Source organism: Thalassophryne amazonica, chromosome 14 (genome assembly GCF_902500255.1).
Source record: "Thalassophryne amazonica chromosome 14, fThaAma1.1, whole genome shotgun sequence".
Taxonomy (NCBI): Eukaryota; Metazoa; Chordata; class Actinopteri; order Batrachoidiformes; family Batrachoididae; genus Thalassophryne; species Thalassophryne amazonica.
Genome location: NC_047116.1, coordinates 96,725,637 through 96,797,725, shown reverse-complemented (window position 1 = coordinate 96,797,725; position 72,089 = coordinate 96,725,637). Strand labels below are relative to the sequence as shown.

General features: G+C 44.4%; 1 protein-coding gene across 1 annotated transcript; it reads right to left on the bottom strand.

Moving 5' to 3' along the window:
* Positions 1 to 30,904: 30,904 nt before the first annotated feature.
* Positions 30,905 to 55,089, bottom strand: tnfsf11 (TNF superfamily member 11). Its single transcript, XM_034186814.1, has 4 exons — positions 54,742 to 55,089; positions 38,498 to 38,533; positions 34,876 to 35,002; positions 30,905 to 31,918 (listed from the first exon to the last, which is right to left on the bottom strand). Exons 1-4 carry the CDS (start codon positions 54,940 to 54,942, stop codon positions 31,479 to 31,481), a joined length of 804 nt encoding a protein of 267 aa, XP_034042705.1. The 5' UTR covers positions 54,943 to 55,089; the 3' UTR covers positions 30,905 to 31,478.
* Between the last annotated feature and the right edge of the window lie 17,000 nt (positions 55,090 to 72,089).

Below are 72,089 nucleotides of genomic sequence, written 5' to 3'. Positions count from 1 at the left end.
GAGGCAGACGAGGATAAAGAGAGAGACCTGAAGGCTCCGCCTGCACATCGAGGTCCACTGAAAACCGTCCCCTCCCACCATAAGTCAGCCGACTGGACCTTCACAGGCTATAGAGGCTCCGAAGAGTGGCACAAGAGCTTCTGTGATACATTGGATCTGGCCAGAAGAGATAATGAAGAACTAGCTGAGCAGCTTCGGCTAGCGAAGGAAAGAATACAAAGACATAGGGACGCCGAGGAAAGAAGAATATTACAACAATCGACGCCCAATCAAGGGAATCACATTATACAGCCACCCACCCGAAAAATTTCTGGTGAGATCATCATTGAGAGTGCAAAAGAGGCCCGACTCAGGCAAAGACAACAATGTGTAGCCAAAGACATAGCGGCTTTAGAACAGAATATAACGGACTGGATGGACTGCCTGGAACCAGTCAGTCGCACTCGATCTGGAAGACAGTATGGAGCCCCCACAGAAGAAGAGGAGGACGAAGACCTCATATGCCCATTGGTGGTTAGAAATGGTCATCATGTGTATACCCCATGGAGCTGGACAGACATGGTGGGGCTGGCCAACAGGCTGCCAGACATCACCCAAGGAGCTGGGAGATGGATAACTGCCTTAGAAGAAGGCACTGCAGGGGTAACCTTGTCTTTAGGTGACATAAAAGCCTTGCTAATGCATGTAATGGGAAAACATGACACTGAAGAATTAGCAGGAAAGGTTGGACTAACACAAATGATGGGCACAAATCAACATGATGAAGTCCCCTTTAATCGCTATAGAAACTCCATGTGGGAAGGACTGAGAAGAAAGTACCCTGAGGTCTTGGATCCCTCTAAATTGGATGATGAGGAGTGGACACCTGAAGAGTGCCCGAAGAAGTTCCTGCACCGATTCCAGAAGAGATGGGCAGAGGAAACAGGAAATGCATGGAACCATTCTCCAGCAACAGAAATCCTGTTTAAAATAACTGTAAAAAAGGCTCTACCAGATGAGGTTCAGAAAGCCCTAGGTGGAGTCGTGGGACTATCAAAAATGAATTGGGCTTTATACTCTGAGCATATTTGTCACCATCTTGAAATCTACAAGAAAGAAAAACAAAAAGAAGAAGATGCAGCAAAATCCCTGATGAAAAAATTGGTGCAGATGCAGTTGGGAGAGCTAACCAAAGTCAAGAAAGAAAAAACAAAGACCCAGGCACCAATGATGACCCCTGTTCCTTCTGAGCCGGCAAGCACAGGCCCTACGGCAAACACTGCTGCCACCATACAGGCACCTGTGGTAACAGCCACACAGAGCCCCCAGGGAGCAGCAGGGAGCACTGCTGCAGAAGAAGTCTCAGCACCAGTGGAGCATCACTATCACGACCATAGCACTGGCACACCCGGAAATGGACCCACCTACAGTCATGGGTGGAGAGGAGAGTCACGGAACTTTCAAGGTCAAAGAGGAGGGTGGCGAAGAGGATCTCGCCAACCTTCATTTGGAAGCAGATTCCAAAACTCAGCTCCCAGGAACAGTCAAGCGGGACCGCCTATGGGATCAACACCCCCAATAGGGGATCAACCCTCTAATGAGTGTTGGAGCTGTGGACAACCTGGACATCGAATGAGAAATTGTCCGGCCCGACCTTGGGTTGGACCCTCTGCCTATTGGCAATAGGGAGGCCTAGAGAAGACAGAGGGGGAAACGGTGGCATTGGCTATTTCGATGATACCTAAGGAAGAGCCAACCGTCACCGTTAATATACAAAACAGAGATTTCCCTTTCATGGTGGATACAGGGGCAACATACTCTTGCATAGGGAAAATGGGCGCACATCTCCCCCTCTCTGGGTCTGTAATTAAGACCATCGGCTTCTCTGGGAAAACTCAAATAATACCTTTTACACGCCCACTTCCTGTAACGATTGCAGGAAAAACAATTGAAGCACCCCTGTTATACTCACAAAATACACCTGTGAATTTGCTGGGAAGAGACATTTTATGTAAGCTACAAACCCAGATAGTGTGTACCCATCAAGGACTGCAAATACACTTTCCTGACGAAGCACTCGGCAACATTATGGTGCTTATGGACATGGAAAACAAGGTCCGACCTGTGCAACCCATGGTATACTGGCTGAAGTTACAACCAGAAAATTCAAATCTTCAACTGGAATGGGAAAAATGGAAGCCCTGGGCAGAACAACACTATGAAGCAGTATATACACCTAGTTTACCTTTACATGTCACCCTGATGTTCAATGCCAAACAAGAACAAACTGACTATGCATGCTGCTGGGATGTATTGATGAATCAACGGCTGTTTCACATAACCACCACAGAAATTTATTTAGGCCCCCAAGGGGCCGCAGCTTCTGTCAAGCTAACTTGAGCTGAACAACAATGGTATCAAGTGCCGAATGCCACGCCTCATGTGACCCTTTTAGTCTCAGAAAAGTACAAATCCCATGACCTAGGTCCAATGGTAAAGACAGCCTCAGAAGTTGAAGAATGGCAAAACATGGAAAGTCCACAAGTACATCTGTCAAAAGACCAGCAGTTTATACGAATTAATTTAAAAGTAAATGATGAGGCTATAGCTCAAAAAGTGGAGCTCAATCCTAGACCAGAGGGACAGATGGTGTTATCGGCCCAACAAGAGAAATTGTTAGAGCAAATACCACCAGTGGTGTGGTCCAAAAACAAAACAGATGTAGGACTAGTAAAAACAGCCTTACCAGTAAAAATAAAAGTAAAACCGGGAGCAAAACTGCCTCACCAAAGGCAGTATCCATTAAAACCTCAGGCTATTGAAGGCATAAAACCAGTAATTAAGGGACTAATGGCAGCTGGAGTTTTAATAAAAACTGCAAGCCCATGCAATACTCCTATCTATCCTATCCCTAAAAACAATACCAAAGAGTATCGGCTGGTACATGATCTGCGTCCTATCAATGCAATAATAGAAATGGATGCACCTATAGTACCTGATCCGCATACTATACTATCAAGCATCCCTGCTGGAGCAAAATGGTACACAGTAATAGATCTGTGTTCAGCCTATTTCAGTGTGCCTGTGCACCCAGACTCACAACATTTGTTTGCATTCACATTTCTGGGACAACAGCTAACGTATACACGGCTACCTCAGGGACTGAACCTGTCCCCAGCCATCTTTAACAAAGTCCTGGCTGAAGATTTACAACACCTTGACATACCCAGTACATTGGTGCAATATATGGATGATCTCCTTATTGCATCAGAGACTCAAGAACAGTGTGAAAAAGATTCATTAATTGTATTGCATGCATTGGCAGATGGAGGTCATAAAGTAAGTAAGGACAAATTGCAGTTCTGCAAACAACAAGTAGAATACTTGGGAAGACAGTTGTGTGGGACCACGCGATGTATAGCCCCAAGCCAAGTGGAGGCTATAATCAAGGCTCCCAAACCCCAAACAGTGGGACAGATGCTTTCATTCCTTGGGATGGCAGGGTACAGTCGGCCGTGGATTTGTGATTATGCTATAAAAACTGCACCTTTGCGTGCCATGATTAGAGCAGTGGGGCAAACAAGCAATGCAGCTCTCCTCGTCTGGACAGATGAGGCAACGGGAGCTTTTGAGGCCCTAAAAACAGACATGCAATCTGCTCCCGCGTTAGGTAACCCAGATTATGGGAAACCTTTCCATTTGTATGTTACTGAAAAAGCTGGTTATGCTTGTGCTGTACTAATGCAGGAAACAAATGAAGGAAAACAACCATTGGCCTATTATAGTACAAAGCTTGACAACATTGAAACAGGATTGCCACCATGCTATCAGGGTCTAGCAGCAGCTGCCTTTGCATTTCAAAAAGCATCATCCATAATCATGGGACATGCAGTAACGTTGTACACGTCGCATCAGTTACATGCCCTGCTAACCAGTCAACGTTTTGTCTTAACACAAGCTAGACGCACTGGATATGAAGTTGTGTTGTCCGCCCCAGAAATAACAATACAACGTTGTCACACGGTGAATCCTGCCACCAAATTGACCACACCGTTAGATGGTACTCCACATAACTGTGTGGCAGAGACAGAGAAATTTTTGAGAGCCAGAGAACATTTGTATAATCACGCCATAGATGCAGATCTAACCCTGTTCGTGGATGGCTCATGCTTTCGGGATGCCGCGGGATTGCATGCGGGTATGGGGATAGTTAAACTAAACACGGATGGCGAGACCTTTGAATTACTGGAGTCCCAAGGAATTGATCAGCCTTGTTCAGCCCAACTGGCAGAAATCAAAGCCTTAACTATGGCTTGCCAGATAGCTAAAGATCAACGTGTTAATATCTACACAGACTCAGCCTACGCTTATGGCATATGTCATGTACATGCAAACATTTGGAAACAAAGGGGATTCCTGAGAGCAGATGGCACCCCTGTCACTCATGGAGAAGCGATTTCCCAACTGTTACAAGCTCTCCAATTACCGTCTGAGGTAGCCATCATTAAATGTGCAGGTCATCAAAAGAATAATAACATCATAGCTCAAGGTAACAACCTAGCAGATGACGCAGCTCGCAAAGGAGCACAAGGAGAAAATATGTTTCCCCTGCTAACCATCCAAGATTGTGCCCCACTGGTTTCACTTGACGCACTGATAGTGGCTCAAAGTAGGGCCAGTGGAGAAGAAAAACGAATGTGGGTTAAACGAGGCGCTATTGAGACATGCAGTCAGGGGCCAGCAGACAAGCTGTGGCGCAGTAGTCATGGACATTTTGTGTTACCCACCAATTTATTACGACATGCAATCATTTGGGCCCACGGACCCGATCATTGTTCGCGAGTCCAAATTATGAACAAACTAAAAGCTGTCTGGTGGTCACCATATATGGCAGCTACAGTGGACCGTTTGTTGAATGAGTGTGAGGTATGTGCACAGTACAATGTCCGGAAATCATTCACAGCCCCTTTAGCCCACATTCCGGTCCCTGATGGGCCATTCAGACATCTTATGATGGATTTCATAGACATGGGAGCTGAAAACCGAGTTAAACGAATGAGATATGTTTTGGTAGTGATATGCAGATTCAGCCGATGGATTGAGGCAGTAGCCTCTGCAAATCAAGACCATAAAACGGTAGCCAAATTCTTGTGCCGAGATGTCTTTCCAAGATTTGGCATTCCAGATACTATCTCATCTGACAACGGTAGGGCTTTTGTAGCCAAGGTTACACAAGAAACATTCAAACAATTGGGTATCAAACAGAAATTTGGGTGTGTTTATCACCCCCAATCAAATAGGGCGGTGGAACGGGCTAATGGCATTTTAAAGAACAAACTAGCAAAAATCATAGCAGACAGCAATGGCAAACTAACCTGGCTGGATGCGTTGCCGCTTGCTTTATTGTCAATGCGCTCACAAACTAACCGACTAACCCATTTGACACCATTTGAAGCTCTTACAGGTCGGCCGATGCCTATTCCATACCTGAGAGGACCCTACGAAGGACCATCGCTGGAGCAGCTACAAGACGAATGGCATAATTATCTGAGACAGTTAACCCAAATACACAAAACTATCTTTTTGCAGGTCAAAGGTGCTACAGAAGACAGAGAAGCAGAGATTCCACTCGAAAATCAGAGCATCCAGCCTGGTGATCTGGTTTACGTCAAGGTGTTCAAAAAGAAGTGGGACAGGCCCCGCCGAGAAGGTCCTTTTAAAGTTATTCTTGCCTCACGTACAGCAGTCAAAGTAGACGGTAAGGACACTTGGTTTCATTTAAACCACTGCTGTAGGGTTGGTGGCCCAGCGCCCCTGCGGCCTCGGCAAGCTCGTCTTGGCAGAGCCGCCGGGCCAAGGGGGGAAGCAAGAGAAGCCAGAGACCCTACAGCAGCACCGAGGGATGGCCACGCCTCCCTGCAGCCAGAAGAAGCACCAAGGGAAGGCCACGCCTCCCTGCAGCCAGGCGAACACCGGCCAAGGCGCTCACAGAGACTGATTGAACAAAGACGACGCACAGCTTCAGAGAGTAGTGGATCCCTGCCAGATAGAGCAGCGACAGACTCAGATGCAGACTCAGAAACAACTGGAGACGCAGGCCAACGGACAGACAGAAATACAGGCCGACAGATAGACAGGCCACAGGAGACATCAGACTCGGACAGCAACTTAGTAGATTTACCGACAGAAGAACCACAGGAAGTACAACCCAGACAAAGCACAGATACACCACACATCCCTAGTGACAGCTCATCTAGTGACGGCTCACTCAGTAGCACATCTAGTAGCACATCTCAACAGTCACCAGAACAATGATTAAGGAATTATTCAAGGGATTGACAATACTACTGGTGGTCAGTATGGGAGAAAATAGACATCCAAAACATACAACGGACTGTGCCGTGGCCATGGCCGCAATAGCAGCTAAACAAGGCATTCTAAACACAGGAAAAACATATAATTTGGTATACATTAAATCAAAAGCCTACAAGAACATAGGAATACAGGGAAAGCTGGGGGATTACATATTAGGCAAAGCCATTAGCATCAAATGTGAAGAGGAGGGAACACTCAACATAGAGGTAATTTGTGATAAAAGAGGATGCAGGGAAACCAAGCAAGACGTAACTGTTACAGTACATGAAGCCACAAAATGGGTAAAAATCAAACCAAGGAAAAAGAGGACAATTAGAAGCCTAGAAACAAGCAGTCACTTAGGGAGATGGGATCCCAGTACAGACCTAGCCCGTACACAAGGGTTGAAGACAAATCTATTTTACCAATGGTTGAAATTTTCGGCTAGGCAGATCAGTGAAAAGCCTTGCATAGCCTGTCACCGGAAAGGTGTGATACCTCAGGCTAAACCCCTACCTGATATCAACAATATAGTTATAGGAGCCCCCAACATAACTCAGACCAAGCAGAATGCTATACACAATGTGTTATGAAAATGGCAGTAGGTGATGAAAAATATGCTGCCGACAGTAAACTTTGTCCAGTGCCTCTAAGTACAGAAGGAACCGTTCCACCTATGATTAAAATAGAGAAAGGGATGATACACCCATTCTGTATAGATAAAGGAGTAGTAGCACAATACATAAGCGATTGGCAGGTAGGGACGACCCAGCCAAAACACCACATACAGTGTATGCAAAAGCAGCAAGAATACAAACCGGCCAAAACAGCATGGAACATTACCGTCTGTCACACCCTGCCAGTAGCAGGCATACAGTGTGAACAAATAGTACCGGCCACAGGGGGGTCTGTAATTGGACTGAATCTCACCCATGCTTCATGGGTATCTACTCCAAATTTAGCTAAGGGAACGGTACCCTTAGCTGACATCTTTTGGATATGCGGACAAAGAAGGAAACTCCTGTCATCGCTGTCCCCTAATTGGAAAGGCCTTTGTGCTCCTGTGATGCTCACAGGAGCTATAACAGTAATTGAAATGCCAAATTCAATACAACCCATGCCACAGAAACTTCGTAAGAAAAGAGGAATAATGACACTTAAAACAGACTACAACGTCACAGTAAGAAACGGGATACCAGAAGGGATACCCCGACAGTTAGAAGCCATAGACAGTAGCAGAGTTAAAGCAGATGAAGACGCGGATAAATGGGGATGGGCATTGGCTCTGTTCGGGGTTACTCCAAAAATCCGTTCTAGGTTCCAGGAGGTGCAGTGGATTAATTACTTGTGGTATAATCAACAAAGATATTTGAATTGGACATTGGCAGCTGTAGGAGCCTTAACCGAACAACTGCCCGCCACCTCGCTAATGACAATGCAAAATAGATTAGCTATCGAGATGATGATGGCTGATGAACAAGGAGTTTGTATTATGATCAAAGCCACCGAATGTTGCACAGCTATTCCCATGCGTACAGGGGAAGACGGAAATTTGACAGAGCTCTTAATCACACTTGAAGAGATGCAACAGGAACTGTTAAGTAACTCCATAGGAGGGAGAAATGAAACTGACGATTCTGGATACATTGTAGGGAATGGAATGAATATTGGCCCACTGTTTTCACTGTTTGGGGCTCTAAGGAGAGGGTGGATATCATGGAAAGACTGGTTATATCAGATAGGTGTAATCTTGGCACTAACAGGGGTGGCGGTCTTGCTGGTAATATGTTGTGGTATTCCCTTGATAAAATTTCTGGTCAATAAATTGATTTCATCCACAGTAGGACAGCTCCCACTGTTAGCCATCCGAGCCCTAGAAGAAAGCAGAAACGAAACAGACAGAGAACCAGAATATATGGAAATGGATGAAATACCAATTATCCTCCCCGACAGGCCCCAGCTCCCTAATATTGTGGCGTACACCCCAGATAGGGAGGACTGGGACGGACCATGCTTGGTGATATTGTAGACGAGGAAGAAGACATGCACGCACATTTACATTCACACACATGCACCCACAAAAATGAGGGATAGGATAGACAATATCTGAAAGAATGACATGGAGCTGTAATAATGAACGTACTTGTATATTACTAGGACACAGGAGTATGGCTGAGAGAACAGACTCCCCTGATCAGGGACCTATGCCTGATCTGCCTCTATCAAGTCTGATTGGACTCTCAGAACTGTTTGGAGAAGAGGATATACAGGAGGGATGGTCGAGACATGATTGGTCGCCACAGCCGCCTTCCATCCAGCAGCTAAACCAGTTGGCAACAGAAGGATCTTCATCGTTCCAGCACCTGGCGATGACGGCTTCACAGAATCTGCCTACAGCAAGAGTCGGCCCGAGGACTCCACCATCACCTGAAGGACCCTTTGGACTCAGGAACACACCCCTTCCGCAGATGCCATGGAGACAGTCACATGTGCCAGTGGCAACGATACCCTCCAGGGGAGGCAGCCAAGGTCGGCCATATGCAGCAACTGCCCGAGTGCATCCTAGACCCAATTCACTGCTAGGACCTGTCCCTAGCTTTCCACCCCCAAGGCAGAAGAGATATTCCGATCAGCCCAGTACCTCTGGAGGAGGATCAGCAGGGGTGGACCTTAGTCGAACTCACCCACCAGGACAGAGGGGAGCTTTGTACAGGCTGCTAAATGCCCAGAGTGTCCCAACCACTTGCCTGTGCAACATCAACAATACTCCCCCCACACACGAAATGCCTTCCCCCTTGTACTTCCTGTCCCCTGGACTGCACAACCTTAATCTGGTCATGGTCACCCCACTGGACATGGCAATCTTGGTTCGAGAGCTTCGTCTTCCACAAGAGTCTGTTCCAAAAACCTTGGAGCAGCTCCTGCCCCTCACAAATCACATTCCCCATGGGCTATTTGAGGAAATCATGCCACAACTGAGTCAGACAGCTGCATACCTGTTAAGGATACACCGCGACAATGCCAACATCTCTTGTGCTCAGGAGGGCCTCCATACTCAACTGTGTGGTCTTCAGTCTAGTATGGACATGCTAGCCAGCATGATGGAGCATATGGAAAGGGAACAGCTAGGGCTGGCCACCATTACCCTGAATGTGGGCAAGAATTCTCTGGGGGCCCTGTACAACCTGGCCAAGCAGCACAAGGAGCTGGAAAGATCCATCAGAGAACTGCACGACTGTCTGAAAGCCAGAATTCCTGATCCTTCCCCCACTACCCCTGAAAGGCCAACCTCCCCATATTCCCCAACTTCTCCCAAAACTTCAGACGCTGAGTAAATGCTGAGGAGCGCGGACTGACGTAATGGCACTGAACACGGACTATGATCTTGGTTCTTGAGTTTGAATTGCGGACTGGTTTCAGAAATCTGAGTGTAAATAAAAACAAAGAAAGATATATGTTAGTAACGAAGGTTGGGTAAATGTCTGTCCTTACCATCATCTGCGTAACACAGATAAAGCTAAATGCATACACATAGATATCACATTGCAAAGGTATAAAAAGGGGACCCTTACACGGCGTGTTTGTAGATTTAGTAGTAAAGATGCACCATAGGGACCCCTTTTTCTTAAATTATAGCATGCCTCAAGAGACATGCATCGCCTAAATTTGGCGTCTGGCCAAAAAGGGCATTAGAAAACAAGCTGAAAAAGAAGAAAAACAAAGTGGAGAATGTTGAGAAATGGCCTATAATGAAAACCATTATATGATTGACTAAGGCAAATGACTTAAGGACGAACATGAAGGGAAACCATTTATGGTGTTTATCATTTAACTAGACATAGCTGCGCTAACCTTAGAATAGTTTCTTGATTGGTTGACTAAATAGTGGTAACGTAGGGGTTATTTGATGCATTTAAGTAATAAATGTGTGACTCTTTAACAAAATAATATGTAGAACCAAGTATAATGGGTTGGAGCCTCTGGTTGAGTGAGACAATAGATGCCAGAAGATGATTGGTTGCACTGATGTCAATGTAAAGCCTTTACTTTGCCATGATTAAGAGGTTGCTGTAACTTGTTTTATGTGGCCATTTTAAGTGCCTTGAATTACACCAAAACTCAATGTTTGAATGTCACCTTGCGTTGATATAATCCAGCTAATTGATCACCTTGTGCCTTAGTAGGTAGGTTCACCTGCACTTCAATATATTTACCGTGTGAAGTATCACTGATATTCATATCCGCACCAGAGTTATCAGTAATTCGAATGATGTGTTTTTCTTTTTTATTGCAATGCACAAATGAAGATGTCTTGTCAGTAAACAACCCAAGAGTATAGTTGATGTAATGGGACTCTTTCGAGTCCCAGAGGAGGGACTGTAGAAGAATTTTTAGGTCCATATTTGAACTGTGATGAACTATCAAGTGTCCTGATCCGAACTGTATGTCCTCTGGTTGAACTAGCAGGTGTTCAACCCAAAAAAAGGGCTCTATTAGTCATTCAGTCTGTCAGGGGCTTTCCAAGGCCTTTTAGGTGCTTTCCCGCAGGCCACGTGCAGGGGCCTCAGGCCAGCTGCACCTGTGGCTGAGGCCACGTGCGGGGGGGGGGGGCCTCAGGCCAGCTGCACCTGTGGCTGAAGGTCTTTTAAAAAAATCAGTTGTAAATCCTTCACGTTTTAATGGGAGCGTTTGTCACATTGAAATAATGGCCTAACACCTGCTTAGGGTTCACTAGAGGACGCTTCCAATAGAAAACCATGTCTTGGGAATGAAATAAATAAAAAAGTCGAAGGAGGAGCGATGCCCGTGGGTCTCCAATAAATAGATGAGCGTGGTTGTCACTTATTCAGTCTCTCTAGAAGACTCAGTTTGTCTAAGCTCTGTGTCGAAGGCTTAAATAAACTTAAAAACTCTGTGCATTTTATCTTGCTTAAGGCTGAATTATTCTAAAGTGTTGTGTCCTTTTCTAGCATATCACTTGCAATTAGTTTGTGTTATCTAAAAGACGACATCCCGAGAAGACTAAAGACGAGCCACGACACAATGAAGCAGTACTTCGATTTGCTGCTTCGTTGGTTAATTGTTTCGCTCCTCTTCAGAAGCGGCAACTCTGCTTCTTAACTCCTCTCAAAGCCATTAAAATACACTCAACAAAAATATAAACGCAACACTTTTGGTTTTGCTCCCATTTTGTATGAGATGAACTCAAAGATCTAAAACGTTTTCCACATACACAATATCACCATTTCCCTCAAATATTGTTCACAAACCAGTCTAAATCTGTGATAGTGAGCACTTCTCCTTTGCTGAGATAATCCATCCCACCTCACAGGTGTGCCATATCAAGATGCTGATTAGACACCATGATTAGTGCACAGGTGTGCCTTAGACTGGCCACAATAAAAGGCCACTCTGAAAGGTGCAGTTTTATCACACAGCACAATGCCACAGATGTCGCAAGATTTGAGGGAGCGTGCAATTGGCATGCTGACAGCAGGAATGTCAACCAGAGCTGTTGCTCGTGTATTGAATGTTCATTTCTCTACCATAAGCCGTCTCCAAAGGCGTTTCAGAGAAGTTGGCAGTACATCCAACCAGCCTCACAACCCCAGACCACGTGTAACCACACCAGCCCCGGACCTCCACATCCAGCATGTTCACCTCCAAGATCGTCTGAGACCAGCCACTCGGACAGTTGCTGAAACAATCGGTTTGCATAACCAAAGAATTTCTGCACAAACTGTCAGAAACCGTCTCAGGGAAGCTCATCTGCATGCTCGTCGTCCTCATTGGGGTCTCGACCTGACTCCAGTTCGTCGTCGTAACCGACTTGAGTGGACAAATGCTCAAATTCACTGGCGTTTGGCACGTTGGAGAGGTGTTCTCTTCACGGATGAATCCCGGTTCACACTGTTCAGGGCAGATGGCAGACAGCGTGTGTGGCGTCGTGTGGGTGAGCGATTTTCTGATGTCAATGTTGTGGATCGAGTGGCCCATGGTGGCGGTGGGGTTATGGTATGGGCAGGCGTCTGTTATGGACGAAGAACACAGGTGCATTTTATTGATGGCATTTTGAATGCACAGAGATACCGTGACGAGATCCTGAGGCCCATTGTTGTGCCATACATCCAAGAACATCACCTCATGTTGCAGCAGGATAATGCACGGCCCCATGTTGCAAGGATCTGTACACAATTCTTGGAAGCTGAAAATGTCCCAGTTCTTGCATGGCCGGCATACTCACCGGACATGTCACCCATTGAGCATGTTTGGGAGGCTCTGGACCGGCGTATACGACAGCATGTACCAGTTCCTGCCCATATCCAGCAACTTCGCACAGCCATTGAAGAGGAGTGGACCAACATTCCACAGGCCACAATTGACAACCTGATCAACTCTATGCGAAGGAGATGTGTTGCACTGCATGAGGCAAATGGTGGTCCCACCAGATACTGACTGGTATCCCCCCCAATAAAACGAAACTGCACCTTTCAGAGTGGCCTTTTATTGTGGGCAGTCTAAGGCACACCTGTGCACTAATCATGGTGTCTAATCAGCATCTTGATATGGCACACCTGTGAGGTGGGATGGATTATCTCAGCAAAGGAGAAGTGCTCACTATCACAGATTTAGACTGGTTTGTGAACAATATTTGAGGGAAATGGTGATATTGTGTATGTGGAAAAAGTTTTAGATCTTTGAGTTCATCTCATACAAAATGGGAGCAAAACCAAAAGTGTTGCGTTTATATTTTTGTTGAGTGTATGTCAATCGTGAGTCACTTTTGTGCAGTTAAAGTGACTAACTGGGACTCCTGTCTTGTTGCAAGAAAGAAAAAAGAATCATCCTCCATTCTGTTGCTCCAAACACTCGAGTCCACTCGGAATTAATAACTTCAAAGCGAATCGCTGTTTAAATCAATTGACACCTCTTTCCAAACGGTGTAATACAAACAATAAACTGCAACTGATCAAAATGTGTTTTTTTCCTCCCAAAATGAGACATGCAGTGGCCCAAGACTGTATGACTGCAGACCTGCAGACTCCAGCAGCCAGCTGAGCTCAGCTCAGACGTACAGAGACATTCATGCCATTAATGTCTGAAATGCTTTTGACAAAAACTGCAGATTTTGTTTATTTCTATTTATGTCCAGAGATCAAAGATCCAGTGACCAATTTCATATTTATTTACTTCAAGACTCAGTAAAATGTTGTTGACATATAAAAGTGTAAAGCCGTCTTTGTAGTACACAGAAAATTCATAGGCGGTACTGATAAGGGAATCGATAAGGAATCAGATCAATAAGCAGAATTGATAATGGTATTGATAGACAAAATCTTATCAATACCCATCCCCACTCGAGAAGCGCAGCAAGGAGGAGGCAGCAGAGGAAATGAAAGACGAGAGAGCAGCGTGAGAAGACTGACACGGGAGCTCAATGTTCTGGCACAGCAGTGAGGAGCTGTAAAGGGCTAAATAATGTGTGACTCAGTGAACGTGCACGTGAGCCAGAGGTCTGAGTGCTGTGAACAGGAAATAAAGCCACATAAAAGCACAAGGAACAGACGTGTCAAAATAAAAGCACCAGAGGAAGCGATCAAAGCTGAACTTTAACAAACATGACATCGCCCAACTTTAAGAGCGCGCTTGATCACCATGACTGTCCATCAAGGAGGAAGCCATCCAAAATTAACAGTAAATCTGCTCCACCCAGACCCTGCTGATCAATTGTGAACATTTTTTATGTTGATAAGCCCAAACTTTATTAGTCTCTCAGCAGCATCCTTGATCTTCTGACTGACAAGTTTGAAGAGTTGCAAATGACATCATGAGGATTAAGGTGTTTGTTTCTTGTGACTCCACCAAGTGCCACCAGATGTGATGGACCCAACCTGATCCAACCTGACCCAAGCAGAGCATACCTGACCTGACCCAACCTTACCCAACCTGACCTGACCTGACCCAATGTGACCCTGACCTTGACTTGACCCTACTTGACACCAACCTGATCCTACCTGACCTGACCCCGACCTGACCCAACCTGACCCAATCTGACCCTACCTGACCCTGACCTGACCCAACCTTACCCGACCCGACCCAACCTGACCTGACCTCAATCTAACCCTACCTGATCCAAAGTGGCCCCAACCTGACCTGACTCTGACCTGACCCAACCTCACCCGACCTGACCCTGACTGATCCAACCTGACCTCAAACTGACCCCAACCTGGCCCTAACTGACCCCAACCTGACCTGACCTCACTCTACCTAGCCTGACCCTATCTGACCCGACCTGACTGTATTTAACCTGACCTGACCCTACCTGACCTGTCTGCAGTGAGAATCCCTGCAGCACGTTTTTGTGCATCTTTGTTGATGTGTGTCTTTTGTGTGGTGAGTGAGTGTGTTTATTTGTGCATCTGCATCTCCATGTCTGTTGGTGTTTTGTGTAATAATGATCTTGCGTAAAATCAGAAGTCCCATAATTAAATCAGTCAATGTTACACTCAAGAGACAGAGAACATCAGTAAAAACATTTACTTTGCTTTTATAAATCATTGTGACACTTTGAGTTGGACAAACTGGGCGACTGTCAGATGTAGAAGAGTTCAGGAGTGATGAGGATCATCACCTCTTAGGTGGAGCCAGAATTATTTCCACGCTCTTTAAACCAGGTCAATTCCGCGCTGGGAGCATTCACTGCACGACAGAATCGTCTTATGTCCTGGGTGACAACCATCCAGGCAAATATCATGTTTATTCTAGCATCCCAAAACTAGACATCTACTACATGTCTCTGTGTTTGAGGCCCAGCTCAAAACACAGTTCACCTTATGGTTGGCATCCAAGCCCCACAACCACAGAAACTAGACATTGCTGCATTCTGGAATAGGTGCAGATTCTTTTTAGGTTTTTATTTTTCAGCACATGAACATAGAATGGTGTGCGCACACACACACACACCATTGCTAACAGCAGGAGGTGGCTGCAGTAAAAACCATCGTGGTTCAATCTCACACTCGAGCGTCTGCAGCAGCCGAGTCTGTAAATCTGACTCTGTTATTGTTTTAATATCAGACACATTAATTTTAGCCATGTGCTAAAAATGTCAGACATCAAAAGTCTGAAACATTTCAATGATTGAAGACAAAAGACAACAGCCCGGCCCGGCCTATGAAAACAGCTCACGTCGCTGACGCGCCTATGTCTGTGTGTGTGTGTGTGTGTGTGCGTGTGCACATGGCTCCACATTTGTACACTGATAGTGTGAGTGTGCACAGAAATGTGTGTAAGCTGTGAGTTGCTGCTAAATGAGACTTCTCAGTGCCCCATTTCCTCCAAACCACAAAGACCTATAAAGTTCAGCAGCCGTCCTCCTCTAATGGCATCAGGTTCTATACTGATGCCTCTGGTGCTGCTTATTGGGGAAAACACCCTGCTATAGTTTCCAACATATGACTTTGTTTTTCAGAGTCAGCAGCTCCACCTTTTCTCTGAAGCAGAGCACAGACTCTGAAATCATGTCAGATTGAGATGCAGCATCACAAAACCATGCTGGAATCACAAAGACATGAGTCATGGTCAGCCGGAGCTCGTCTGCAACATATGATCACGGAATCTGTGAATAAGTGAAATTACAAGGCAGCAACATACACACAGGTGATGACCAATAGTGAACACCAGCAGAAAGGCTCAGATGAAGGTGCTAGGCCACCCTGTGCTCTCACAAGAGCTTCATGTGCCTTGACATTGATTCTGCACATCTCTGAAAGTCCGCTGCAGTGAGGACTGCTGCACCGTGGAAAAGACAGAAAAACACTGTTCAACATGTCATCAGGTTGTCAGTGATCTATGGTGGAATCACTGTCTGCTGCCCCGTGACAGTAACGCAACTGCACGGTGCCCAACATCATCTTATTTCCAGAACAACCATCTAGTGGGTTAAACAGGTTACCCTGTGCTGGTTTACACCAGGTGGTATCCCTTGTCCTTGGAGAATGCTGTCTGACACATCAGTCCAATATTTCCAGGAGGTGGTCAACAGGCCTGAGACTTTTTGAATGTTGACTGCTGTGATCTGTCACAGGTCACAGGAACCACCACACCATGGGTCACCCCAGGTCCTGGATAACAAACACATACAGTAGTGTTCAGAATAAGAGTAGTGCTATGTGACTAAAAAGATTAATCCAGGTTTTGAGTATATTTCTTATTGTTACATGGGAAACAAGGTACCAGTAGATTCAGTAGATTCTCACAAATCCAACAAGACCAAGCATTCATGATATGCACACTCTTAAGGCTATGAAATTGGGCTATTAGTAAAAAAAAGCAGAAAAGGGGGTGTTCACAATAATAGTAGCATCTAATATTGACGCTACAAACCCAAAACTATTATGTTCAAACTGCTTTTTTTATCAATCCTGTGAATCACTAAACTAGTATTTAGTTATATAACCACAGTTTTTCATGATTTCTTCACATCTGTGAGGCGTTAATTTTGTTGGTTTGAAACCAAGAATTTGCTGGTTTACTAGTGTGTTTGGGCTCATTGTCTTGTTGAAACGCCCATTTCAAGGGCATGACCTCTTCAGCATAAGGCAACATGACCTCTTCAAGTATTTTGACATATCCAAACTGATCCATGATACCTGGTATGTGATATATAGGCCCAACACCATAGTAGGAGAAACATGCCCATATCATGATGCTTGCACCACCATGCTTCACCGTCTTCACTGTGAACTGTGGCTTGAATTCAGAGTTTGGGGTCGTCTCACAAACTGTCTGCTGTCTGTGGCCCTTGGACCCAAAAACAACAATTTTACTCTCATCAGTCCACAAAATATTCCTCCATTTCTCTTTAGAGCAGTTGATGTGTTCTTTGGCAAATTGTAACCTCTTCTGCACATGTCTTTTATTTAACAGAGGGACTTTGTGGGGGATTCTTGCAAATAAATTAGCTTCACACAGGCATCTTCTAACTGTCACAGCACTTACAGGTAACTCCAGACTGTCTTTGATCATCCTGGAGCTGATCAATGGGTGAACCTTTGCCATTCTGGTTATTCTTCTATCCATTTTGATGGTTGTTTTCCGTTTTCTTCCACGCGTCTGTTTTTTTTTTTTTTTGTCCATTTTAAAGCATTGGAGATCATTGTAGATGAACAGCCTATAATTTTTTGCACCTGCGTATAGGTTTTCCCCTTTCCAATCAACTTTTTAATCAAACTACGCTGTTCTTCTGAATAATGTCTTAAACGTCCCATTTTCCTCAGACTTTTAAAGAGAAAAACATGTTCAACAGGTGCTGGCTTCATCCTTAAATAGGGGACACCTGATTCACACGTTTGTTCCACAAAATTGACGAACTCACTGACTGAATGCCACACTACTATTATTGTGAACACCCCCTTTTCTACTTTTTTTTACTAATAGCCCAATTTCATAGCCTTAAGAGTGTGCATATCATGAATGCTTGGGTTTGTTGGATTTGTGAGAATCTACTGAATCTACTGGTACCTTGTTTCCCATGTAACAATAAGAAATATACTCAAAACCTGGATTAATCTTTTTAGTCACATAGCACTACTATTATTCTGAACACTACTGTAGGTAGACAGCCGGTCCATCCCCACCTCTCGAATGTCACCATCTGCAGTATCTGCTGCAGCCAGGCAAAATGTGGGCATATCATTGGTCTTTCCCAGCTGCTGGGATCCTTAGCACTGAAGTACCTTCATGCTGGCTCAAGCCCAGAGAAGAGCACCACATGGTCAGAATGTTGGCACTGATGTTCCCTCATGATGCAAGTGATCCTCCTCATCAAAATTTCTCTCAGTAGCCATTTGACACAAAGTTATACCATACATACCCAAGGATCCTCCGGAGGGTGACTCTGAAGGAGACACCAACACCAGGAACAGAGGAGACAAGCAACCACACAACTGACTACTAACAACAGGAGTAGAACAAACCAGAATAACCCAGCAACTGAAGACAAACCAGTGATGAATTTAAATAGTGACATGCAATGAGAAGATGAGAGACAGGTGTGATGATTGTGACTGTGTGTGTTTGTAGGGCCACACCTACAAACAAACACAGGGACGGATAGAGACAGACTGAAACACCAAACCACAAAGAGCTCTGGGGTGAGTAGAACCTAAAACAGACCATAAAGGATGACCAAAGTAAAGGGGAACTCAAGAATGCCTGAAGTGCGACATGCAGAAAAACACAACTAACAGACAGGACATAAGACCAGGGCAGGGGACACACCACAACAGTGTGTGTGTGTGTGTGTGTGTGTGTGTGTGTGTGTGTGTGTGTGTGTGTGTGTGTGTGTGTGTGTGTGTGTGTGTGTGTGTGTGTGTGTGTGTGTGTTAGAGATGTTGTCCCCCCACCCCGTCTGGTTTTCATGCCCCTGATTTATTATGAAGTACCTCCTGAGTCCTGATCCAGACCCCATTAACGTAAATCCAGTATATGTGCTTGACAAGTTCACAGCTCTGTCACACCTTGGGGGGAAAAAACATCTTTAGTCCAAGCTGCTCTTTAATGGTTAAATTCTATATTCATATATTTAAAATTTAAATAAATATATATATTTTATATGGTTCACCAATTCCACTCGCACACGAAACAAAAATGGTGTTAAAGAGCTCTTAAACTGAAAACAAATCACTTTGGCGCAAATTTCATGCACAAATTAATTGGAATAAATCAGAGAGACTTTTCAAAAGGCCGCTCAGCCGTCTGTGCACAGCGGCCAATCTGAATAAACAGCAGTGTTTGGCCGAGTATAAACCAAAGCTTCCCAAGTGGGAAGCTTCAGCGGTGTCAGATGAAGCCCACCCGGAAGAATAAAGGTTAGAGTTCCCTAACATTGAAGTCCATATTAAAATGTCCAACGTCAGAGCAGAAACAAACATGTTTACAGCCTGGAACAAAAACAGTTTTGGTCTCTATAGTTTCCTCTACAGGGGAGTCATTTTTTTTCTTGTTAGTTTAAGATGCTCCAAGCCATAAAGATATGTTGCTGAGTTGTGCACCTTCGCATTTCATAGCATTGTTAGCTCAGTGTCCACTCGCGGCTGCTAGCTGTTGTGTCTGTTTTGAGCATTTTAGTACAAACCCGTGGAATAATCTGTCTTCTTGTAGTGATTATGACAGTGTTGTAGCCGCTGCTGCCAACAATGCGATGCCCAGATACAGGCTTCATAACAGTTCATCAGGATCTCGATAGAGAACCTCAGGGTGATGTCATGCAGGGTTTGTTCAGGATATGTACAGTCTATGTGGAGAATGTGAAGAACCGACTGCTGCCACAGGATGTCTGTGAGGACTGAAACAGTCGTCGTCACCATCAGTTGGTCCTTTAGTCCTTCCTCTTCAGTGTCACACAGTTCTTTCCTTGTCCTTTGTCACATGTCCTTGTACACTTTTGTCATCTGTCCGACTTCTTTACCCAACCGTTAATGAACTTCTTCCTTCACGAGTGTCTTTGTGTTGTGTTCTACCCTCTGCCCCGATGGCACACCCAGTGCCCACACCTGACTTCATGCGGGTACAGGTGCCCTGACACTTACACGACTTTGATCTGCGCATTTGCACGCACTCTGCCGTGCACGAGAGCAAACTTGTTGTAAACTGTGCGCGGCTTTGTGCACGTATGCAAAGAAAATTCACGCATTAATGACGTGAACTTCAAGTGAACATTGTGCAAACAATTAAAAACACTGTGTGTGAGTGAGCATGATTGTGTCAGCGCACCGCATCACAGCGCAGCTTGTCTGAACAATTATAACGAGATGTTAAATAGATCATAAACATACTTTTACAGCCACTCATAAAAGAAAAGAACATGCAACTGTTTTACCAAGCCATTACAATATAAACATGACAAATAATTACCTTTTTAGACAGTTCAAATGCTTTCTCCACCTCATTAAGCGCACTAGAGAGACAGAGAGAGAGAGAGAGAGAGAGAGAGAGAGAGAGAGAGAGAGAGAGATGGAGGGAGGGAGGGAAAAAAGCAGCAGCTGGAACAGTCCTCTGTGATTCCGGGAGTGGTTAGAGGTGTTTTCAACAGCCAACTCAGAGAAAATGATTGATCTGCTATGAAATAATTATTTTATGTGCGCAGCGTCCAGCAACACAATGTGGTGCATCCAGTGGAACAAAGCACAGAGTCCTTCTGGGAACACAGCGGGTGGGATTGTCACAATGATGTGCGTGCAAGTGTGCGTATCAAAGTCGTGCAAGTGTCAGAGCACCTTACCCACATTGTTCATAGCTGTACCCACATTCAACGCCAGTGACATCAAACTGAATGTAACATGATCTAAATCAATGTCCTCTTCTACCGGCGACATCACCTTCACATATAAAATGTGTTTGTAAATATTATTATGACAGTGGCTATTCGTACGTAGCCGTATTCGTATAGTGAACCTCTATTGGTACGAAGCGTCTGTGTCATTGCTCCATATAGGTCACATGATCACGAGGCTACATACGTTTACATGCATTTGCTATTGATACATAGATTCCTAAAGTACATTAACCACAATCACTAATCCTAACCCTAACCATAACACGGTTATTAATACAGCTACCTGTGAATAACCACTTCCTATTATTATTTATTGAAAGAAACTAATTTTAGAAAAATAAGGTTTTTGTGGTGACTTTCAGGTGAATAGTTTTGATTTTTAAAAAAGCTTATTTAATATTCCAATGTAACAGCCTGTTTTCACACCCTAACACTTTAAACATTGAATTAATTAAGTACGAGACAACAGGTGACCTGTGTCACTTTACACTGAGTTTCTTTACGTGGTTCAGTAAACAGTGGGATTCAAACCCTGCTGGGTCGGTCTGTTCACTGAAGCTATGAAGACGTTACAGTGCAGTTTGTGTTTTAGTGGTAACTGCTCAATTAATACAATTTTTGTTGTGTGTTGGGGGGTGTGGCTGGACATTTTGGTGTTCTTTTCTTTTCTTTGCTCTCTAGGTGACATGAAAACTGATTTGTCTGTGGAGAAGGTGCTGGCTGAAGAGTCCTTCACCCTCATCAACATCATGTGAAGCACCTGTGACTGGTGCTCACATGCAGCCTTAAAGACTTTCAGCTGAAGCAGATAATTGGATGGCGTTCTGCATTTAAGTCATGTGTGATTCAAGCAGAACTGCCGGGAACTCGACCTTGTGATGTTCGTTTGTGAGACGCTGAGGACCGCGCCTGGGTTTGACACATCGAGCCCGTGAAGGAGGAAGGGTGAGGGACACATGCTGTCAGCACACATCAGAGGTGATTAAGTATTTGACTAACTGTTGATGGTAACTTGGTATTTTGTTACGCAGTATATTTGAATTGTGATGAGAATGGTGCAGCTTGCTTCTCCCTGCTGTGGCGTGCGGACAAGTGATCCTCCACCTGTTGTGAGAAGCTGCTCATTTGCATAAAGCTTAAAATACAGACCTGAATGTGTTGCTGATAGTGTGTGTCTTTTGAAGGATATTAGTTGTAACTGCTGACTTACCTCACCCCTTCTATCCTTCGCAGAGAGTCGGTTTGTCGCGTCCACCTGGGGGGTGTTTGGCAGTAGTGGTGAGTCCAGGAGCGCCGGGCTTCGATCCTTTTGGGCGCTGGAGAGTGTTCCAGCCTTCACTCCACCAGAAGGACGCTATTTTCGTTTTTACACTTTATTATGCACCAGCGGGTGAAATAAAGAAATTGTTTTTGTTATTGGAACCGCTTTCTGGTTATTTTTAGCGCTGGGTTCCGTCTGACGCAGGTCCGCTCCTCAACCCGCGTCGACACATAACAGTTTTATTGGTATTAAAACATCTTGTTTCACAAGAATGTCTACACTCCTTTGTTATCTTTTGTTCATAATTCATTTCTTTTCTCTGAGTTTCATAAATATAATTTCTCATATGACACAAATATAAACAATGAGCCATTTAAATGGAAACATGCATATTTTTATAGGCAAAGGCTATACGCCCAACCGTTGGGCAGATAAATATAATGTCTTATCTTATTCGCCCAACCATGATCGTGTATTTGACATGTTTTGTGCATCTAAACTACGTATTTTACACCACTTTTTAAGACTCTATTGCAGTGTGTGTTTGACACATTTAACGGCGTCGTCTTTAATTACTGCGAAAACACCGCAGTGGATGAAAACAGACAAACTTCATAAGCATTTTGAATAGAAGCCTGTTAACGACGAAACCGTTTTTGAACAAACAAAACAAACAAAATGCTGCTTGTTGTCTGTAAGATGGTGTTAGTTTGACGTTGTTCCCTGGGTGTGATGAGCCAAACAGAACCGCTTTAGATCACAGCTCCTCTGTGGGCTGCGAACCCTCCTGCAGCTGGTGAGAAAATATCCGCCTTTTTTCCCTCCCGTGTTGAAACCGGAAGTGAGCTTACAAGCTCGATCATTGGTTGGTTGTGGTTGGGCGTATATGCTCTCGTATTTACTTTATTGACCCAATGGTTGGGCTTATAGCCGCTCTCATTTTTATAACTACCATTATTGTTCTATGTGAGGTAAAAGAACATTCAATTAGTAATACTTAGTGCTGAAATTCAGCAAACTATATTTACAGTTCATCCAGAAAGTATTCACAGCGCTTCACTTTTTCCTCATTTTGTTATGTTACAGCCTTAAGGCACATGGCAGCCCACCTGGAGTTTGACAAAAGGCCCCTGAAGGACTCTCAGACCAGGAGAAACAAAATTCTCTGGTCTGATGAGACAAAGACTGAACTCTTTGGTGTTATGTTTGGAGGAAACCAGGCACCATCCCTACAGTGAAGCATGGTGGTGGCAGCATCATGCTGTGGGGATGATTTTCAGCAGCAGGAACTGGGAGACTAGTCAGGATTGAGGGAAAGATGAATGCAGCAATGTACAGAGACATCCTGGATGAAAACCTGCTCCAGAGCGCTCTGGACCTCAGACTGGGGCGACGGTTCATCTTTCAGCAGGACAATGACCCTAAACACACAGCCAAGATATCAAAGGAGTGTCTTCAGGACAACTCTGTGAATGTCCTTGAGTGGTCCAGCCAGAGCCCAGACCTGAATCTGATTGAACATCTCTGGAGAGACCTGAAAATGTCTGTGCACCGACGCTCCCCATCCAACCTGATGGAGCTTGAGAGGTGCTGCAAAGAGGAATGGGCCAAACTGTCCAAAGATAGGTGCACCAAGCTTATGGCATCATGTTCAAGAAGCCTTGAAGCTGGAATTGCTGCCAAAGGTGCATCAACAAAGTACTGAGCAAAGACTGTGAATACTTATGGACATGGGATTTCTTGTTTATTATTTTTAATCAATTTGCAAAAATAAAAAAAACTTTTTTCATGCTGTCATTATGGGGTGTTGTGAGTAGAATATTGAGGGGAAAAAATGAATTTCATCCATTTTGGAATAAGGCTGTAACAGAGCAAAGTGTGGGAAAAAAAAGTGAAGTGCTGTGAATACTTTTCTGGATGAACTGTATGTGGATGACACTGAGACTACTTAACCACATTTTTGGACCTGCAGAGGGTTCACAGCAGGTATCCCCAGTGATTAGACAGACAGACAGACAGACATAGAGTTGAGATGAACGCATCAACATGGTTTTGACAGTTTCTTTTGTTGCTGCAGTCTGTGTTTTTACACGTGTGACTAATAAAATGAAGTGGTAAATTCTCTCGTTCAGCCAAACAGTTGTATTTTATGTTCCGCTGAGTGCAGCTGTCAGACGTCTATGCGTTGGTAAAAACGGACAGTACGTGTGAGTGCGAGGAAGGCTTTTGCAATGGACACAATGTTTACTGATAAAACATGATGGTTTCTTTTCAACGCCAGCAGTTGAGAAATGGTTTCGTCCGGCAGTGGGACACACACACACTGTGGACGTCCATTGTTTACTCTCGCGGCTTCAGCTGTTTCAATGTGAAGCAGAAGACAGCTGGAGTGTTTCACAGATGTAGAACATGAAATCATACTTTTTTTTATTTTGGGATGAAATGTTTGTCTTACAAAACAATTTGGTTTAGGTTTCAGTGTCTGTAAACTCCCTTTGCACATTACACCGTCAATTTGCCCCCAATGTTGAGGATTGCATGCTAGGTGGGGCGGGGGCTCACTTTTAAAAGTTGCTCTAGCAGTTATTCTCAAACCTGTAGTAGTATTGCAGCAGATAAATAATCGTGCAATTGGTGATCAGTAAATATGTGCAGTATTTCCTGTGAAAAGAAGGAAAATTCAATCAGACCTCATTCATTTTTCCTGCTTCAGACATCAAAGGTCAGCCAAATGTCATCATCTCCATGCAGTCATTAGGGGGCAGTATTCTCCCCATCAGAATTTACAGTATGAAGTCGTTTTATGAACATAAGTCGGCGTTGTGTCCATTCTTAGAATGGTTATGTTGTGATGACCACACAGCCGAGACGGATGCTACCACGGAAACTATTATGAAGAAAACCACCAGGTTTGAAACATTTGTCAAAGAGCTGAAAAATTCAGTTTTGTGATGATGAAACAGAGAGTGCCGTGTGTGCACATCCTCATGTGACAGAGATCAGGTCGAGGTCCAGTGCCAATGTCCAACCATTGCCTAATGAAGCTCTGGCCAGAAGACACGGTGTCCATGTTATGTCCCATACAGACCCCTCTCACAGTCAGAAACAATCACAACACCTGATCCTGGTCCTAAAGTTGATTTCCAAGCTTGATGATGTTTGCTGACACTCAGATACATGAGGTGTACAGCCAGTGCAGTCTGAGTGCTGTTCTCAAGCCCGAGTAAATGAGGAAGGGCATGCACTGTAAATCAAATCTCAGTCAAAATTGGGCACACAAGCCAGTACATTCAGTCCCACACCCGGATAAATGAGTTTGGTTGACTCTGGAAGGGCATCATGGACAAAGTTGGCCAACCCAAGCACCACACACTCATCTTCAACCGCTCACTACAATTAGGGGTCGCAGGGGTGCTGGAGCCTACCCCAACAGTTATACAGTGTGACGCGGCTTCACCCTGGACAGGATGCCAGCCTGTCGCAGGGTCACATACATACAAGCAAATACATTCACGGACAATTAAGTTTCATCGAACCTGCATGTCTTTGGATGTGGGAGGAAGCCGGAGCACCCAGAGGGAACCCACACAAACACGGGAAGAACATGCAAACTCCACATCGAAAGGCCAGAGATGGGAATCGATCCCATGACCTTCTTGCTGTAAAGCAACAGTGCTAACCACTAAGCCACCATGCTGCCCCTCAAACTAAACATGCAGATCACAAATGTCCATGCCACATTGGTAAAGGCCTGAGTTATGAAGAATTGTGATAGTCTGAGAGATGATGAAAGTACACAGCAGTACAAGAAGATGCAGCATAAGGTGAAGGTGTGGTAAAGGCAAAGGAAAGAGCAGCTAGCTGTGCATGAAGTTAAACACTAAGGAAGGAGAAAAGGACTTGTACCAACTGGCCAAACAAATCGACCGAGCATGAAAAGATGTGCAGCAGGGTACGGTGATAAAGAATGCAAAAGGTCATGTGCTAAAAGGTGAGGAGAGTGTGTTTGAAAGGTGGAGGTAGTATTTTGAGGAGCTGATGAATAAAGAAAAGGAGAGAAAGGATGGATGATGTGGAGAGAGTAAAGAAGGAAGTGCAAGAGGTTAGTAAGGATGAAGTGAGGGCTGCTGTGAAGAGGCTGAAGAGTGGAAATGCAGTTGGTCCAGATGACATTGCAGTGGAAGCATGGAAATGTCTAGGAGAGATGTCATTGGAATTTCTAAACAGATTGTTTAATAAAATGTTGGAAAGTGAGAGGATGCCTGAGGACTGGAGATGAACTGTACTGGTTCCTATTTTTAAGAACAAGGGTGATGTGCAGAGCTGCAGTAACCACAGAGGCATAAAGTTGATCAGCCACAGCATGAAGTCATGGGAAAGAGTAGCAGAAGCTAGGCTTAGAAAACAGGTGAAGAGAATGCTCTCAGAATACTGTTGGAGAAGTACGGAGAAGGCCAGAAGGAGTTACTTTGTGTGTTTGTGGATTTAGAGAAAGCTTATGATAGGGTGCCAAAAGAAGAGTTGTGGTATTGTATGAGCAAGTCTGGAGTGGCAGAGAAGTATGTGAGGGTAGTGCAGGACATATACAAGAATAGTGTGACAGCAGTGAGTAATGATGTTCATTCAAGGTGAAGGAGGGATTACATTAAGGATGAGCTCTGAGTCCTTTCTTGCTCACAATAGTGATGGACAAGATGACATATGAAATCAGACAGGAGTCTCCATGGACTATGATGTTTGCAGATGACATTGTGATCTGTAGTGAGAGTAGAGAGCAAGTTGAATCTAGTCTGGAGAAGTGGAGATATGCTTTGGAGAGAAGGGGAATGAAAGTCAGTCGGCTCAAGACTGAGTCCATGTGTGTGAACGGGAGGGAGCCCAGTGGAATAGTGCAGTTACAAGGAGTAGAACTGATGAAAGTAGATGATTTTAAATACTTGAGGTCAACTGTCCAAAGTAATGGAGAGTGTGATAGAGAGGTGAAGAAGAGAGTGCAGGCAGGGTGGAGTGGGTGGAGAAAGGTGGCAGAAGTGATTTGCAACCGAAGAATATCAGCAAGAGTGAAGGGGAAAGTTTACAAAACAGTAGAGAGACCAGCTATGTTGGACGGCTTAGAGACAGTGACACTAACAAAAAGACAGGAGGCAGAGCTGAAAATGTTGAGATTCTCTTTGGGAGTGACGATGGACAAGATTAGAAATTAACATATCAGAGGGACAGCTCAGGTGGGACAGTTTGGAGACAAAGTCAGAGAGGAGAGACAGATGATTTGGGCATGTGCAGAGGAGGGACCCAGGGAATATAGGGAGAAGGATGCTGAGGATAGAGACACCAGGCAGGAGGAGAAGAGGGAGGACAAAGAGGAAGTTTACGGATGTGTTGAGGGAGGACATGCAGGTGGTTGGCAAAAAGAATCAGATGTCTTAGCTTATCTGTCCTCACTGCGATGTTCTAAAATGCCGTTTAACAAATTGGTAACCATAAAGAGTTCAGTGTTAATTCCAGAGGCCGCATCTGAGCTTGAAGCCGTGTGAGGTCCTGGTGAAGCGCAGCCGTGTGAACTTCAGCCGTCTTTTGCCGTATGCCAGTGAACGCCCGGCAACGGACAACACAGAAACAGTTTGGCTTCGGCTTCAACAATAAAAGTTTCTCACAGACGCTGTGCCAGCTTCAGGGGGGCTGTCGGCCTGATCCAAACGGCCTGCACACTTTATGGAGAGTTTGTGGTCATTATCCTCGTCCTGTGAAGTCTGGTTCTCGTTTATTCTGCAGGTTTATTCTGTGTTTTGGTCCAAACATCTGATGCGAGTTAGCGGCGCTGCAGCAGTGGGCGGCTTCTCTCCACAAACCATCCGTAATGATCCGGTGGGCCGCTCTGACCGGGTTACAGAACCGCTCCACTTCTCTGCTGTCATAACACAAGACTGAAGACAATCACGATAATAAGACACGCGCGAGCCAGTCCACTGACAACACGTCACTACACGGGAAACACTGTTAGAAAAGTAATATTTTTATTAAACATACGTACACAGGCATAAATTAAAACAAAGAACACTGAATGAAAAAAAAATAAAAAAATCAAATGATACCAAAGATTTTACAAGTCTGCTACAATCTGGAGACAAAATGTTGATTTTGGTTTTGGGGAGTCCACACCAAAGTGTCAGGAAGAAGGTCCATAAATACAATTTAAAGAGAAAATTCCTCTGTTGAAATAAGTGTGTCTACGGCGCCCCCTAAGTGCTGCTTAATAAACGTCACAGAGACATAAAACAGAAATGACGTCACGGCCGACGCGTCACCTGAGCAGCGACTCGCCGCTGAACTTCTACAACTCATAAATAAATATTTAGTGCATATTCCCATTGACCTCACCGAGGAGCCAAACGGAAAACAAACGTTAAGTTAAACCAAACTCAGTCTGGTCCCCCTCGTTACGGGGACGAGGGTCTGCTTGTGTCACTTAGGGTCAGACAGTCCAGCTATCTGCAGTTTGCTCACTTGCTCCGCCCATAATCGCCGTGAAAAAAACCAACACATGGTTTCCTGTGCAGAGCTGTTTACTCGTGAACCCGTTTACTACGGCTGAACTGGACTGGGACAGAAAAGACTAGACGATTCATCCAGAAACTGTTCGCGGAGGTCTACGTCTAAGGTCTTTTCACGTTGCCATGGAGATTTTGAGGGCAACAGGAATCAGACTTAAGGACTTTTCGTCATTGCGAGTGAAAATTAAAGAACAGATGAAATGGTTTTTGACAAACAATTTGACAAATCTGTTCAAACGTGTCTGAACGTGCACATTTGCAGATGTTGACGCAGCACCTCCGCTGGATAGTGGGACAGATGGTAACACGTCCATTTACGTGGACAACAGTCATAAGTGTAAAATAAAAAGTACACTGTTGCATTTCTGGGTTTGGCCTTTATGACATCACATTTCTTTGTTTCTCCTTTGAAACTAGTTGGGTGTAAGGACACACTCACACAACCACATGACAGCGCCACTGTTCCCGTTACTTTCTACAAAGTCATCTGTGACGGATGATTAACTTTAAACAAACAGATTACATGTTCTGTTTCCTGTTTGCATATTTTATAAATCATTTGTGAGTCTTCTGAAAGTTCATTCATTCATTTTATGCCACTTATCCAGCAGACCAAGCAGCTCATCCCACATTTCCCTATCCTCATCCAAATCCTCATCCCCTTCCCAAGCCAGCTGGGAAATATAATACCTCCAGCATGTCCTGGGTCTTCCCCAGGGGTCTCCTCCCAGTTGGATGTACCTGGGGGCATCCTCACCAGTTGCCCAAACCACCTCAACTGGCTCCTTTCAATGTGAAAAAGCAGCGGCTCTACTCAGAGTCCCTCCTGTGTATTCAAGCTTCTCACTCTGTCCAGGAGTGCAAGTCCAGATACCCAGCAGAAGAACCTCATTTCCATTGCTTGTATCTTGATCTTATTCTTTCAGTCATTACCCAAAGTTCATGACCCTAGGTGAGGACGGGAGCAAAACTTGACAGGTAAATTGAGAGCTCTACTTTCCGGTTCAGGTCCTTCTTCATCACGATGGCGCAGTACAGCGTTCGTAAAACATCAGACGGCAAATCGGTCCATCAATCTCAAGCTCCAACTTAAGCCCCGGTCACACGACACTAACGAAGGACAACAAAGTCCAAACGAAACAAGAAAATCCAGACTTTCATTGACTTTTGGACACATTGTTTAACCTTCATTCAGCTTCATTCTTGCAGCTGGCGCCTTGTCAGAATTTTTAAACTGTTGAAAAATTTAAACAAATACCGACAACCTCAATTTGTCCAAATTTCGTTTTTCATTTGTTCTTGACAGTTTATCATTTGCTTAGTATTTGTAACATTAGTGTTTCATTTAACTTTTGTCCAACGCATCGAACGAAGGTTGATGATATCTGAACAAGTCAATAACTAAGGCTTTGATAAGCTGAACGAAACATCCTTATATTGCTGATTAAGCGTTCATTTTTGGAATGAAAAAGCAACATTGTCATACATAAACAACAGTGTTAAGAAGGTTTTATCAACTACTTTAACTATTTACACACATTTCATCCATTTGTGGCTGACCCGCATGTGCGTGCCTTTGGGAGTAGCCTTCGTCTGACACAGACAGCTCCCCATGGCTGATACCATGGACTCGTCAGGACAAGTATTATCACAGATAAAGTGTACAACAAGATATACACACGCCGGGAGAACTCGGAATGTGAAGAGAAACATAACTTGTTAAGACCAACAAAAACTCGTACCTGTAAGTACTGCGGCCATGAGGACGAGGCTGGCTGCGCTTGGTCTTATACCCGCTTTCAGTCACATCATCGTGAATGTTTCATGTTGATTCCATATCGATGCTCATTTTTCTTCGGTTAGTTTCAGTTTTGTTTTGTTGACATTTTCACAGACACTGTCAACAAATTTCATTTTAAGTTCTGTTCGACTTCGCTTGATTCGCAAGATTTTCGGTGATGGGAAAAATGTAGACTCTTCTGTCCACCTTTTCGCTACGGTTTTGACTTTCAGCCTTCGTCCGGCTATCACCGTTGCTGTGTGACCGGGGCATAACCCCCACTCATGAACAAGACCCCGAGATACTTACGAGATATTAACTTACGAGATACTAACCATCACACTACTTTTTAAAACAAACATGAGTCCATACAGGTTTCACGATACAATTATCATCAATACACCCCTAGAAATACGCATCATTAAAAAAAATAATAAAAATAAAAAAAAGAGTCTCACTGACGAACCACTGAACCAACAGACGGGGGCGCACTGATGCAAAACACACAGGACGGACAGGAGCTATGCATCCTGCCGTTACCCAAAAGGCCACTCTCTGCCCAGCTCAGACAGTACAGTGTGCAGCATGTGTCCTGTAGATGCATGAACCAGTTTTCCCTCAGCTGATTCTCCTCTTGTGGCTTTTTTTTTTTTTTTTTTTTTTTTTTTTTTTTTTTTTTGAATGAGTGCAAATGTGCAGGTGGAAGGCATGTTGTGCAGAACATACATGTAGTCCCGCGTGAACGTTCCTGTGGTCATGACAGTGGTGCGGGTTTTACCAGCCAATACACCTATTCCAACACAACGACACCGTGTGTGTGTGTGTGTGTGTGAAGTGCACATTTCAGGCTGACATGATCAATGTACAAGCTGGTCCTGGATCAGCGCAACGGCAAGAAACGCTGAATGTCACCGAGACGTTTTCAAAGTTACCAAATGAAGATATAAAAAGTAAAAACTCCAGTGCTGTTTTGGACGATGCTGAGCGCGTTCCGAAGGTGACGCTCCTCCTCTCTCTTACAGATGTGGTGCTGAGACACGCTGTCAACGAATACCGAAGGACTCCAAAGCTGTTTGGCAAAGAGCAACGCAGAAATAAACAACTATACAGTACAATAAAATAATTCTTTTTACATTACAAATCGTTCATCTTGCACAGTGGTTCTTTGGCACATCAAATGTTCAGTAGCATGTTCACGCCCCACACATTTACGCTTTAGTTACCCAACTTTATGGCCCCGAAATACGTCCCTTCCCCCTGGGGGTCCAGCATCCACGCGTTGGAAACGTTGACAAAGAGCGCGTCGCCCTCCTCCAGCCGGAGGCCTCGGCCCTGCTGGGCGCAGTACATGTTGTAGTCCGTGTTCTGCCAGTGTACCGTGCTGCCCACCTTCGTCAGCATGCTCGCCCTTCTGTTATGTTTGATGCTCTCGTGGAAAATGTACTGGATGAGCTGGGCGTTGCTCACGTCCACTGGCTTGATGCCAGCCTGGTCGTTGTCCTCTGGGTTGTACTTGTAGTAGCGAAAGCAGGTTTTGGCATAAACGTAGTAGAAACCGGAGTCCATGACCACCAGTTTTCCATTCTGGTAGCCCATCCTGTGGCGGTATCCGTGCGCCTCATCCCAGTCGATGGTTATTTCCTTTGGCTCGCCCTCTGCACAGAAACAGCAGCAGATTAGACACAGAACACAGCCGGCATTCATCAAGTCATCAATTCTGCTACATAAACTGGGGCGCTCATGAAGCTAAAGGTCACATTTCAGGTTTTTCTAGGTCAAAGAATAAGAAGCCAGAGTACGTACTCTGCGGTCAGCGAGCCCACTGCTGCTTATCACCAGATACTGAAGTGTGAAGGGGATGAACGTCTGTGACTTCCCTGGACAGACGTGTGCAACCAGAGCCGATCCCCGTTCACAGCCGGCTGGACTAAGAACATCAGATTCACCGAGATCCCAGATAACGATGCTAAACTCTGTCGGAAAACCAAACGCTAACGCCTGGGGGTGGAGAGCGTTTTGCAGGTGATTTACTGAGACAAACAGCGGGCGGTAACGAGACGCAGACAAATCTGCACGTCTGTGGGTGTAAATGAAATTTATTCAGCCACTTGGAGAAGGAAGCAGAATTATTCACGTTTCTTTAAACAATGCGGCGGGAACAGGAACTAAATGTCTGACACAGGAGACTGTTGTTCGTTAGTTTGTTGTAAAAGCATCACAAGCGTGTCACATGCGCAGAGCATCGCGTCCCACACAGACACCGATACATGTGTCCGTGTGCAGTCCACCTGGAGCGTACGGAGACATTTATTCTTAAATAAGCACAAAACAAACCGTCAACTCCTTAAATATGACCAACATTTACAACCAGTTTTTTAAATTCTATGTACGAGGAGGCGGAGTCTCAGCTGCTGTCCATCGAGTGCAGTAAGTTAACAAAAAAAGGTTTTAAACGCACATAATACAGATTCCATCAGCACCTGCTAAGTTTCTTGTTGAACCTGGTAAACTGTGTTGCTATCTGCGTGCCCCCCCCCCCCCGAATTTTGCACACTCGGGTGGACAAACCCCAAATTACATGTTCATGACAGTAAACACGCTAAATGGACAATAGATGAAAGACACAATCCTCAGTCTGCACTGTGAGTAAGGCAGCATGCTTTTCTTTTTTAACACGTGCCACCGTGTTTCAGCACATAAAAACCTTCAGTAAATCATACTCCAAGTGTTTTGTCCAAGGACACACAGGTAGCCTGACTGGGAATCAGACACAGGTCTAAATTCGTGACTGCTGTTCCACTTGACAGACTCAGTCTGTCAAGGTTAAATCAAAACAGTGAAACAGTGATGAATAAATCAGGTCACATCATTTCATAGATTTACTGCAGCAGCGGCTCTCTTCCTGCGCGCGCACACACACACACACACGTCAAGGCCCAGCAGGCTCTCAAATACAGTCCTGACCTGAGTTATTCCCACTCCTGAATATAGAATATCAATGGACCAGGCTGCTTTTCTGAAGTTTTCTAAACTTTTTCAGTGAATGTGGGAAAAGAATGAATTCCAGCAATCAAAGGACATTACAACACTGCACAAAAATCCCAAATTCAGCTGGCCTTGTTTGGTGTCATTTTTTTCAGCACAACCTCACCTGTGTGACTTTACAGTTTTTCTTCCATTCTGACATACTGCATTAAAACAGTGACCCTAAATTCACCCCATGACCTAAAATTTGAATAAGAAAAAAGTTAATTTTATTTTTTTAAATGTGACAGCTAAAAATATGTTTAACAAACCATTTTTATCATTTGAAATGCAAGTTGAAGGCCCTTCGGCTGCTCCCTTGTTTTCACAGCAGATCAGAGGTGGATCTGCATGTCGATTTGGCACAGGTTTTACGCCGGATGCCCTTCCTGACGCAACTCCACATTACATGGAGAAAGCAGGGGTGGGGTTTGAACCGGGAACCTTCCACACTGAAACCAAGTGCACTAACCACTTGGCCACCACCCCTGCCTGCAAATATAAATTGTAAATTCCAAACATATATGTAAAAATGTAGCATAAACAAAGTTATATATAGGCTACCTTTGTAGCCCTGTGACACCAAGTCCCTGCAGTGACCTTCAAGTTCAAACTAAACAACAGCGTTTCCATGACGACAGAGAAGCCAGATCTCAGCAGAATCCAATCAAAGATTTGATTGGAATCTGATTAATTGGCTAAAAGAATGTTGGTGACAAATACGAAGCAACGGAGCCGCGGTCTATCAGGTTTTCCATGTCCACGGTCAGTGACAACAACCCTGTCACGGCTTATGAACCCAAGAACAGTTTGTTCTCTAAATGCTCACAACATCAGTGTAGGTTTTAATATCAAAGAAGGTGGAAACAGGTGAGAAAAAAGATGAATCTCTATTTATTTATTGCATTTTGTTAATCTCAGTCCCATCTTTTACACACACGGTGCCTCCTTTGACCTTCAACCTCTCACTACAGTTAAGGCGGCTTCGCCCTGGACAGGACGCCAGTCTGTCACACGTACAGACAATTTAAAGTTTCCAGTCCATCTAACATGCATGTCTGTGGATGTGGGAGGAAGATGGAGCACGCGGAGGGAACACGCAAACTCCACACAGAAAGGACTCAATCCCATGACATTCTTGCTGTGAGGCAACAGTGCTAACCACTAAGACACTGTGCCGCCCTGTGTTACTGTTGGATGATTTCTCAGAAAATAAGTCGCAGGACCTGTGAAACTAGTAAAACAGGGTAAGTGGAGTTCCAGCCAACGGCATCTCAAAAGGACGATTTAGAGTTGAATTAAAAAAGGGAAAAGGAAATGTGTTTGGCTTAAACCTTTTCTTCCTTTGTACCATCAGGTCACATCAACACTGACACTTTGTATATTTACTGCTTGTACCGAAAAACACGGTCAATTTACTGTGAAGTATTTTTAAACTGCAAACCGCCTGTTTCCGCTGATAGTAATAATCACAACCCCCCGACCCCCCTTTGTTTTTGTCTTCTTTGGATCTGCTCCGATCTTGTGTCTTTCTGGAGTTCATCATATATCAATCAAACATTAACATGAAGGATTTTGAGGGACTAACTCTTAGCGTATTCCTGCTGGATCCTGATTGGAAGATGGGCTGATGGGAGGCCGTCCTTTGGAGTTTTACACCGTCTCTGCTTCCTTGGGTCTCTCAAAGCGTTCAGGACCGGTTCCGTCTGGACGTCCTGAGGAAAACAGAAAGAAAGAAAAAAATAAATCATCTCTCAAAAAGTGCTGAATGGACACATTAAACACAGAGAGATGGACACCGTGCTTCTGATCCGGTTACAGCACAACGCCATGAAACCCGGGTCTGTGTGGTCCAACATGCTGTTTATTCAAACACAACTCAGAACCGCATGATCAGAAGGATCAACCACAACAAGGGCATTGATGGTTCTTTCTTGGTTCCACAGATACCAGAACCAGTAAACAGAAGTCCCACGTGAGCCCGGTGGCCTCTCACGGGTCTGAGGCGCTGAACTTGCGTGACAGTAAAGTCTGATGTTACGAGTGAACCGAAAAAGTTAAGTTGTTCTTCTGAGCGCTGTGGAGAATCCACGGAATAACAAAGTCTCCTCATCCTGGTTTGGAACCTTTTCCAAATCAATATAAAACTGGACATAAAAAGCCCTGAAATACAAAGGACAAAATTATCACCCCCCCCACCCAGACATTTAACATTTTCCAAATGCTTTTTTAAAAGAAGGGATTTTCAACACAGCGTTTCTAAACATTTATAAACATCCTCATTTTATTTTGAATGTTTACATTTTTAATCAAATATGGCTGTCGGGTATCGCGAAGGCTTTGCGTCTGTCCGTCCGTCTGTATAAGTCCAGTTACTGCCACAGTCTTCAAACTCACAGGGAACATTCTTGGGACACACAAGTTCAAAGATGGCTAACCTTGGCCTATTTTAAGAGGTCAAAAGGTCACATTCTGTTTAATCTGTTCCGTTGCCTCTTTTTTTTTTTGGAGTGGCTGAGGTGACAGCCAATCAGAGTAGAGCTGCAACGTGATGTCAGTGGCTGATCTCTCTAAAAACACTTCATTTGTGTGTAAATATAACCTCTTTGTCATATATTATGTAAAAGGCAGTGAGAAATAAACACTTCTAAAACTGAAAACACGGTTTTTGTAACCTGACAACACCTGGAGTCATTTAAATGACATTTCACAGATGTCAGCATGCTCGCTAAGTTCAGCTAACTTCTGCTCGTCACAAGCTCATAAACGTACATATTGTTTATGATCGATTGATTGATAAATTGATTGGGGGTTTTTATTGAACAGGCACAAATTCTAAGACAATCAGATCGTAATAATTAATGTATCATTATGTGTATATATACACACACACACACACACTTTGCACTGGGACACCAATTAAACAATTGCAAATTATAATGAAGACAATGCTCATATGGCCGAGAGAGTATTTTCATTTCACTTTGTACACAGAATCAAAATTATTTCACAAAAGCCTAAAATTACCAGGATCTAAATAATGAGCCTCCTGATGCTGACAGTCAGCTGTGTGTGTTTTCTGCTGGACAACAACCTGCAGGCATTTGTTGTAGTTTTCATCTGAGTCGTCGGCTGTCTTTGGCAAGTTTTTTTACCCGGTGCCTTCTACATGACAGTTAACGTGTTCTCTCACACACACACGTGCCTGTGATTTTTTTTATGTTTTTTGTTTTATAAAAAACCAACAACACAATGAAAAGTGTCATAAAAAAGTCATAATACAAATTAAATGTTTATTTTTTTTAATTACCAATGAAAGCGTTGCGTTGTGGTTGTAGCTAGCGGTGACTTAGACTTCACTATGTGCGCTCGCGAGGTCAAACGAAGCACTGCTTCATAACATAGTTTGGTTCACTGAATACACACATCAAACAATGTTTGAAGAAGATAAAAGTCTGTATTCGTGTCTGGAGGTGTGTTAACCACCACGTAGGTCAGGACAGATTCTGCAGGTACACAAAATCTGTTGCCCTTTTAAATTTGCCTCCTTCAGCTACGACCTGAACACATCATGGTGCACCATCACCACTGGTGACAACCGCAACACGACGACTTCCTGATCCACAGTCTGAGCCGGGCACATGGCTGTCAGTCAAAGTTCGGCTGAACACGTGTTTGTTTTGTCATTTAAAGGTAACTATCAAAGTCATGACTCACAGAAGGTCTCAGGAAGTGAACAAACACCAGTTTAAAGGCTGAAATCTGCTCCAAGTCACTGTGTTGTTCATGACATTACAGAGACCACAGCCTCAACCTGGCGCAGGCCCGGCGCAAACATCCTGTCTGACAGCCAGTCCAGAGAGGACAACTCCTCAGCAAACCTCCGGACAGACAGCGGCGGGCTCAGAGCCACCGGCAGCGTGAACCCGATGGACTCGTCACTGACACCTCATAAAGCTCCCAGCATGCCTCACAGGAAACAGCTAACGCTGCAGGCCAGGCGGGCCCCAATGGGGCGTGGCCAAGCAAACAAAAACGCATCATTTCAAAGGAAATTTAAGTATCATGGGAACCCAAACTCTTTTTGTTCTGTTGTTTTACTTCCTGGAAGCGTTTTCCTTTGACTTGGTGAAATCGGTGCCAAACGCCTGACGGCGCCTCCCAGAGAGAAATACGGAAAAACCAACAATGAAGAACTCTGGGTCTCATGCTGCTGATGCTAATCTCAGGCGGCTTCAGGCTTTCAGCAGAATAATAAAGTGATCAGCGGCTTTGACTGACAGCGCACCACCACGGGGCCGCCGCGCACACCTGCTGGATTTGGTGGCCTGCCTGTTTGATTCCCAAGCAGGCAACTAAAATACTGGTAGAGAAGGAGAGAAAACAGCGCCCGCCTTCAGGGATCCTGCAGCATTAGGAAAGAGACGATTTAAGATTTTTTTTATGCAATAAGGTTGAGGTACAGACAAGATCTGCTGGTACTGGTGCCGGTAGCTCAGGCGGTGCAAAGGGGACAAGGACAGAACCACAGCAGAGACCCGCCGTGTGCTGGAGCACTGATTTTGCCGTCTTGTTTCTCACACAATGGCCCTCCTGCATAAAATTCAGCGCTCTTTGAACATAATCTCTGGTCTGGGTTTAAGCCGCTCTGCAAAATCATCCTGAAAAAAAAAAAAAACAATTGTCTTTAAATTTACATTTCTCTGTGTCTCCACGTTACATTGTGGGAGCTGAAAGAGGGTTACTGGCTCCGTTGATGTGGTTTTCTTTATCATTACGTTGGAACCCCAAGTGAAAACAAGGGAACAGCCAAAGGGTCTTACTATGAGAGACTTAAAGATATTAATGTTTATTTTGATGTTTTTAATTGATTTATGAAAGAAAGTCTGACTTGCTGTCATGACATTTTTAAGACTTTTTCCAAATCAATTAAGACGTTATTTTTAGATGATCTAATTCATGACCTTTTTAGAGTGTTTGAGGGCTCTGCAAAAACCCTCTGTCTTACCATCATTACCACAATGAAGATGCCCATGAGCAAGGCCCTGCTCAGATCAGACTGTGAGCACCAACCCTCCAGAAAAACACAACACAGTGTGGAGAGCCCCCAAAGCATGATGGGAAAGCACATTGAAGTAATACATAAATAAGCACAGGCTATGATTAATAGGAGGACGGGGTAGCTGGGGTCAGCCAGGGGTCAAACTCACCTCTATGGGCTGCTGTGGTGCCGCAGACAAATCCACCTGGAAACAGAAAGAGAAGGGTCAGAGGGGTCACAGCAGACACAAAAATGACAGACAGCCAATTACGTCACTGGAAAATGTAGCATGCTACAAGTAGTACAACAATAACCAATCACATCGCTGAATAATAGAGATCACTGCAAGTACTTTATATTCAAGACTATAAATTGTGGTTTTGTTTTGGGGTTTTTTTTAACTTCTTTGGGTGGTCCTGTGACTTACCTCCCAAAGCAACTGATATGCAGAAAAATGACCATTTTTTATGGCCACGAGATGGCACCATGTATGTGTGTGACAAGCTGCCTCCATACACTCATCAAAAAGAGGTATTTCACACTCCAGAGCAGAAGGTGGTGGTAATGCACCATTATGCTGATGTCAACTGTTGTAAAACAGGAATACCAAGATCTGAATGAGAGAAATTAACAAATCAGGCTCTCAAACTGAAAGACCACACTCTTCAACAATTAACCATCGTATTACTTGGTGCTCCACTTCTTTGGACTTTGTGGGGCAGCCAGAACAGCTACAGGGGACCTCTAGGCTAACTAATGAACTAAGGTAAGGCTAACTATAGTGTCTGAAAAACATACAGGTGTTTTTAAAAGTTTTATTACATTTACGGCCTGACGTACTAAGATCCCAGACAGTGAGTACTAAATTACATGAGCAATCTAGTTGTTGGCATGTTGTGGTGGAGGCAGTGTTTTGAGTGATTTATTAAGCTTAAATGTGCAATTCATAGCAGGCAGTGACATGACATAGGCTATAGTTTGTAAATGAGGCCATAAGTGCAAAATGAAATGAAATCAGCCACATAATTTGCTGGATGCAGGTGCGAGGCACATCTTTATTCAGATCTAATATACACTGAAGACAACTCAGTACTTCAGTCGTAGAACAGTTCATTGACTTATCTTAGGCTGTCTATATTTTATTTACCATCAGTATTTCTTCAGTGTTTATCAAATCTATTTTTCAAATTGATGACACACTGTGCTGGTTCTACGTCATCCAGCAGGCTGTTCCATGTATCCACCACTCTCACTGTGAATGAGAATTTATTTAAATGCAGACGCGACCTTCTTTTAAATAATTTCTTGCTGTGAGTCCTGTCATCTTATGATAATGGGGGGGGGGGGGGGATCAAGGCATTCAGTTTGTGCTTCGTTACACACAAACTCTGCCACATAACTGAATGTGTTCACCTGTTACACATGGAGAAATTTATTCTTAAAGAAATACACCTGATTTTTCTTTGTATGGAGGGGTGGGGACCCCTATAAATTAACGCCAGGGCTTCAAACTCCCAAATTACAGGCTCAGTTTCATTTTGATCTTGATAAATCATGTTTTGTGTGCAAATCTCACCTATTTACATGTTCCCTCCCAGAATTTTGTGCACTCATGTCGACAAACCCCAAACTGCATATAAGGCAAACATGCTAAATGGACAATATTTGCTAGTTTGCAGTGTACGTGTACATTTGTGCACATTTTTACATGCACACAAACCTTCAGTTAGACTGTCAGTGAGGTAAACGTGAGCTCCTTTTTGACGTTTTCACCTGTTCTGTACAGACAGCAGTAGTTTACGCCAGAGATCTTTTCGCCTCATACAACAGCAACTTTAAGATGATTTTTTTTTGGTAATGTTTCAGGCTTGAAATGCAGCAATGGATGAATATGAACGAATGAAATGAAGTTGACTACAGATAAACATAATATCTTGGGTTCATATTGTTTTTGTTTTTTTTTGTTCATGTTGATAATGTGATAAATGTGAGCTGTGGTTAAAGCTGCAGTTACTTATTTGTGTCAGGAGACATGGCAACACTGCACCCAACAGCAGAAAGGGGTGGAGTCAGAAATCCTGGACTTGTGGAACCAGTGAGGGACACAAAAGTGAAGGTGAGGATCAGTCATCGGGGAAAGCTGCCGACAGTGAGGGTCATGTGACTGATGCAGCTGGATGACAAACCAGCGGAAAGGACACTGAGAAATGAAAATTCTTCAGTTTCTTCTCACAGATAAGCAGATAGCATGAAGCTCTAAAATAATTCTCAGAGACTAAACAGAAATGAACATGAGGCTGAAAAGAAAATCTCACTGTTTTCTCTTGAGGTGCAGAAAAGCGAACTTAAAAAAAAAAAAAAAACAACTTTCAGAAAGACTCTGCCGTGTGAAGATCAGCCAAACCTTCAAAAGTTCTCATCACAAACTGCTGTGACCCAGAGACACTGAACCAGACTGGGGAGCCAACAACTGCAACAACATTTCTAACCATACAAAGAACTTCAGAAAAATCTTTCACCTTAGGGGTCGCCACAGCAGATCAATCGTTTCCATCTCACCCTGTCCTCTGTGTCTTCCTCTGTCACACCAACCACCTGCATGTCCCCCCTCAGCACATCCATAAATGTCCTCTGTCTTCCCTCTTCTCCTGCCTCCTCAGCATCCTTCTCCCTATATACCCTGGGTCCCTCCTCTGCACGTCCAAACCATCTCAGTCTCACCTCTGACTTTGTCTCCAAACCGTCCCACCTGAGCTGTCCCTCTGATATGTTCATTCCTAATCTTGTCCATCCTCATATTTGGCTCCGCCTCCTGTCTTTTTGGTAGTGCCACCATCTCTCCTAGTAACTGCACTGTTCCACCGGGTTCCCTCTCTCTCTCACACACCACACCTCTAAATTCAAAAGCCAGCATCTGTGATGGTATGGGGGTGTGTTAGTGCCCATGGCATGGGCAACTTACACATCTGTGATGGCACCATCAATGCTGAAAGGTACATCCAGGTTTTGGAGCAACACATGCTGCCATCCAAGCAACGTCTTTTTCAAGGACGTCCCTGCTTATTTCAACAAGACAATGCCAAGCCACATTCTGCACGTGTTCCAACAGCGTGGCTTCGTAGTACAAGAGTGCGGGTACTAGACTGGCCTGCCTGCAGTCCAGACCTGTTGCCCATTGAAAATGTGTGGCGCATTATGAAGCGCAAAATGTGACAACGGAGACCCCGGACTGTTGAACAGCTGAAGTCATACATCAAGCAAGAATGGGAAAGAATTCCACCTACAAAGCTTCAACAATTAGTGTCCTCAGTTCCCAAACGCTTATTGAGTGTTGTTAGAAGGAAAGGTGATGTAACACAGTGGGAAACATACCACTGTCCCAGCTTTTTTTGAAACCTGTTGCAGGCATCCATTTCAAAATGAGAAAATATTTACACAAAAACAATAAAGTTTATCAGTTTGAACATTAAATATCTTGTCTTTGTGGTGTATTCAATTGAATATAGGTTGAAGAGGATTTGAAAATCATTGTATTCTGTTTTTATTTACATTTTACACAACGTCCCAACTTCATTGGAATTGGGGTTGTACAAGATGAGAGCATTTACTGGTTCCGAGTTGCTGTCAACACAGTCTGGCAACCACTCAATTATATTTTTGCTGCCAAACCCCAAAAATTAAGCAATTTTTTTGTCCAGAAAACTGACCAGCAGATCCACGTACTCTGGATCACTACATTGAGACTTTAACAGGTGTTTTTTTCCCCTGTCTGCATATATATTAATGGTAAATTCCACACTGGCAGAACCATTTATGAACATTAATACACATATACTCAACAAAAATATTAACACAACACTTTTGGTTTTGCTCCCATTTTGTATGAGATGAACTCAAAGATCTAAAACCTTTTCCACATACACAATATCACCATTTCCCTCAAATACTGTTCACAAACCAGTCTAAATCTGTGATAGTGAGCACTTCTCCTTTGCTGAGATAATCCATCCCACCTCACAGGTGTGCCATATCAAGATGCTGATTAGACACCATGATTAGTGCACAGGTGTGCCTTAGACTGCCCACAATAAAAGGCCACTCTGAAAGGTGCAGTTTTGTTTTACTGGGGGGGGATACCAGTCAGTATCTGGTGTGACCACCATTTGCCTCATGCAGTGCAACACATCTCTTTTGCATAGAGTTGATCAGGTTGTCAATTGTGGCCTGTGGAATGTTGGTCCACTCCTCTTCAATGGCTGTGTGAAGTTGCAACGATGAACTGGAGTCAGGTCGAGACCCCGATGAGGACGATGAGCATGCAGATGAGCTTCCCTGAGACGGTTTCTGACAGTTTGTGCAGAAATTCTTTGGTTATGCAAACCGATTGTTTCCGCAGCTCTCCGAGTGGCTGGTCTCAGACGATCTTGGAGGTGAACATGCTGGATGTGGAGGTCCTGGGCTGGTGTGGTTACACGTGGTCTGCAGTTGTGAGGCTGGTTGGATGTACTGCCAAATTCTCTGAAACGCCTTTGGAGACGGCTTATGGTAGAGAAATGAACATTCAATACACGAGCAACAGCTCTGGTTGACATTCCTGCTGTCAGCATGCCAATTGCACGCTCCCTCAAATCTTGCGACATCTGTGGCATTGTGTTGTGTGATAAAACTGCACCTTTCAGAGTGGCTTTTTATTGTGGGCAGTCTAAGGCACACCTGTGCACTAATCATGGTGTCTAATCAGCATCTTGATATGGCACACCTGTGAGGTGGGATGGATTATCTCAGCAAAGGAGAAGTGCTCACTATCACAGATTTAGACTGGTTTGTGAACAATATTTGAGGGAAATGGTGATATTGTGTATGTGGAAAAAGTTTTATATCTTTGAGTTCATCTCATACAAAATGGGAGCAAAACCAAAAGTGTTGCGTTTATATTTTTGTTGAGTGTATATGCAATTTATTCTTGCAGGACAGAAGGTATGTAGTGTGTGACTGAACGTGGTGTGTGTGTGAGACCCCCATCCGCCCTTCGCGATCAGCCTATAACATCCTACTCAAAGCCAACTGACAACTTCTTTCAGGAATTGCCGACCACCAAAACAACACAAAGACAGACAAGAACGAGAGACAAGTGGTGAAGACAATAACTGTGAAGTGAGACACCAAGGAGACGGGGCCCCGACCATACAACATACCAGGACAAACAACCAGACATGAACAAACAGTGACAGCGACAGTCTGTTCTCTAGTTAGTGAGCATCCATACCCTAATCTAGGACACCAGAGTGTTAATCCCCTTAAGAGCACCCAAAACCGAATTGTGGTGACGGCCACAAACACACAACCATCCACACAGAGAGACCCAGATCACAGCTAAATATCCGATCACTACTGTGGCTGGTGTGTTGGGCCAAGACTAAAGTACAGAACCTTACCATATGACATGGACCACTCAGGCACGTCGAAGCTATACAGCCGACCGCAAGCGATGACGGAAACGGGCCCAGGACGCAGGGCCCCAGGAGAAAAGGGCAGCAGAAGGGCAGCCACCGGGGCAGACGATGAACCAACATGGGAGCAGCCCAGCAGCGCCGAATGCACCCCCGACACCACCCCCCCCCACAGAGGCACGGGGAGCAGCCCCATACCCAAGGGAAGCACACAGGGCACCAGCAGAGCCCACCAATGGGGGGGGGAGCCCAGAACCACACCACCAGGGCCACGGCCCCCAAAGGCGAGAGCAAGTGGTGGCAAGGACAGGGAGCAAAGGAGCCACCGCAACCGAATCCAAAACACGGGCAGGACCACCGAGCCATACGAGGGTGGGGTCCAGCCCCCAGACAAGAGGCAAGGCCCAACCCCCGGGGCCAGGATGCACAAGGCCCCCACAACACCCAAGCCCCCCAAGCACAGCCAGCAGGACCCCTCCAAACTCCCCCCATGTGTAGAAAGAAAGTGTATGCAGTAATATTGCAGGGCAGGAGTGGCAGATGGAGATCGCAGTGTAAGGCTGCAGCACACAGACTGCCCTGCAAACTCACCCCAAACACCCGACTGCAAAACTCTATGAACCCTATAATGTGCTTCTTACACCCAATATGATGTGCGTGCAGGTACTAACCTGGTGAAGTGCATTAAAAGGGTGTGACATGTGGGCCCAACCCCAATCAGCAGGCAGAAGGAGGGGCGCAGCGCAGTGAGCGGCCACATACACTGGCCCCACCAGACAGATCCGGCGGAGGCGCCAGGGAAAACACGAGACGGGGGAGGTGGGCAGCCCCGGAGGAGCACCAGAGGCCCAGGGAGGACTTTAAGAGGTGTTAAACCGGCGGTACCAAACGTCACCAGGGGGAAGAAACTAAGAAAATTTCAGAGTAACAATGAGGAACCAAGTCCTACATAGGCCTGTTGGTACTGGAGCTCCTCTCCAGATTCCACAGTGTGAAGTGGACGAGAGTCTATGACGCCCCCTGGACGGGACCCCAGTCCAACACAGGATATTTCCTGAGCCAGTGTCAGTACCCATTTACAGATAGGTGGACTGGTACACATAGATTAAGGCCCAATCCCAGTGTTCTCCCTTCCCATTCATTTAGCACATTCACATTATTGTCCGAGTCCAAGGACAGAGATTCAAACCCTACAAACTGGCAGTTCTGCTCCTTGTTCACTGACCCACCTGCTCTGCAGCAGTAATGATGCTTTAAGAAAATTCTATTCAATTTATCTACAACAAAAGTTGCCCCGAGATGCTTCAAATCCTCACCAACCCCCTTCAGAACATCACAATACACAGTACTCAGTTCAGCCTGAAGATGACCAAACCACTTTAACACTCACACAGAAGTCCAACGGTAAATATCTTGCTCAGGGTGTAGTGAGTGCACACACACACACACCTCAGAACAGGAGGCGCATTTTAAAAGCAGCTGGATTCAGCACATTCCTCCGGTGGCACGGCACCGTGCAGATTCCTGCTCTCCTCTCCATCTCCAGGAAGTCCTGCAGGTGTCCAGGGCCTCAGTGTGGTTCACATAAACGTGAGTCAGCGTGAAAGTGCTGCCACACGCCGTTGTCACCTCGCATCTGTCAGGAAGTCCAGCGGCCATCAATCCCTCAGCAACATCTTCTGACATTTTGATTATCTCAGCCATAAAAACCGACATCTTTCCTGCTGCTCTGTTGACACGGTCCTCTCTGCTGCTCTCTGGGCGGGTGGTTCTTTCTCTTCCCTCTCATTAATTTTCTGCTCTGGCGTGTGTCCACAGCGACCACACTGCTGTGTTTACTCCAAAAACAAACAGCGAGCAGAGGCCACTTCAGCCTGATCGTCTTCCCTGCAGCATCCTGACAGAGTGCACAGGTCAGCTTCTCCAAACACCAAAAAAAGCTTCTCCAAACACCTCAAAAAAAAATCTGCAACATCCAGCTGCAAATGTGTTCATCTGCCAGCAGGACGAGGTTACAACACAGAGAAAAACGGTTTCACCGATCTTCAGGGTTCCATCTCAGCGCCTCTCTGACTGTCTGAGAGAAAGAGAAGAGCTGTTCAGCTGAATCCTGAACCCGAAACATGGTCACTCTCTTTATTTTCTCTGTGTCGTTAACATGAAGCTTGATAACACAGATGACGAGTGGCGGCAGCACATCATCTCACAGAGCGGGCGGCGGCAGCACATCATCTCACAGAGCGGGCGGCGGCAGCACATCATCTCACAGAGCGGGCGGCGGCAGCAATCTGAACAGTGCAATGAGCCAAATGCTTCACCAAAAGCTTCATGACATGAAACCTGATTTAACACCTTACTGGAGACTACTGACCCCTACTGGCTACATCATGTACAGCACACATATGATGACATTATAACCAGGAGGAGACGCAGCACAAATTGTGCAGACATGAAACAGAAAACATTCAACAGGTAAATATATTCTATTGATTATTGATCGGTAAAGGTTAGTTTGCATTCATTCATTTATTATTTTGGACATATGTGGACATTGTGCTGTCCTTGTCCCACTCTTGTAAAAATGTTGTTCCACTTGTCCACAAAATGCTGAAGCCATTATGAAACAGTTTATAAATTCTGTCATTTCATCTTGAAGTGACAGAAAATCTCTACGACATAATGTCGGTGAAGAACATTATTGGCTTCACTGTTGTATGAACACACATGTGGATGGACACCATGTGGACACCATGTAGCGAGTCCTCACTGTGACAGCAACCATTAAAAAAAACAACAATGAAAACCGTCACCTTGAGGTAAACGACGAGTCGAGTAACTCGAATAATTCAATTACAAAAAATGTTCAAGGCAAATTCTGTGCCTCGAAGCTTTGTTTAATGTTGTAGTACATATGCCAGGCCTGTGTGTGGCGCTGCAACGTACCCACAAAAAAACAGAAGACAAGAGCATAACATCTAATCAGATTAGCAAAGACAGCTACACCTTCCCAACGCGACACAGAGTTTAAAAAAAAAAAAAATAGCCTTTTAAGAGAAAAACGGTCCACACTGATCATCTGAAATAGACTGTGCATTTAAAGCCAAGCAGTGTGTTTTTCTTTTTAAAAAAACACACAGTCCGCTCGACGTGGGAGGGGCTCGCCTGGCTGCCGTCTCTCTGCCCGGTGTGAGTGGCTCCCCTCACACCGCTACAGCTCTGTCCGTGGCCGCACGGACAAACAGTTTCTGAAAGAAGATCCTCTCAGCAGAAGTCCACTCTCTCCACTGTGTTTTGCTCAGACTCACACTGAGTGTTTCGCTTTTTAATTTTCACTTTTTTGGGCAACACACAACGCTTCACAAACACTGTAACTTAAATAAAATAAAAACTGGACATTGAGGCTTGCATGTTCAACCTCCAGCTGAGAGAAAAAGGGATTTAAAAAAAAAAAAAAAAAAAAAAAAAAAAAAAAAACATGCAAGGACCATGTCCACCATAAAAAAAAAAAAAAAAAAAAAAAAAAACTTAAAAATGGTTAATAAAACAGAACAGAAAGTCACATCCCATCACCTTTTCAGCAAAATGTCAAGACTTTGGCGCAGCGACATTGTGCCATTGCTTAGGGAGAGCCCTGGACTATTGATGATGTTTAAAAACACAAAAGTACTTTTTATCTGATTAATCACAGAATAATCAATAGAATACTTGATTACTAAAATAATCAATAGCCGCAGCCCCACCCTGAGGGTGACCGGCATCTTGTCAAAAGATGGACAAGAGAGACGACCACGAGGAACAACCACCATGAAGAGGGACTGATGGGCAAGGGAACATACGATATTCATGCCAAATTCAGAGACAGAAAAGCACAAATTGTGACCAGGAAAGTTGTTTTGACGATTTTAGTGTGTGCGCTTTGTGTGCTGAAAGGTATCTCCACAGGACTGCTGCATGTGATTTTACAAGAGTCTGCAATGATGATTTACACGCTTTGTCACACCCTTAAAAAAAAAAAAAAAAATTTCAAGTTTGTGATGTCATCAAATGACATTGTAACTTAAAACTTTAAATATATATATATATATATATATATATATGATGTATTCGGGAAGCTCTCATCGAGGACTTTAGTGTATTACATGACATGTTTGACTGTAGTCTGAAACTTGACCTACTTTAAGCTCATATTTGACCTCAAGGTAAACTGTGAAGGTCAAGGTCGATCGCTTATTTCAGGTAATGGCTTATGGGTAAGGCCATTCACTTCTTTCATGCCAAATTTGGTGGCAAACTCAAAAATTAGGACCAGTAAACTTGTTTTGTTGAATTTATTGTTTGACCTTCCTGTGACCTTGACCTGTGACTTTGAGCTTGGTCCTTTGTGTGCTGAAAAGTATGTCAATATGACGGCTATATGTGATTTACATGCTTTGTCACAACCTTAAAAAAAAAAAAAAAAAATCTAAATTTTGCAGGTTATATTGCGGTGACATCATCAAATGATGCCATAACCTAAAACTTTTGACATGCTCTGGATCCTCTCATAAAGCCCTTTAATTTGGTATATTATGCGATATGTTTTACTGTAATCTGAAGTTTGACTTAATTTAGGAGACCTTTGACCTCAAGTGAAACCCTGAAATTTAGGGCTAGTGGCCGGCGATCACCTTAGTATTTCTTCTGTTTTTCTTGTTGTTTAATGCTGATAAATTAAACTGTATTAACTGTATTTTTTGTCTTTCTGATGCCTGATTCTGTTTTTTTTTTCTCTGTTTAAGGTGCAGCTCCATCCTGAGATGGGTGTGGTGTCTGTTTCTGAAACCCCCCTGTCCTGTGCACCGGCAACATCTCCTGTATGTTCATTTTGTAAATTGTGTCTGTAGTATGACCTAAGCAGAGGGTCGCCCCTTTGAGTCTGGTCTGCTTGAGGTTTCTTCCTCAGGAGTTTTTTCTTACCACTGTCACCTGTGTTGCTCTGGGGGTTAGTACAATTAGACTTTACTACTGTGAAGCTCCTTGAGGCAACTTCGTTGTGATTTGGCACTATATAAATTAAATAAATTAAATTATCACCATGTTCATGACAAACTTGGAGGTAAAACTTCAAAAATTGCGACCAGGAAAGTTGTTTCCTTAAATTTCGTGTTTGACTTTGCTGTGACTTTGACCTTTGAGCTTTATCCTTTTGTGTGCTGAAAGGTACCTTGCTAGGGCTGCTTTATGTGAAGTTGCAAAAGTCTGCGATGTAAACTGTGTGCTGCACAGCGAGTTAAAGGGTAAAAATGCAATGATTACAAATAAACAAATTAAAACTGTCACCTTGAGAGTTACTGGTATCCCGCCAAAAGGTGAAAAAAGAGACGACCATGAGGAACAACCACCATGAAGAGGGACTGACAGGCAAGGGAATATACTGTATTCATGCCAGATTTGGAGGCATTAAAGCGCAAATTGCGATCAGCAAAGGTGGGGGGTTGGTTAGTGTTTCACCTTACTGTGACATTAACCCTTTTGTGTACTGAAAGGTATCTCCATAGGACTGCTATACGCAAACTTACAAGAGTCTGCAATGATGATTTACACACTTTGTCAAACCACTAACAAATAAAATTTTGTTGTCTTACACATGTTTTACTGTAATTTGAAGTTTGACCTTATTTAGGTGACCTTTGACCTCAAGAGAAACCCTGAAGAAGAAGGTCAATCGCTTAGCCCAGGTAATGCTTATGGGCAAGGCCAATCACTGTGTCCATGCCAAATTTGGAGGCAAAATTTAAAAAAAATTGCAACCAGTAAAGTTGTTTTGTTGAATTTAGTGTTGGACCTTGCTGTGACCTTGACTTTTGACCTGGAGCTTGATCCTTTTGTATGCTGAAAGGTATCTTGCTAGGGCGGCTATATGTAAAGTTGCAAGAGTCTGTGATCTAAATTGTGTTCTGCACCACAAGTTAAAAGCAAAAACTGCAATGATTACAAAAAACTAAAAGAAACAAACACATACATACTGAATAACAGATCGAAATGAGCTTTGGCAAGATACTAAAGAAAAACTGAACAGGGGACTACACAAGTTCAGTCCAACCCAACCTGTGTCTCACACGGCGCAATCCCCGTGCAACACGGCGCGATCCCCGTGCCACTATGAGCCACGTCTTAAACCATCCCACAACACAGTTCCTGACATTTTCCCACTCAAACTGTGAAACTGAGAAATGCTTTGGTAAAACATCAACTCCCTCAAACATTTCTGTTGGAAACTGTTTTCTTGCAATTCCAATATATTCAAACTTTACAGTTACATGTAAAAAAAACACAATGCTTAAACTAAGACGCCCGTACTGAGGCACTGAATGTTCTCCTCATATAATCGATCCTCAAATGCACTTACTGTGTTTCCCATACATGGGTTGTGCTGAGACCCGCCCACATAGACTGAGACCTGATCAAACTGAGACCCACCCAGGAAGATGAAATGCAAATTACACTTTGTTCTTCTTTCCAGTTAATGTCATCTCACAGCGCACACAGACCGTCTGCTCTCCGGCCTCCTGCATCAGCAACAGGCAGCGTGACGGAGCTACAAGGTCCACTGCTGGAAACCCTGGACTTCACGTCCAGCCTGAGGACGTAGATCCACATCCTTTTTCTGACTTATCACTCCCAGACCCCCACCCCGCCAGGGCGTGTTCTTCTGTGCTGCTTGCAATGACCGTGAGTGGGGGGGCACGCGGCATGGATGCAGCTCCGCACCAACACCCACAATATCACACATTGATCTTTATCTTCCACACCTCAATTCATAGTTTTCCCACATGCACGTGCAACAGACACCCCCAACATCTCCTCAGAACTCCACACAGGAACTCAGAAAACCCTACAGAGTTCTGAGATCTCAGCGAGTCACCCTGACCTTCCACATGGGTGGGCAAGGACCGCTTAGTCCCTCAAACAGGAACCACAAATTGTTGCTGGAATATGACAACCTGGACTAATAGACGAAGAAGTCTATGACTATCCAGAGGTGAGCTCACAGTCCAAACTGCTCTTTTTAACTGACACAATCCACTGACAGCATTGGACAAGACCTGTGAGGAAGCAGAGCCACAGAGGGGACTGGGACCCACACGTTTGGGGCCAGTTCATATTACAGATCAAAGCTGGACCTCATAACGTTATAACAAACATCAAAGAGACCGAGTCACACAAACATCAAACCAAAGCATGCAGTGTTTCCCCGCAGTATCACTGGACGGGCAGTCCGCCAGGCCAACAAGAATCTCTGCCAGGTGACAAAATAACACTGCCAAAATAATTAACAACATGGACAATATCCATTAATGTGGATGTCAAAAATCATTTCTTTACATCCACATGCACTTTGATCTTTGTCTTCCTTCATTCAATCTCTATATTCACTTACTGTAATCAAAGGTAAATGCACTGTATTCACAGCGCTTCACTTTTACATATTTTACAGCCTTATTCCAAAATGGATCAAATTCATTTTTTTCCCCTCAAAATTCTACACACAATACCCCATAATGACAATGTGAATTATTTTGAGAATTCTGCTAATTTATGCAAAACAACAATAATAATAATAAAAATTAAGATATCACATGTCCATAAGTATTCACAGTCTTTGCCATGAAGCTCAAAATTGAGCTCAGATGCCTCCTGTTTCCACTGATCATCCTTGAGATGTTTCTACATCTTAATTGGAGTCCATCTGGGGTAAATTCAATTGATTGGACATGATTTGAAAAGACACACACCCCTGTCTACATATAAGGTCCCACAGTTGACAGTCAGAGGACAAACCAAGCATGAAGTCAAAGGAATTGTCTGAGGACCTCAGAGACAGGATTGTCTGGAGGCACAAATCTGGGGAAGGATACAGAAACATTTCTGCTGCTTTGAAGGTCCCAGTGAGCACAGTGGCCTCCATCATCTGTAAATGGAAGAAGTTCAGATCCACCAGGAATCTTCCTAAAGCTGGCTGCACGTCTAAACTGAGCAATCGGGGGAGAAGGACCTTAGTCAGGGAGGTGACCAAGAACCCAATGGTCACTCTGTCAGAGCTCCAGCATTCCTCTGTGGAGAGAGGAGAACCTTCCAGAAGGACAACTATCTCTGCAGCAACCCAACAATCAGGTCTGTATGGTAGAGTGTCCAGACGGAAGCCACGCCTTAGTAAAAGACACATGGCAACCCACCTGGAGTTTGACAAAAGGCCCCTGAAGGACTCTCAGACCAGGAGAAACAAAATTCTCTGGTCTGATGAGACAAAGATTTAACACTTTGGCGTCATATTTGGAGGAAACCAGGCACCATCCCTACAGTGAAGCATGGTGGTGGCAGCATCATGCTGTGGGGATGTTTTTCAGCAGCAGGAACTGGGAGACTAGTCAGGATTGAGGGAAAGATGAATGCAGCAATGTACAGAGACATCCTGGATGAAAACCTGCTCCAGAGCGCTCTTGACCTCAAACTGGGGCGACGGTTCATCTTTCAGCAGGACAATGACCCTAAGCACACAGCCAAGATATCAAAGGAGTGTCTTCAGGACAACTCTGTGAATGTCCTTGAGTGGTCCAGCCAGAGCCCAGACCTGAATCTGATTGAACATCTCTGGAGAGACCTGAAAATGTCTGTGCACCGACGTTCCCCATCCAACCTGATGGAGCTTGAGAGGTGCTGCAAAGAGGAATGAGCAAAACTGCCCAAAGATAGGTGCACCAAGCTTGTGGCATCATATTTAAGAAGACTTGAGACTGTAACTGCTGCCAAAGATGCATCAACAAAGTACTTATGGGCATGGGATTTCTTCATTTTTTAATTTTTTTCAAATTTCCAAAAATAACTAAAAAAAAAACAAAAAAAAAACACTTTCATGTCGTCATTATGGGGCGTTGTGAGAATTTTGAGGGGGAAAAAATGTATTTAATCTATTTTGGAATAAGGCTGTAACATAAACTGTGGAAAAAGTGAAACACTGTGAATAATATCTGGATGCTCTGTATCATAGCGCACCTGAAACAGAAGCTCAACACTTAACCATTGGACCATCACTGCCCAAGGTTCATGGGGGGGGGGGGCTATCCCAGCAGTCAGAGGTGAGAGGAAGGGAAGCTGTCATCAAATATCCTGCTGTCAGCATCAGTTAAAGTTCACGGTCAGAGCTTTCAACAGGTTGTCAGATATCAGAATCTGATGTCTCCACCACAAATTTTGACTCTGATCACTCCCCCCCAAACACACACACACACACACAGTATATATGTGTTATATGTTTTTTCATGAAAGGCTCTCTGACCAGTCGTGTGATTCACTGACGTCGTTAAAAGTTGTTCTCAGTAAGTCCTGTTTCACAGCAGACAGCTGCACTCTTGAATTTTAAGTGTCATTCAAAAAAAAGAGTATAAAACTTTGATTTGTGATCAGGTGACATTTTGTCAGACAGCAGCTTGTGTTGTCAGCCATGATGCTGAACCTTCATCAGACTGCTCATGATGCTCATCACTGGATTTCTTTAAAATTAAAAATACTTGTATATTTTTCTGTGAATTTGTTGGGGGGGTTTTTTGCTAGTGATCAAGCTGTGTAGGCCTGTGGTAGGATTACATAAAATAAACACTGAACGACAAGGTACTGCATGTTTAAATCCAAATCCAGACAGTTTTCAGTCCAAACACCAAACATGACTGAAATGAGGTGCACGTGTGTCGATCCGACTGGATATTTTTGACGGCGTGCACAGAAAGCAGCACCTGATCAGAACTGTTTTAGTTTTGCTGCTCAAACTGCAGCAGGAGAGTTAAGAGCAGCAGCATCACACCATCTGCCTTGTCCCATCATCCTCCCTACCTCCACCTCCAACCATGTGGATGAGAGTCCACAGCGTTCTGGAATGTCTCCTCATTACCTTTATTTCTGACCACTGACTCAGTCAGTGACCTTTAATTCTGTTGAAATCTTCAGCGTTAACTGAAGCACATGAGTCAAAACAGCTGCTGACGTTTCCCCGCAGACATCAGATGGACAGACGAGGAGAGTCACGATGGGAGTTTTGGTGGCTTCCCTCACCTGCCCCTGTTTTTGAGTGTGGCCTGCTCTGAACACATTTACTGTGTCACACTCTTTACACTTCCTAATGAGGATTCAGTGACATGGAAACGTTTTGTAACATCAGCGGACTGGTTCATGTCGTTGTTTTGTCACAGTTCTGACTCATCACCCGTCAGACCAGTCAGACACAAACCAATCTGCACTACTGTATAATTAATCAAACCCCCTCATTAACTGATCTCAGTTACACCAATTACTACTGTGGGAGGTTTTAGCGCCAAAACATCTCTTTAATAAATAAATAAAATGTATAGTTTGATAAGTTTGATATGTTCAAATGTTTAGGCCAAAAGCACATGTGTTTATTTTCTGGCAAGTGATCAGCTTTAAATAATTTGACGTTTATAGATGTGACAAGTCACACACACACACACACACACACACACACACACACGGCTGTAAAAACCTGATTAATTAATTACAGCCTGTTCTTATGAATCCTTTAGAAAAAGTAAAAAAAATGGTCAGAGTTTTTTTGTTTGTATTTTTACATTCTAAACGTGAACGTTTCAGGGGGTTTTTTCTGATCACTGTGACGCACACTGACGTCTGCACAAGCGATAAATGACGTCACACCGGAGGAGCTTGGCGACGTCATAAGTGACTCTTGTGCGTTTCAGCTCCACAGTTCGGACGCGTCACGCACACTTTAATCAAATCACATCCACACACGGTTCCCACGTGGCAGCGCACACGCGCGCACTGAAGCAGAACCAAACACAGCAGGAACTCTGCGCGGCGTCACGTCGCCTCACAACTTTTTATCTGCTGTTTTATGACATCATAAAGTTGCACAAACGTCGCGGGCGCGTCTGAAGCCCGGCGAGGCGCCTACCTCCTGCAGGTAGCCGGTCAGGTGCAGCAGGATCGCCACGCTCGAGGCCACCTGAAGCAGTCCCATGACAGCCAGCGTCCCGATCAGCAGCGGCCGGTACGTCGGCTCCGATCCGTGCACCGCGTGGCAGCGGTGCTGTCCGGACTCCACGTCCACGCCGTTCCGCAGGTAGCCTCGGTACTCGCTGTGCGTAGCTGCCATGGCGCGCGCGCTCCGTGTGCCGATCCGGGTCCAGGTCCGCACTCTGTGCAAGGAGGAAACAGACTGAGGACTCTCTATAGGCGGCGTGGGGCGGATCCACGTCCAGCTGCAGCCAATCACAGAGCCCGATCGGACACGCAGACACGGGGACCCCTTCAGCGACCCGCCCCCTGTGTGTGACCACGCCCCCTGAAGGTGTTGGGCGCGCGAGGCTGCAGTGTGTCCCGCAGGTGACAGCTGTCCGCAACAAGGGTCGATCAGAAACTAGAGGGCGCTGTCAGAGCGCACAGCTCCGCCAACTGCACTGTTCTGCTGAAGCGCCAGTGGGGGCGCTGTTTCACTTCATGGGACACAATGCAAAATCTAACTCATGTTGACCAAACAGCCAACCAAAAACTAACCGGCTGCACCCGGTGATGTCTGTGTACTGACAGACAAACCAGTCAGAAGAATCAAGCAGCAAAAACAACCAGAACAAGTCACTTCGTTCATGCAAACTTTTTTTTTTTTTTTTACATCCGCCAAGGACGTAAAAAAATATATTATTAGTGTTCATTTATTTATTTGTCAATCTGTTAGCGGGATGACGTCAAAACTACTGCACAGAGTTTGACGAAATTTGCACCACAAATAGATCTTACACTATGTAAGAATCCATTACAGTTTGGAGGTGATCCGGATTCATCGAGCCACTCAGTGGATCTATTCCTGCAGCAGACTGCATCCATTACAGAGATCATCCAGTCCAGCACGTGGATCCAGAGAGAGAGAGAGAGAGAGAGAGAGCACAAAAAATTAAACTTAAAGTATAATTTGTCAGCATTAAACAACAAGAAAAACAGAAGAAATACTAAGGTGATCGCTAGAGGTGGGCGATACCGGGAATTTTGGTATTGATCTGATACCAAGTAAATACAGGCCCAGTATCGCCGATATTGATACCGATACTTTTTCGTATTTAAGCTTCATAGATCCAAAGGATCCAAAAGACAAATAAGTGCGTCTTAAGTCTAGACTTGAAAGTCTCTACAGAATCTGACTGTTTTATTGATGCAGGGAGATCATTCCACAGAACAGGGGCACAATAAGAGAAAGCTCTGTGACCCGCAGACTTCTTATTCATCCTAGGGACACAAAGTAGTCCTGACCCTGAGAACACAGAGCCCGGGCCGGTTCGGAAGGTTTAATCAGGTCAGCTAGGTAGGAAGGTGCCAGTCCATGAACAATGTTATAGGTTAGTAGCAGATCTTGCGGAATCCTGACTCTGATCTTTTGGAATGCTGACTCTCATCTTGCAGAATCCTGACTCTGATCTTGATACATCATCACATCAGACAAACTGTCCTTTTAAGTCAATCAATCAATCAATCAATCAATTTTATTTATATAGCGCCAAATCACAACAAACAGTTGCCCCAAGGCGCTTTATATTGTAAGGCAAGGCCATACAATAATTACGTAAAAACCCCAACGATCAAAACAACCCCCTGTGAGCAAGCACTTGGCGACAGTGGGAAGGAAAAACTCCCTTTTAACAGGAAGAAACCTCCAGCAGAACCAGGCTCAGGGAGGGGCAGTCTTCTGCTGGGACTGGTTGGGGCTGAGGGAGAGAACCAGGAAAAAGACATGCTGTGGAGGGGAGCAGAGATCAATCACTAATGATTAAATGCAGAGTGGTGCATACAGAGCAAAAAGAGAAAGAAACACTCAGTGCATCATGGGAACCCCCCAGCAGTCTACGTCTATAGCAGCATAACTAAGGGATGGTTCAGGGTCACCTGATCCAGCCCTAACTATAAGCTTTAGCAAAAAGGAAAGTTTTAAGCCTAATCTTAAAAGTAGAGAGGGTGTCTGTCTCCCTGATCTGAATTGGGAGCTGGTTCCACAGGAGAGGAGCCTGAAAGCTGAAGGCTCTGCCTCCCATTCTACTCTTACAAACCCTAGGAACTACAAGTAAGCCTGCAGTCTGAGAGCGAAGCGCTCTATTGGGGTGATATGGTACTATGAGGTCCCTAAGATAAGATGGGACCTGATTATTCAAAACCTTATAAGTAAGAAGAAGAATTTTAAATTCTATTCTAGAATTAACAGGAAGCCAATGAAGAGAGGCCAATATGGGTGAGATATGCTCTCTCCTTCTAGTCCCTGTTAGTACTCTAGCTGCAGCATTTTGAATTAACTGAAGGCTTTTTAGGGAACTTTTAGGACAACCTGATAATAATGAATTACAATAGTCCAGCCTAGAGGAAATAAATGCATGAATTAGTTTTTCAGCATCACTCTGAGACAAGACCTTTCTAATTTTAGAGATATTGCGCAAATACAAAAAAGCAGTCCTACATATTTGTTTAATATGCGCTTTGAATGACATATCCTGATCAAAAATGACTCCAAGATTTCTCACAGTATTACTAGAGGTCAGGGTAATGCCATCCAGAGTAAGGATCTGGTTAGACACCATGTTTCTAAGATTTGTGGGGCCAAGTACAATAACTTCAGTTTTATCTGAGTTTAAAAGCAGGAAATTAGAGGTCATCCATGTCTTTATGTCTGTAAGACAATCCTGCAGTTTAACTAATTGGTGTGTGTCCTCTGGCTTCATGGATAGATAAAGCTGGGTATCATCTGCGTAACAATGAAAATTTAAGCAATGCCGTCTAATAATACTGCCAGGATGAAGTCCAGGATGAACTTCTCAGCCCCTTTAATGTTGTAATTTTCTCTAGAAACTCTGGTTTCATTTTAATTAATGATGTTCATGCACTTATCATATCTTACTGTTAACAAGACTGGAGGGATCAGATCCTTCTCACCCAGGTCGCAAACCTTTTGTTGCCCTTCCCTCTGGCAAGAGGCTGCAGGTCCATCAGGACCAAAACAGCTTCTTTCCACCCGCAGGTGGACTCATAAATAATGTCAGAGACCCCCATTTACCCTGCACCCCCCCCACACACACACACACACACGCAGTGCAGACTGGTCATTCCTGCACTGAAAGGTTCTGTACATCTGTACTCCAATCACCTGGTTTTGCACAGTCCCATTCCACGACGTTATATTTATTTAAGAGTGAACCTACTTTTGCCTATTTGATTCTTTTACTTAGTGTTTTTTCTTTTCTTTCCTTATTGTTTATGCACCAATAACACCAGACCAAATTCCTTGTATGTGCAAACTCACTTGGCAATAAATTCAATTCTGATTCTGATTCTGAATCTGGTTCTGATTCTTTAAAAAGTCCCGGCAGCGGTCCACGTTTTTAGAATCCTGCACCGGGACTCGTAACTGACAAAGACAAAGGAAGTTGTTACAGTAAATTCATAAAGGAAAGTACAGTGTCAACGTAAAGTACGCATGTGACACGTTTTTATTGGTTTACAAGAACAAATCATTTTTTTAATGATTTGTTCTTGTGATTAAACAGTTTTTTCTATGAAACATCAGTTTAAGATAAAACAAACCTCAACGACATCATCAAAATATTTAAAAATCGAAAACAGAATATTCACTTCATCCTGACTCACGGTCTTTAACTCGGTCTTCAGCGTTACATGTGAGACAAGTGTGGAAGCTGTGAGCTGTGGCTGCAGCAGCTGAGTGAGCAGGTGTAGCAGCTGCTCTATGTTGTGTTTTTGGCTCCTCCCCTCGGGACGCAAACTCACGATCTCCAGCACGGGAGACAGACGCGCTCAGCAGTTGGCTAAAACCCGGGCAGAGAATCCTTTGTCTGTCAGGGGAGTGAGACCTGTTGACTACTACATGCACGGCGACCCCTGCTGGCCTCCGTTACACATGAGGGAAGCCACCAAGACATCCATGATAACTTTAAAGGAGTTTCATGCAACACACAATGACGTTGTTTAAAGATGTGACAGCTGGACTGTCCACAATCTGTCCCAAAGTCTGCCTCCTGTTTTAAATGTAAGCCTTTCTCTGTCACACTCAGAGTTGTCATGATGTCTGGAGACTTCCCTCACTGGTCTGCTTCCAGGCATTTGTCAAAACTGTCAACTCTTGGCGTGTCTTTAACTGCACTGTGTGCAAATGTAAAACTATGAGGGCAAAAAACGTCAGCTGAAAGGAAACATGACTGAAGAACAGACAGAATCGTTTCCTCTCAAATTGTTCTGAAGTTCTGCTGACCATCGCAGCCCACTGTTACCATGGAAACCTCTAACTTCCCACCAGATGTTCCTGTAGCACAGAACAAGAAACAATGTTTGTTGTGCTTGTGTGGGGAGGAGGCGGCCTGTGACCAAGGGTTCCTCAGTTCAATTCCCCATCTGACAGGAAAGTCATTAAGGTGTGTGTGTGTGTGTGTGTGTGTGTGTGTGTGTGTGTGTGTGTGTGTGTGTGTGTGTGTGTGTGTGCACGCATGCGTGCATCAGATAGAACACTGCAATATAAATGTTCATTTTCAGATGCTTTGGATCCTGGTGGCAGTAGACTGTACAGCTCCTCCCACACTTCCCTATCCTTGGCAAAGTCCTCTAACTCTTCCTGAGGTGTTCCCAAGCCAGCTGGGAAATAAAATCCCTCCAGGGTGTCCTTGGTCTTCCCCGGGGCCTCCTCCCAGTTGAATAGGCCTGGAAGACCTTCCTAGGACCACCAGGGGGCATCCTCACCAGGTGCTCGAACCACCTCAGCTGGCTGCTTTCTATGCAAAGAAGCAGCGGCTCTACTCAGAACTTTTCACCCTGTCCAGGAGTGTCAGACCAGATACCTGACAGAGGAATCTCATTTTCGCTGCTTGTATCTGTGATCTTATTCTTTCAGTCTTTACTCAAAGTTCATGACTGTAGGTGAGGACAGGAGCGTAAATCGACTGGGAGTAAATTCCGGTTTAGTTCCTTCTTTACCATGACGGTCCTTATCCTGGACCGTAAGACATCAGACAGTGCCCCAATCAGTTAATGCTAACCAATGTGTTAGCGTTAACGTTAGCTGTTGTGTTTCAACAGAAAAAGAAGTGTGTGGGTCCTCAAAGACTGCACTTAAGAGAGGACACACCAAACATTAATACCAAACTTATAGAGAACAACCATACAGCTGACGCAAAATGGAAAACTCGGCTCTTTGATACATTTAGGAGTGATGAGCGCCCTCTGCTGGTCTCTTTTGGACACCACATTAGCTAATTGGCACATTGCTCATCCAACCCACCAAACGCCCAAGAAGCTCGTGAGTTTTCATGTCCCACATATCCAGTCCATCTTTTTTCTTCTTGCCCATGTTGTTCACACACACACACACACACACACACACACACACACACACACACACACACACACACACACACACACACACACAGGACGGTGTATAACAAAGGTCAGACCTGACTGTGCTTCCTCAGAGGGCTCAGATCTTTCAATATGTTTATGTTTATTTGAAATGGGACAATTAATGAACATAATTACATGTAAATATGCCGGATTGTAGCAGGATGCTAATTTCCATCCATAGTCCCAGTAACATAGAAACAGACTAAGAACACAAAACATACCAAAATAAATTAATCATGACAGAAAAACAATTAAAACAGAATATACATACAAATATTTACAATTCAAAGTAATAATAATTGACAGTTAATAAGCAGCCGACAGGTGGAGGAACCAAAAGAGTTTCCTGATGGGTGTTGAGGTGCAAAAGTTCTGTATTAAAGTGGCCAGTGCTTCAGTGCTTCAGTGCTTGAGTGCTTCAATGCTTCAGTGCTTCAATGCTTCAGTGCTTCAGTGCTTCAATGCTTCAGTGCTTCAATGCTTCAGTGCTTCAATGCTTCAATGCTTCAGTGCTTCAGTGCTTCAGTGCTTCAATGCTTCAGTGCTTCAGTACTTCAATGCTTCAGTGCTTCAATGCTTCAGTGCTTCAGTGCCTGGTTGTAGTTGTACATTACAGTACTCGGTTGTACTGCACGTTGCCCAACACACTCATTTGCACGTGCACAAGTGTAAATTCTGCACAGGGTGTCATACACAAGTTTATTGTGTAAAGACTACTAAACCATTTATTAACATAAAGTACACAAGGGCATTGTGTACATACAACTAAAAAAAAACAGAAACTTGAGTGGTGCCTCCACAGGTGAATTGTGTTTTAGGCTCCAGATGGTTGCGTGTCTGATTTGCCAGGAACCAAACTTTCATTTGTCCTTTGAAGGTTCTGAAAGTGGTGATCTCCCTGATTGTGACTGGGAGGTTGTTCCAAGCTTGTCCACCTTTAATGGAGAACATGTTCTGACCAAAGGTGGTCCTTCTATAACCCTAACCCTTCTCTTGTGTCAGATCTTGTACCCTGTGAGTCTCTTTATGTGGATGAATTCTTTAACAGGAGTTGGTCCATGTAAACATTTATATATGAAACAGGCATATTTGAATACCTTCAGATTTTCAAAGTCTAGAATCTTGTGCTTTTCCAGAACCTTCCAGTGATGATAAGAGTTAGATTGTCCCTCATATATCTTAACTGCTCTGTTATACAGCTGCTCTCTGGATTTTAATACCGAGGTGCCTGCAAATGTCCAGTTTGTGAAACAGTAATCAATGTTTGAAAAAACCATGCAAAAGAGATACGTTTTGGCTGCATTAATTGTTAGAGAGGGACGTATATGTTTAAAATTTAGGAAGTTAAAATTTACTGTTTTTGACTTTTTAATATGTTTTTTGAAGGACAAGTTTGAGTCCAGGATAACTTCAAGATATTTAAATTGAGATACCAGCTCCAACTCCTCCCTGTCAAAAAACACACTGGACCTTCTAATGTCAGTGGGACGTTTGCTAAACATCATAATACTGTTTTTTTTTTTTTTTTTTTTTGTATTCAACTGCAGGCAGGTGTCATTTAACCAGTGTTGTATATTGTGTAGCACACCCGTCAGTTTTGAGGCAATGCCTTTTACATTATTTCTGAGTAAAAATGACCACATCATCCGCATACATTTGTGCACTGAAATCTTTGCACACATTTGGTAAGTCATTTATGTGAGATAATTGACTGATTAACATGAATAGTGATTGGTTTTATCAGTGCGTTAGAATATGTTTTTAGGAAGTCTGTGTCTAAATCAGATATATCCTTGGCCTTTGAACATTTCAAAGCAGAAATAATGTTCTTTGTCATAGCTTTGTTATATCTTTCACACTGTTTAGGAAGTATTCATTAAATGTTTGGGCCAATACTGTAGGATCCTTAACCAGGATATCATTATTTTTCAGTTCACGTACAGTGTGCCCCTGCTTGTTATCTTTCCCTAACAATTTGTTTAATAGTTTCCAAACTTTTCTGCCATTTACTTTGGCCCCTTCAATGGTATTTATAAAAAAAAAAGTGTGCAGAAATAAAATAAGCAAAGCTCAAGCTAACAGGCTAACTTTGAGTCAAAAACCAGACCAAAACATGTTGTTGTTGTTGTTGTTGTTGTTGTGCAGGCTGTAAACATTTGTATTACTTCTGTAAATTTGGAGAGTGACTCACTTTTGGAGCTAGCCAGTGTTGACAAAGAAATCTGTCCAGAATCGTCTATTGGCTGCCTGAAATGTTGCTAAAAATCACTAGATTACATGATGATTTTATCACGTCTAATCTGCATATGAGGGGAAGATAAATGGCATCTTGTTTTCTTGAAGGTTGGATTATTTGGTTGCACTTTGCTTGAGTGAGTGTGGAAGAAGACAGGTGGGAATGATACAACAATTGTGTTGTTTATTTATTTATTTTTTAACATTTCTTTCTGTTTTGTAATTTTATTATCTTCAACTTGTGTAGAATAAACTTGCCAGAATTGTTGCTAGTTGCTAGATAGGAATTTTAGTCACTAGGGAAAGTCCTACTTCCATATTGGTTCCATTTTTCAGCACCGGAGGTTATAGCATGGGTGGAATTTGGACCCAATGATGATTGGCGGATCCCTGCTGGGTAAAAAGTAATAAACAAAAGCTGACGCTCTTCTTTCTTCTTCTGTTATCACACCCGTCCGTGCACGCCGCCCAGCGTGCACAGTAAGGTGTTGCCAGGAGCTGATTAACCCCCCCAGCGGTGCACACTGCGGACACTAGAGCTGTAAACATGGCAGCGGCTCATGTCACACCACAGCGTGACCTCCCTCACCCCATGTTTTCACTCTGCCAGCAGAACAACAGCATCGTGGTTGAAAATAAACCTCGTTCAGGAGTTATTTTAGGCTGAAGAAAGGAGCGAGGGTGCAGCAGGCCGGGGAGTTTGTGAAATCCAACAAATTTCTGGGTTTCAGAGCAGTTCGGCCCCTTAAACCATCAAACCTCACGGCACTTCGATCATTTATTACTCTGTCATTATGGGCATTTGGACTTCGTAAAACCACACACATGATTCAGGTCATGTTTAAACACGACCACATTCCCTCTTAAAAACGCTGGCCTTCCCACCGAGCCCGTGTTGGTGTTTCGACACTGCTTTGACATGTGTCTGTACTTCTCTAAAACCAGTGCCTGAGACTTCCTGCTTGGAGTCCCTTGTTGGTCGCTCAGGCCTGGTCCTGGTCCTGGTCCTGGTCCTGGCACCGGTCACGGCGGTGCTGGTCTGTCATTAGCACACCGTGAGAACCAGGTCCAGCTGTGGGTTTCCTCTGACCTCAGTCATTTCCTCCTGGACTGCACGGCTTCAGCGTGAGCGGAGACGAGGTCCGGGTGGGTTCAGGTTGCTTGTTTGGCTTGTATCACACATTTATTCATGTTGGTCCATTCCTGAGGTGTGCACGTACATGCACACTTTGTGTGTCCGGATGGTCTCTGTGAGCCGTGTTTGGCTGTGGAGGGAGCACCAGAGACGGGAACCCGATGCTGCCTCAGATGGAGACAGTCAGCCAACAGCCCCGGAGCTGAAGAAGGGCTGGAAGAAGAAAAAACCGAGAAAGAATGAAGACAGACAGAGAGAGAGATAAGGCCACGCCCACTTGTCCACACGCTGACATAACACCTGAGACAGGGAGTTTACCTTTGCCACGGGCGAACTCTTTGTTATGATCATCTCTGGTTTTTAAAAGCTTTCCGATTTAACCCCACCCTCTTACACAAACCAACCTTGGATCAGGATCCTGGCATTTGTCCATGAACTCTGACATCAGCAGGTTACAGGGTCAGCGGGTTAACCCGGATTTTCAAAAGCATTACATCAGATCACTGTGTCCACATCCAGCCAAGCAGGAACTACGCAGTGTACTTCCACCTCCATCCTGCAGAGGCAGTGCATCTCCAAAACCAGGATATACTACACCACTCAGTCCAGGTGGTGGCGCCGATGCACCAAACGCTCCTTTACCAAGTGATAGAAGTTCAGAAGAAAAACGTCGCATGAGAACAGAAACATGCTGTGAGTTTAAAGTATAACGCAACACTAAAACACCCTCGGCCGTATGAGGCTTGTGTTCTTTATCATATACAGTAGTTTAATCAATAATTAAGACCCTGTTGTCATACGTACAATTTGTACATGTTCAATAAAGCCAATCAAAAATAGTATTTTAACAGCGTCTGCGTGAGGCCTTGTGTGTGTGTGTGTGTGTGTGTGTGTGTGTGTGCCACCTCTTGTCCTCTTGTTATTTTTAACCTGAGCTACACGTTGTGTTTTTGTTTTGTTTTTTTTACGTCTGGTTAATATTCTGACCGTATCCTTTCTTCCTCATGGTTGCTTTCCTGAATGTTGAGTTCCTCTTCTGCTGTGTGACATTTTTAGGGTCCACACTGAGCTTGTCTCCACATACTTCATCAAGTTGTTTGTAGACTGGGCAGCTTGTGAGTCCAGCCCCTCTGGGATTATTTCCATCCTTGATTTGTTTATACTTGGTTTAGAGATTTTTACGCAACACAAAATATGGCCATCGGGTTGCGTGAAGATTTCACGTCCATCCGTCCATCCGTCTGTGTGTCTGTCTGTGCTCAGCATGAGTCCATTTCTATTCCTGCCAGTCTTCAAATTCACAGGGAACATTGTTGGGACACAGACCTTGGACAAGATCAAATATGGCTAACCCTGACCTATTTTAAGAGGTCAAAGGGTCACAGTCTGTTTCCTAATTTTATGCTCATACGGCTGAGGGTATTTTATGATTGCGTTTCCGTTGGCACTGAAGCCACGTTCACCTCCGCCACCATTTCCTCCGGGATTAATAAAGTCTTCTGATTCTGATTGGTTTGCTTAGTCATCAGTAGGTTAGCAGTCAAGTGCAGCTGGGCGTGGCCTGTCCCTGAGTGCAGTGCATGCTGGTCACTGCGGCTTCTGCAACTCATCTGCCGTAATGAGAACAAAAACTCTCAAATCTCTGGTCACAGTCAATCCATCCGAAAAGTGATTCCACATTTTTACTCAGGAAACCTTCCAAAATTCCCAAGTGTGCCCATTTCCACAGCTGACGTCAATCCCTTAAAGGTCAGGGTTCAGGTGGAGTTGCGGCCACCGGGTTCAGCCGGTCTGCGGCTGTTTGCTCTTCAAAGTGACCAGCGTGATTCCGCTGGACTCATCCTGTTTGGGACCCAGACAGGAAATGGTTTCTGTGCTCACATCCTGCTCTCCATGTCATATTACACTTTGATTAATGTGATGAGATGATATTCCACACTGTAGGTACCAAACGAGATTTTTCCGCTGTTTACTCTCAGCCTCTTTTATCTGAATGAGATGCAGAGCTGCTTTTGCACACACAATCTAAAACCTCGTCTTTCTCTCCGCTCACTCCCACGTCCTCTGCACCGCTTGCAGCTTGCATAGCAACTTGTCCTCCTCCTCCCCCCCTCCCCCTCCTGCTGTTGTCCCATCACGTCACACCAGCCAGTGGTTTTATTAAAACTGCACATGGGAAAAGAAGCCCGGAGAGCCGTTCAGTCCATTCGGGGAGATTCCAGACCGGCATGCAGATCTTGTTCCAGCTGCTGTGTTTGGGGTCTTTGGACAGACGGTGGAACCACTGTTCCTCCTGCTGTCTTTTTTTTAATGGTGCCCTGTCTTATACGTGTGTTCAGGCAGAGTGTTGGTGCACTGCCACCATGAGGCGGCACCATAGAAAGATGTCCTGTATGGGCCCTGTGACCCCACCCCCCATGACCCAACAGACTGGAGCTGATCCCTGTGTGTTGCTACATGAAGTAGATAAGAGTCCCAGACTTCTCCTGAATAGGACGCCAGGTTACGTCCCCAGCAAAGGCTGGCATCCATTTATAACAAGGTGGATGGACACAATGAAGATGAAGTGTCTTGTCTGAGGACACAGACGGGTCGCCTGGAATCAAATCCCTGTCTATGTGTAGGTGGGTCGGCTGGTGGTGCAACAAAAGAACCAATAACCTCGTCTAAAATTGAATGCGGACCAGAGGTTTGCTACATCTAGCTGAGGATGAATTCTGGGCAGGAAGAACTGCTGTGATTGATCACAAGTAAACTGCAGTTCTACAGCCCGTATTGATCAAAAGTCAGTCACATCGGCTCTGACACACCAACATGTGATGCAGCAAAGAACAAGATGCTGCTGGTGTTCTTAGTTTGGAGTGATCATGTCTGAAAGAATGTAGATATACTCACTCACTGATTCACTGACTGATTTGGGGAGGTGATGGTCTAGTGGTTAAGCGTTGGGCTTGAGACCAGAGGATACTCGGTTCAAGACCCAGCCAGACTGGAAAATCACTAAGGGCCCTTGGGCAAGGTCCTTAATCCCGGAGTTGCTCCTGGTGTGTAGGGATCACCTTGTATGGCAGCAGCCTGACATCTGTGTGTCAGTGTGAATGTATGAATGGGAGAATGTGAGGCATAATTGTAAAGTGATTTGAGCATCTGATGCAGATAGAAAAGGGCGATATAAATGTAGTCCATTTATTCACTGACTCAGTGATTCACTCACTAACCAACTGATTTACTCACTCACTGACTCACTCACTGATTTACTCACACATTCACTGACTCACTCACTGATTTACTCACTCAGAGTCACTGACTCACTGATTTACTCACTCACTGACTGACTCACTGATTCAGACTCACTGATTTACTCATCGACTAACTCACTGATTCACTCACTCACCCATGCACTCATTCACTCACTACTCACTGACTTACTCACTCACTGATTTACTCACTCACTGAGTCAGTGACTCACTCATGCAATCACTCACTCACTGATTTACTGACTCACTGATTTACTCACTCACTGAGTCACTGACTCACCCATGCACTCACTCACTGACTCAGTGATTTACTCATTCACTCACTGACTTACTGATTTACTCGCTCAATCATTCATTGACTCACTCACTGAGTGACTGACTCACTGATTCCCTCACTCACCCTCTGACTCCGTCATGCACTCACTCACTGACTCACTGATTTACTCACTCAATCATGCACTCACTCACTGACTCACTGATTTACTCACTCAATCATGCACTCACTCACTGACTCACTGATTTACTCACTCAATCATGCACTCACTCACTGACTCACTGACTTACTCACTCAATCATGCACTCACTCACTGACTCACTGATTTACTCACTCAATCATGCACTCACTCACTGACTTACTCACTCAATCATGCACTCACTCACTGGCTCACTGAGTTGTTTTTCTTCTTTCACACTGAAACAGAATTTCTAACCTGCACGTTGTTCTTGCTGAGACGTGACAACTTTGTTGTAGATGCAGACTGTAAGATGTTCACCACTTCTGTTGTTTTCAATACAATTATTGATGATGTCATCGGGGTTAGTCCAACTCAACTTTCACAACATAAACGTCAACTTACAGTTTATCAAAGACGGCATGAGGTCCAACGTTCATGGGGATCAGCTGCATTTGTTGGTCTCCACCTGTTTTCACCTGTCTTCACCTTCTGCACACAGCTGCTGTGTTCACCTGTTTCCCAGAACCTGTCTTGTGTGAAGAACACCAGAAATATTGTCTATAAAGAAGTTTTAACATTGAAATCCTATAGAAAGGATCCATTTCCATCCTCTTCTTTTTTGATACATTATCACTTTATAATTAGGCATCAACGCGTCTAAATCATGTTAGAAACTTCCATGTTGCCTGTTCTGGATCTACTAGTGAGACTTCTGGATGCTGGAGAATCCACCTGGAATAACCTGGATATGTAATTTGTTTTCAGAGTAACGCTGATGTTTTAAAGCGGTTCCGTTATTCCTGCGCAGCCGCGTAACCAGTACAACAACATGAGGATGGTTCTGCTGTAACGGCGCTTACCTCCAAAAGGAAACGGAACAACAGTCCTGCAGGTGAAGCTGGAAACCTGTTTCTGTGTCCTCACACACTGAACCGCTCTTAGTCTGGCGTGTTGTGCCACAGATCCGGATGTGGATTATTGAGGGAATTATCTCTGACATTCACATTGTTTATGACGTGAGCTCAAAAACATGCACACGATCAACATTTCAGGCCGCAGACACAAATGCAGTTTGGCGTTCGGGTTCTGAAGTCCACGCTGCACCACAGCACACGTACTGTGACGTCTCAGGTGTGCCGATAAGCAGCATGTGCACCATCGTGTACGGGGGGTTTAAATGTGGTGCCTGACTGAATTATGTGGTGCATTTTTGGAAGCTGTCCGATGTTCTGCTGCTCTCACGTTTCTAAATTCATTTGTTAAAATAAATTTGCTGTTTTCAGTTTCACAGAAACGCATCTCAGAAGCTGACGGTTTGAAACCTCATGCAAACATCAGACGGTCCAGCAGCGCCTCCGTATTGAACCGGGACCTTCCGGGATGCACATCTGTGAGAAAAGTGCTGAAGAACTTTGATGTTCTGGAATGTTCTGTCTGGTTCTTCATTTAGAACATTTGTTGAAAAGTGACACTTGGTGACACTTGCACGTGTGAGTTAATGTCGGTCTAGAGATTAACAGTGTACCAACTAACCTGGAGTGACTTGATGTTTCCACACTCGGTGATCTCCAGCATGGGAGGCGGACACTCTGACCGGTTGGCTAAAACCCGCCTCTGGCCTGAGTGGACAGAGAATCCTTTGGCTGTGGAGACGTGAGGCCTATTACCACACGCACAGCGACCCCTGCTGGCCTCCATCACACACATATTCAGGTCTTATTGTTGGGGGATTGGAGCCTATGACAGCCTCCATCACACAATTAAAGCACTGGTGTCAGTCACACGGGAGTGGGGGGGGTCTGGAGGAGGAGCCTCCTCTGTGCATCGAGTTTGGCACGGGAGAGGTGTAAGAGAGCACCATGCTGTTGGGTTTACATGCAGGTTTGATATGAGCATAATATTAATAGTTGCCTTTGAGAAATGTATTTATTTATTAATAAATAAATTGAATTAATTTGCCAAGTTCAGGAGTAATCTCAGAGTTAAAAAACCAGCTTCCTCTCCAAGGACAAACTGAACCAACAGGGCTGCTTCCATGGTGGGGCCAGGAGAGCCCTCTGACAAACTCTAGGACCCATCTGTCCCCAGTTTTGACCATGATAGTGGACACTCCGATTGCCTTGAGTACATGGACTTTGTAAGAATTCCAGTCTATCGATGGCCTCATATGGACAGATAGGGCAGCTCTAGTAATTTGCATAATATTAATAGTTACCATCTATAAGTATTAATATTAGTGCATTTTTTTCATTCATTTTCTGACACTTCTCCTGGTCACAGCAGACTAAGCAGCTCATCCCTCACTTTCCTATCCTCGGCCAGGCCCTCTAACTACTCCTGGGGGACATTCCCAAACCATCTAGAAAACATAATCCCACAAATATGTTGTGGGTCTTCACTGGGATCCTCCTCCCAGATCAACATGCCTGGAAGACCCCCCTCTGGAGATGCCCAGGTGCCATCCTCACCAGATGCCCAAACCACCTCAGCTGGCTCCATCTGATGTGGAACAGCAGCGGTTCTACTCCAGCTTTGCTGGGAATATAAAACTTCTCACCCTCTCCCTGGGTTTAAGCCCCAGTAGCCAACACAGGAGCTTCAATTCTCACCTTATCCATGATCATGTTCTTTTAGTCACTACTCAAAGCTCATGACCATAAGTGAGAAGATACAGTTGTGATTCTCTGTTGGAACCCTAGAAGAAAATTCACAGGCTGCCCCTCCAAGCAGCATTCATCACCTTGATGTTATGAGTATAGCTCTGTCATTTATTGTCAGTCATCACATTTTTTCCCACTTGTCCTCCTCTCCTTCTTTTCCCACCGTGGCCACCAGAGGGCTATGATCATTATGATACAAGCAAAGCAGCGCAAAGCTCGCTCATGGTACACTGTGTCCCAAACAGGAAGTGCCAAATTTTGAGTCCACAGTGAAACAGGAAATGTCAAATGTTGAACACTTCCTGGCATTGGCGGAGCTAGAAGGGAGGCCAGGGTGGCACTGGACCCCCCCTAAAGTCTGATTGGACAACCCAGGTGCCACCCCAGATGATTGACATGTCACTGCACTACACATCTGGTTGAAAAGAGCCATTTTAAAATCAGTGACACATATTGACTGCTACTGTAGGTCCCTCCTCTACGGTAGATGGTGCTGTGTACCACAAAAAGTTCTTATCCACCTTAGTAGAAGAAGAAAAATCTTCAAGCCAGATTTGAATCTGAACACGTAGTCTGAACCGTGGACTCCTAATGACACCAAAGTTATACTGGTGAGTAAATGACTATATTTTATGCCAGAAATGAGGATGAGGTTGTTAAAAGCAGCATTTCTCCTTTAATTTGGGTTGTCTTATATTATATATATATACATATATATATATGTATATATATATACATATATATACACTCAACAAAAATATAAACGCAACACTTTTGGTTTTGCTCCCATTTTGTATGAGATGAACTCAAAGATCTAAAACTTTTTCCATATACACAATATCACCATTTCCCTCAAATACTGTTCACAAACCAGTCTAAATCTGTGATAGTGAGCACTTCTCCTTTGCTGAGATAATCCATCCCACCTCACAGGTGTGCCATGTCAAGATGCTGATTAGACACCATGATTAGTGCACAGGTGTGCCTTAGACTGCCCACAATAAAAGGCCACTCTGAAAGGTGCAGTTTTATCACACAGCACAATGCCACAGATGTCGCAAGATTTGAGGGAGCGTGCAATTGGCATGCTGACAGCAGGAATGTCAACCAGAGCTGTTGCTCGTGTATTGAATGTTCATGTCTCTACCATAAGCCGTCTCCAAAGGCGTTTCAAAGACGTTGGCAGTACATCCAACCAGCCTCACAACAGCAGACCACGTGTAACCACACCAGCCCAGGACCTCCACATCCAGCATGTTCACCTCCAAGATCGTCTGAGACCAGCCACTCGGACAGCTGCTGAAACAATCGGTTTGCATAACCAAAGAATTTCTGCACAAACTGTCATAAACCGTCTCAGGGAAGCTCATCTGCATGCTCGTCGTCCTCATCGGGGTCTCGACCTGACTCCAGTTCGTCGTCGTAACCGACTTAAGTGGGCAAATGCTCACATTTGCTGGCGTTTGGCACGTTGGAGAGGTGTTCTCTTCACGGATGAATCCCGGTTCACACTGTTCAGGGCAGATGGCAGACAGCGTGTGTGGCGTCGTGTGGGTGAGCAGTTTTCTGATGTCAGTATTGTGGATCGAGTGGCCCATGGTGGCAGTGGGGTTATGGTATGGGCAGGCGTCTGTTATGGACGAAGAACACAGGTGCATTTTATTGATGGCATTTTGAATGCACAGAGATACCGTGACGAGATCCTGAGGCCCATTGTTGTGCCATACATCCAAGATCACCTCATGTTGCAGCAGGATAATGCACGGCCCCATGTTGCAAGGATCTGTACACAATTCTTGGAAGCTGAAAATGTCCCAGTTCTTGCATGGCCGGCATACTTACCGGACATGTCACCCATTGAGCATGTTTGGGATGCTCTGGACCGGCGTATACGACAGCGTGTACCAGTTCCTGCCAATATCCAGCAACGTCGCACAGCCATTGAAGAGGAGTGGACCAACATTCCACAGGCCACAACTGACAACATGATCAACTCTATGTGAAGGAGATGTGTTGCACTGCATGAGGCAAATGGTGGTCACACCAGATACTGACTGGTATCCCCCCCCAATAAAACAAAACTGTACCTTTCAGAATGGCCTTTTATTGTGGACAGTCTAAGG

Bases quoted from the DNA above. Each gene is read 5' to 3' on its own strand.
- tnfsf11 (XM_034186814.1), bottom strand. From the start codon at position 54,942: ATGGCAGCTACGCACAGCGAGTACCGAGGCTACCTGCGGAACGGCGTG. The intron at 38,534-54,741 runs GTAGGCGCCTCG...TTCTGTTTCCAG, and splicing joins TGACCGGCTACCTGCAGGAG to GTGGATTTGTCTGCGGCACC. The intron at 31,919-34,875 runs GTTAGTCCCTCA...GTTTCTGTGCAG, and splicing joins CCAGCAGGAATACGCTAAGA to AGGGCGAGCCAAAGGAAATA.